General features: G+C 42.6%; 5 protein-coding genes across 11 annotated transcripts in view; 3 read left to right on the top strand and 2 right to left on the bottom strand.

Annotated features, from left to right (window-relative positions):
- Positions 1–280, bottom strand: part of LOC121559140 (coiled-coil domain-containing protein 136) — a 43,350-nt gene extending 43,070 nt beyond the window's left edge. For 3 of the 6 annotated variants that reach the window (XR_006657571.1, XM_045208754.1, XM_041872455.1), the window contains exon 1: positions 210–280. The gene's annotated coding sequence lies outside the window, so the exon portion shown is untranslated. Of the gene's footprint in view, positions 48–209 lie in introns of those variants that run through there. The other 3 variants (XM_041872454.2, XM_041872456.2, XM_041872457.1) reach the window with 2 other exon arrangements.
- Positions 281–15,462: 15,182 nt separating this feature from the next.
- Positions 15,463–17,334, top strand: LOC121559143 (protein SCO2 homolog, mitochondrial). 2 transcript variants are annotated; one of them, XM_041872460.1, is made up of 2 exons: positions 15,463–15,597; positions 16,168–17,334. In XM_041872460.1, the coding sequence occupies exon 2, from the start codon at positions 16,184–16,186 to the stop codon at positions 17,117–17,119; it is 936 nt and encodes a 311-aa protein (XP_041728394.1). In that variant the 5' UTR covers positions 15,463–15,597; positions 16,168–16,183; the 3' UTR covers positions 17,120–17,334. The 2 variants fall into 2 exon arrangements, with proteins under 2 accessions (XP_041728394.1, XP_041728395.1); XM_041872461.2 differs by lacking the exon at positions 15,463–15,597 and adding an exon at positions 15,608–15,730.
- Positions 17,335–17,437: 103 nt separating this feature from the next.
- LOC121559141 (condensin-2 complex subunit H2-like) lies at positions 17,438–26,500 on the bottom strand. The gene is made up of 19 exons (XM_041872459.2): positions 26,332–26,500; positions 25,924–26,038; positions 25,582–25,683; positions 24,645–24,706; positions 23,591–23,669; positions 23,382–23,450; positions 23,153–23,232; positions 22,797–22,963; positions 22,378–22,523; positions 22,018–22,119; positions 21,833–21,896; positions 21,634–21,735; positions 21,501–21,545; positions 21,331–21,401; positions 21,032–21,224; positions 20,691–20,740; positions 18,970–19,071; positions 18,642–18,791; positions 17,438–18,228 (listed from the first exon to the last, which is right to left on the bottom strand). Exons 2-19 carry the CDS (start codon positions 26,029–26,031, stop codon positions 18,091–18,093), a joined length of 1,830 nt encoding a protein of 609 aa, XP_041728393.1. The 5' UTR covers positions 26,032–26,038; positions 26,332–26,500; the 3' UTR covers positions 17,438–18,090.
- Positions 26,501–29,025: 2,525 nt separating this feature from the next.
- Positions 29,026–38,211, top strand: LOC121559144 (suppressor of cytokine signaling 2-like). The gene is given in 5 exon segments (XM_045208753.1): positions 29,026–29,344; positions 29,564–29,627; positions 31,089–31,285; positions 31,287–31,333; positions 36,937–38,211. Coding segments are annotated over 3 exon segments (591 nt in total). The 5' UTR covers positions 29,026–29,344; positions 29,564–29,627; positions 31,089–31,220; the 3' UTR covers positions 37,416–38,211.
- A 6,120-nt stretch (positions 38,212–44,331) lies between these two features.
- Positions 44,332–70,822, top strand: cradd (CASP2 and RIPK1 domain containing adaptor with death domain). Its single transcript, XM_041872463.1, has 2 exons — positions 44,332–44,970; positions 70,315–70,822. The coding sequence occupies exons 1-2, from the start codon at positions 44,655–44,657 to the stop codon at positions 70,608–70,610; spliced, it is 612 nt and encodes a 203-aa protein (XP_041728397.1). The 5' UTR covers positions 44,332–44,654; the 3' UTR covers positions 70,611–70,822.
- The last annotated feature ends 900 nt before the right edge of the window (positions 70,823–71,722 follow it).

Below are 71,722 nucleotides of genomic sequence, written 5' to 3'. Positions count from 1 at the left end.
CTGTCGTTCACTCCTCCCTCCATCTCTCTCTCTCTCTCTCACACACACACACATTCTCTCTCTCCCTCCGATTCTCCTTTCTTGCTGTGTTAACTATGCAGACCTCATTAGTAAATTACTACATTCTGCTGTCCGATTAATTCCTCTCCTTCTATCATTCCTCTATCGCTCTCTCCTTACAGATTAAAACGGTTTAACCCTGCCCTTACCTGCTGTTGGTCCGTCGGCTGTGATCAATGAACACAGCTAGTTTCATCCAGCCATCGAACCTGAGTGAGAGAGCACAGATTGCATGTCATGAATACACAATGAACTTATGACGTGATTGATTTAACCCTTCGCTGCACTGAGGAAAGGTACTGGGGGAGAGACGGATGAGGGAGGACTCTTGTGGGTTCTCACAGCTGCAGTGTACCTCCAGAGGAACATGAAACACTACAGGGGAAGATATGTACAGGTTTATGGTATGTGTCATTCTGCAAGCAGCATTTTTTTATATCTACAATGCCTTTGAAAGCTTTGTGTTGCAAGAACCCTTAACATTCATGACTATCAGAATGGCATCAAATGGAACCGTAGTAGGCTATTTGTCAGTGCTGATTATTCTCAACAGATGTAACTATTCATTACGTGCTCTCAGCTTTGACGTTGTCATTCTGAGCACAAAGGCCATGAAGTAACAAACTGAGTAACAGTCCGTAATACACAATGACTCACAACAAGCAGGCCTCTCGTTATAAAAATGGAACTGCGACGAACTCAGAGCATCACACGACTCGAGGCGGAGTGGTTGCTAGGCAACCAAGTCCACTGGATCGCATCACATGAAATAGGCTAGATGAAAATGTTTCAAGCTATAAACAAAACAACAGAGAAAAGTGAAATATTCTTAACAGTCAAACCTCATCTTTATTTGTTTAATGTTGCCTGTTGAGGGGTTTTTAATAGATGGTCCTTACTAGCCAATCACTGAATGTTTCAGGAAAGACTACAAAGTTCAAAGTAGACTTTTAAGGATTTTTCATCTTTACCAGAACGCTGGTATCCTCTGCCCTGTGGGTTTTCTCTCTATGGGTTGAGTGAGAGGATCAGATGGTGAATCAGTGAACCTGACTACTGTGAGTGAGTGTGACTGAGCTGCTGTGCATCCCTGTGCAACACTGCAGCAGACGTTATATAAGGCAGGCTTTCAGAGGACCAGAGAGAGAGAGAGAACACTACTGAGTGAAAGGAAGAGAGTATACCCAGCATTATTACAAATTGCATAAGTAGAATTGCATAAACTAGCAACACATATAGCTATTGCTCCCACCACTGTGCCGCAAGTAGTGGAGGTTTCTGCTGTGTGCTATCCTATGGGAGATGCTATGAATGCCATGCTACCATCATCAGGAGGTACAGTGCATTTGGAAAGTCTTCAGACCCCTTGACTTTTTCCACAGTTTTTTCCCTCATTAATCTACACACAATACCCGATAATGACAAAGCAAAAACATGAAAAACTGAAAAATCATATTTACATAAGTATTCAGACCCTTTATTCAGTACGTTGTTGAAGCACTTTTGGCAGCGATTACAGCCTCGAGTCTTCTTGGGTATGACGCTACAAGCTTGGCACACCTGTATTTGGGAAGTTTCTCCCATTCTTCTCTGCAGATCCTCTCAAGCTCTGTCAGGTTGGATGGGAAGCGTCGCTGCACAGCTATTTTCAAGTCTCTTCTGAGATGTTCGATCAGGTTCAAGGCCGGGCTCTGGCTGGGCCACTCAAGGACATTCAGAGACTTGTCCCGAAGCCACTCCTTCGTTGTCTTGGCTGTGTGCTTAAGGTCGTTGTCCTGTTGGAAGGTGAACCTTCGCCCCAGTCTGAGGTCCTGAGCGCTCTGGAACAGGTTTTCATCAAGGATCTCTCTGTACTTTGCTCTGTTCATCTTTCCCTCGATCCTGACTAGTCTCCCAGTCCCTGCTGCTGAAAAACATTCCCACAGCATGATGTTGCCACCCCCATGCTTCACCGTAGGGATGGTGCCAGGTTTCCTCCAGACGTGACGCTTGGCATTCAGGCCAAAGAGTTCAATCTTGGTTTCATCAGACCAGAGAATCTTGTTTCTCATGGTCTGAGTCCTTTAGGTGCCTTTTGGCAAACTCCAAGCAGCCTGTAACGTGCCTTTTACTGAGGAGTAGCTTCCGTCTGGCCACTCTACCATAAAGGCCTAATTGGTGGAGTGCTGCAGAGATGGTTGTCCTTCTGGAAGGTTCTCCTATCGCCACAGAGGAACTCTGGAGCTCTGTCAGAGTGACCATCGGGTTCTTGGTCACCTCCCTGACCAAGGCCCTTCTCCCCTGATTGCTCAGTTTGGCCGGGCGGCCAGCTCTAGGAAGTGTCTTGGTGGTTCCAAACTTCCATTTAAGAATGATGGAGGCCACTGTGTTCTTGGGGACCTTCAATGCTGCAGACATTTTTTGGTACCCTTCCCCAGATCTGTGCCTCGACACAATCCTGTCTCTGAGCTCTATGGACAATTCCTTTGACCTCATGGCTTGGTTTTGGCTCTGACATGCACTGTCAACTGTGGGAACTTATATAGACAGGTGTGTGCCTTTCAAAATCATGTCCAATCAAATTAATTTACCACAGGTGGACTCCAATCAAGTTGTAGAAACATCTCAAGGATGATCAATAGAAACAGGATGCACCTGAGCTCAATTTCAAGTCTCATAGCAAAGGGTCTGAATACTTACGTAAATAAGGTGTGTTTTATTTTTATTTTTATATACACTACCAGTCTAAAGTTTGGACACACCTACCCATTCAAGGGTTTGTCTTTATTTTTACAATTTTTTACATTGTAAAATAATACTAAAGGCATCAAAACTATGAAATGACACACATGGAATCATGTAGTAACCAATATTTGAGATAGTTTCAATAGCCACCATTTGCCTTGATGACAGCTTTGCACACTCTTCGCATTCTCTCAACCAGCTTCATGAGGTAGTCACCTGGAATGCATTTCAATTAACAGGTGTGCCTTCTTAAAAGTTACTTTTTAAAATGTATTTCCTTCTTAATGCGTTTGAGCCAATTGGATGGCATTTTTGGTTCCATCCGCTGTGGCTTTGTGAGACGTGGTGTGAGTGAACGGATTATCTCTGCATGTGTATTTCCCATCGTAAATCATGGAGGAGGAGGTGTTATGGTGTTGGGTGCTTTGCTGGTGACACTGTCTGTGATTTATTTAGAATTCAAGGCACACTTAACCAGCATGGCTGCCACAGCATTCTGCAGTGATACGCCATCCCATCTGGTTTGGGTTTAGTGGGATTATCATTTTTGTTTTTCAACAGGACAATGACCCAACACACCTCCAGGCTGTGTAAGGGCTATTTTACCAAGAAGGAGAGTGATGGAGTGCTGCATCAGATGACCTGGCCTCCACAATCCCTCGACCTCAACCCAATTGAGATGGTTTGGGATGAGTCGGACTGCAGAGTGAAGGAAAAGCAGCCAACATGTGCTCAGCATATGTGGGAGCTCCTTCAAGACTGTTGGAAAAGCATTCCAGGTGAAGCTGGTTGAGAGAATCCCAAGAGTGTGCAAAGCTGTCATCAAGGCAAAGGGTGGCTATTTGAAGAATCTCAAATATAACATATATTTTGATTTGTTTAACACTTTTTTGGTTACTACATGTTTCCATATGTGTTATTTCATAGTTGTGATGTCTTCACTATTATTCTACAATGTAGAAAATAGTAAAAATAAAGAAAGACCCTGGAATGAGTAGGTGTGTCCAAACCTTTGACTGGTACTGTATATAAATTAGCAAACATTTCTAAAAACCTGTTTTTGCTTTCTCATTATGGGGTATTGTGTGTAGATTGATGAGGAAAATGTAAGTCTGTAACGTAACAACATGTGAAAGAAGTGAAGGGGTCTGAATACTTTTCGAATGCACTGTAATTCGGGACGTACAGTCTATGAACATTCATGGATGCACAAACAAACACACACACACACGCAGGGCCCTGTCTCCAACAACTCTCTCCAGAATCTCTCCTCTTCCCACAAACACACACACACACACACACACACACACACACACACACACACACACACACACACACACACACACACACACACACACACACACACAAACAAACTAACATAAACACACACTGGTATAAAGACAAGAAGACAAGCAGGCTGTGAAAACTAGCCTAACCTTGCTGTGGGCTAAGACTGGATCTCCCAGTCTCATCACTAATCACTGCCCTAATCTCGCTATGGGCTAAGACAGGATCTGCCCATCTCTCCTCTCATCCATGCCCTAACCTCGCTGTGGGCTAAGACTGGATCTCCCAGTCTCTCCTGTCATCACGGCTCTGGGAAACACAGACATTCACATTTAAACAGGCAGGAAAATGGAGTGTGTTCATTGCCATTAAGCCGGAGTGGAGATAGCATTCACTCTCACACACACACAAACACTCCAGGCTTACACGATGTGCAAGTCCATTTGGTAAAAAGGAGAAAACATCAACACCATAAAAAAAGGCTCATAGTTTCTCATAGTTTTTTTGTTTCCTCTTTCCAACCAGCCATAGGAGCAGCTGACAGATTTGCTCCATCTCAAAACATGGGCAACAGTTTACAGTCAGGTGCCCCAGTTAGCATGGGAGAGAGTGAAACTGGGTATTCCCAGATGGAGCATGGTTGCCCTGGGCGCAAGGCAGAGCACTCTGCTGGAAACACATTGTGACCTTGTTAGACACAGCCGGGCCAGAGTTGGGATCAACAGAAATCTTATTACAACACCGTTTCCATATTATATATCCATATTAATATGCCTTAGTACCATAGTGAGGTGAAGGAATATTATTGTGCCTAAGGAGGTTAAAGCAGTGTATTATAATATAATATTTAATATTATTAATATAACCACATGAGAATTATGGATGCTTATAGTTAGTGTCATAACACATTATAAAGCTTGTTATAGAATGTGTACTTCATAGAATGTGTTACCAAATATGTTGTGTGTGTGCGTGCGTGTGGCTAGAGAGTGGTATTCCCTTCCCATGTCCCCCCAAAGAGTATTAGCTCACTCTCCTTATTGAGGGTAAGCGAGTCAACACAAACCAAACTACACACACTTCTCACACATACTTTTTACAGAGCAGAACAACCCTGTCCTATAGGCTACACTGCATTAGCATGAATGGCCATTGGGTAACTCAAAGTTGTAGCACACATAATGATTAATGATGAAAGGAATATTATTTGAAAGCACAAACAACTTAACTGCATTACATTATAGGCCTAATACTGGCAATCTAATAATAATCAAGATAAGGTAATTAGGTGGGTGATTACAGTTCTCCTATTTTACACATGTACAAGTGCGAATTGGAAATGTATTTTTTTGCATATCCCAACTCCTCATGAGACACCCTTGGAGAGTGGGGTCAGAGCCAAGGATCAGCCATTATTGACGGCGACCCTGGAGCAAATAGGGTTAAGTGCTTTGCTCAAGGGCACATCGACAAATGTCTCACCTAGTCGGCTCGGGGATTTCAACCAGCAACCTTTCGGTTATTGGCCCAACGCTTCTAACCTCTAGACTACCTGCTGTAGGCTAAAGTATCATAATCTTCATTCATTGTTACACCTAGAAACGCTGACGCAACAATTATATTTCTGCTGAAAATAGAAAGATGTGGCGATAACATCACAAATAAAGTCCTGTGATATTCTAGAATTTTGACAGTGTATATCCCGGGAAACAGAACCAAACAGAACGCTCAAATGTGACACCCTAAACCTAAAAAAAGACACCCTAAACTTCATAACACAAACCGCGCTTTTTTACATTAAAAAGTCAAGTTTGTCTGTAAAAAATGTAAGTCAATATTTAAAAATATATATTTTGCCCAATAGTTTTAGTCTGTCATATTTTGAAAACACAGAAAACATCCAGCTTCGCCCTGGCTTGCTGCTCACATCTGTCCACGTTGTGAAGAACGAGAGGAGGTCATCTGGGTCTTCAGGTGTGGCGAGATGCCTGTAGCCTGGATGTCCTCCCTCCGTCCTCTCTAGACCAAGGGACCAGTCTGCCAAAGACTGCCTGGAGCTGAAGGACATCCAGTCTTACGTGCTTGTGGACGTGTGGGAGCCCAACATGGAGGCCCCTCAGAAGGCCAGTGTCCCTCTTGCTGTCTCCTCCTCTTCCTCCAGAGGGAGAAGCAGCGAACCTGGCCACACCCGGAGCTGGAGAAAGGAGAGGCGCCCTGACCCCTACAGCTGCTACTCCAGGCCTGGCTTCTCTGGCGAGAGATACCTTCACCAGAGCCATGACCCTCACACCCACCACTCCTACCAGAACCACATGGAGAGAACCAGCAGGACCTCTGCTCCCAGCTGTCCAAGTCCTGTAAGAGGAGCAGGGAGGGTCGGGACGAACCTCAGATGTCCTCCAGCTGCAAGAGTTGAGCACTCAGCCTAAAGCATGGTGCACCCAAGGCACTGAAATTACTTTGAATTTGATTTTTTCTAATTCGTTTAATTTAGAGCTAAATATCAGTTACTTGTTGTTTAACTTTTGAGTGTCTGCCTGATATTTTTTCCCAAAAGCATGCACATATTGTTAATATGTATATTTGTGCGATCAAATAAAACATTTGTCAAACATTTGAAGATAGGCCTAAATGGGCAATAGGCTAATATGGTTAGCAAGTTTAGCACAAAGGGAGTGTGACACAGACTGTGATATAACCTGGATACTGCGGCCCTGTAGTCTGCTCAGCATATTAATTAAACATGGAAACCAGAGAGAGAGAGAGAGAGAGAGAGAGAGAGAGAGAGAGAGAGAGAGAGAGAGAGAGAGAGAGAGAGAGAGAGAGAGAGAGAGAGAGAGAGAGAGAGAGTCAATGAAAAAGAACGAAACAAAGATAGTGGGAGAGAAAAATTGAGGAAATTAAGAAGAAAAATGGGGAGACAAGGAGTAGTTACTGACAGAAAGAGGGAAGGAGAAAGAAAGTGAGAGAGATGAGGTGGTTGAGTGAGGGATAGTGTTGACAGAGAGAGGGAGAGAGAGATTGAGAGGAGAGGAAAGGAAGAGAGATGTAATTACTGTTCTTGTTCCTCAGTGACCACAGTGCTCAAGAATAGGGAGCCTGCCTACTACTGTCACCACAGCAGGGCCAGAACACACACACGCACACACACACACACGCACACGCACACGCACACACACACACAGAATGCACGGCAAGCACGCACACGCACACACACACACGGACACACCCACGCACAATACCGAACCCACACACTGGCACCTACATTGACTTCTAAAAACCAGAACTGACTTCCAAACTATAACAGAACAGACTATTCCAGTGGTGTTTACATGTAATAATGCCACACACCCTGTTTCCTGATGGTGAGCTCACAAGACATTAAGAGGTACATTTTTCCCTTGAATGTCACAAGAAGTCTCCAAAGCACTGTAATATCACTAAATACAACAATAACATGTCAATGATCTGAGCTGTTGAAAACAACCAGAGACAGTTAGATAAGAGATGTCTGTTGAGTGCAGAGCTGTAGTGGGAGGGTATGTGTGGGCGGGGGATTAGGGTGAAGGGATTTCTCTAAACTGTTTTTACCTGGCGAGCAGACAGCAGATACACACATACACATTGTATTTGGTCTGGGCTAACACTGGTCCTCACAGCTGTAGTTTGTCTGATCTATGTTAGGGTGTTTGATGCTCTAGTAGCAGTTTGGGCTGCTTTTGTTCATTGATCTGATTTCCTCTAATCATAGTTATAGTTCTGGATCTGACAGGGCTCATTAGTGTGTGTGTGTGTGTGTGTGTGTGTGTGTGTGTGTGTGTGTGTGTGTGTGTGTGTGTGTGTGTGTGTGTGTGCGTGCGTGCGTGCGTGCGTGCGTGCGTGCGTGCGTGCGTGCGTGCGTGCGTGTGCGTGCGTGCTGCGTGCGTGCGTGCGTGCGTGCGTGTGTTTCCGCCCCGGAGACCAAGGCAGAGCGCCCTGAATAACATTAACATTTAAACCAGCACACTAATAACAGTGCAGCATAATAATCACCACATTCATTGCATTACAGCTATGCAGCTACACCACATATTGCCTATGCATGCCTACCTCTTATAACAAGAAATGGCTTCATAACAAAACGTTAACATAAGCCCAGTAATTGCCTAAAATCTTAATATCAAAACACTAAACACTAGAGACTACACAACCCAGCTTTGCTTAACTCAAATTAACCCTACCACACTCCTTTTTATTCATCAGCAGACTCAGACACAATTGACATCAAATGTATCTAGTTATTATAGCCTGGGTACTGCTTGGGGGCATTTACATTTGCACTTATTACAGTAGAACAACACAATGCATCTTACCATAAGGCCAACATTGTATTATGCACTACCTGCACCACTACACACCAAGTCACTTGGCTCTGTCATATCCTCACATGGCCTCTCCTATCGTTGCGACGCAGACGACACACAACTAATCTTCTCCTTTCCCCTTCTGATAACCAGGTGGCGAATCGCATCTCTGCATGTCTGGCAGACATATCAGTGTGGATGTCGGATCACCACCTCAAGCTGAACCTCGGCAAGACGGAGCTGCTCTTCCTCCCGGGGAAGGACTGCCCGTTCCATGATCTCGCCATCACGGTTGACAACTCCGTTGTGTCCTCCTCCCAGAGTGCAAAGAGCCTTGGCGTGACCCTGGACAACACCCTGTCGTTCTCCGCTAACATCAAGGCGGTGACCCAATCCTGTAGGTTCATGCTCTACAACATTCAGAGAGTTATACCCTGCCTTACACAGGAAGCGGCACAGGTCCTAATCCAGGCACATTGCGTTCATCCACCTCTGGCCTGCTGGCCCCCCTACCTCTGCGGAAGCACAGTTCCCGCTCAGCCCAGTCAAAACTGTTCGCTGCTCTGGCACCCCACAAGCTCCCTCACGACGCCAGGACAGCGGAGTCACTCACCACCTTCAGGAGACACTTGAAACCCCACCTTTTTAAGGAATACCTGGGATAGGATAAAGTAATCCTTCTACCCCCAAAAAAAAAAACATATTGTAAAGTGGTTATCCCACTGGCTATAAGGTGAATGCACCAATTTGTAAGTCGCTCTGGATAAGAGAGTCTGCTAAATGACGTAAATGTAAAATGTAAACGTACCACATCGGTAAACATATCTAAATTAGTTTCAATTTGAAAGGCAAACATATCCCATGAGAAAGAGACAGAGAGGAAAAGAAAGAGATGAAAAACAGCCTTAGCTAGATATTACAAGATAGAGCGAGGAAAAGAGAGAGAGAGGAACAGATTATGAGAACTGGTGTGAGAGAGAGAGCGAGAGAGCGAGAGAGAGCGAGAGAGCGAGAGAGAGCGAGAGAGCGAGCGAGCGAGAATATGGGCCAGAGCTGAGTTTAGTGACCAGAGCTCAGCGAGGTGGTGAGAGAGTAACTCTATAATAATAAAATAAAATAAAATGTTATTGGTCGCATACACATACGTATTTTGCAGATGTTATCGCAGGTGTAACGAAATGCTTATGTTCCGATCTCCAACAGTGCAGTAATATCTAACAATACAAAACAAAACACGCAAAATAAAGGAATTAAGAAATATATAAATATTAGAACGAGCAATGTCAGAGTCTGGAATATAAATATACAGTATATAGTGTGTATAGACATTATGGACAATACAGTTGAAGTCGGAAGTTTACATACAGTGGGGGAAAAAAGTATTTAGTCAGCCACCAATTGTGCAAGTTCTCCCACTTAAAAAGATGAGAGAGGCCATCATAGGTACACGTCAACTATGACAGACAAAATGAGAAAATAAAATCCAGAAAATCACATTGTAGGATTTTTAATGAATTTATTTGCAAATTATGGTGGAAAATAAGTATTTGGTCAATAACAAAAGTTTCTCAATACTTTGTTATATACCCTTTGTTGGCAATGACACAGGTCAAACGTTTTCTGTAAGTCTTCACAAGGTTTTCACACACTGTTGCTGGTATTTTGGCCCATTCCTCCATGCAGATCTCCTCTAGAGCAGTGATGTTTTGGGGCTGTCGTTGGGCAACACGGACTTTCAACTCCCTCCAAAGATTTTCTATGGGGTTGAGATCTGGAGACTGGCTAGGCCACTCCAGGACCTTGAAATGCTTCTTACGAAGCCACTCCTTCGTTGCCCAGGCGGTGTGTTTGGGATCATTGTCATGCTGAAAGACCCAGCCACGTTTCATCTTCAATGCCCTTGCTGATGGAAGGAGGTTTTCATTCAAAATCTCACGACACATGGCCCCATTCTTTCTTTCCTTTACACGGATCAGTCGTCCTGGTCCCTTTGCAGAAAAACAGCCCCAAAGCATGATGTTTCCACCCCCATGCTTCACAGTAGGTATGGTGTTCTTTGGATGCAACTCAGCATTCTTTGTCCTCCAAACACGACGAGTTGAGTTTTTACCAAAAAGTTCTATTTTGGTTTCATCTGACCATATGACATTCTCCCAATCCTCTTCTGGATCATCCAAATGCACTCTAGCAAACTTCAGACGGGCCTGGACATGTACTGGGGACACGTCTGGCACTGCAGGATTTGAGTCCCTGGCGGCGTAGTGTGTTACTGATGGTAGGCTTTGTTACTTTGGTCCCAGCTCTCTGCAGGTCATTCACTAGGTCCCCCCGTGTGGTTCTGGGATTTTTGCTCACCGTTCTTGTGATCATTTTGACCCCACGGGGTGAGATCTTGCGTGGAGCCCCAGATCGAGGGAGATTATCAGTGGTCTTGTATGTCTTCCATTTCCTAATAATTGCTCCCACAGTTGATTTCTTCAAACCAAGCTGCTTACCTATTGCAGATTCAGTCTTCCCAGCCTGGTGCAGGTCTACAATTTTGTTTCTGGTGTCCTTTGACAGCTTTTTGGTCTTGGCCATAGTGGAGTTTGGAGTGTGACTGTTTGAGGTTGTGGACAGGTGTCTTTTATACTGATAACAAGTTCAAACAGGTGCCATTAATACAGGTAACGAGTGGAGGACAGAGGAGCCTCTTAAAGAAGAAGTTACAGGTCTGTGAGAGCCAGAAATCTTGCTTGTTTGTAGGTGACCAAATACTTATTTTCCACCATAATTTGCAAATACATTCATTAAAAATCCTACAATGTGATTTTCTGGATTTTTTCCCCACTGTACACCTTAGCCAAAAACATTTAAACTCAGTTTTTCACAATTCCTGACATTTAATCATAATAAAAATTACCTGTCATAGGTCAGTTAGGATCACCACTTTATTTTAAGAAAGTGAAATGTCAGAATAATTGTAGAGGGAATGATTTATTTACAGCTTTTAATTCTTTCATCACATTCCCAGTGGGTCAGAAGTTTACATACTGTACACTTGGGTCAAACATTTCGGGTAGTCTTCCACAAGCTTCCCACAATAAGTTGGGTGAATTTTGGCCCATTCCTCCTGACAGAGCTGGTGCAACTGAGTCAGGTTTGTAGGCCTCCTTGCTCACACACGCCTTTTCAGTTCTGCCCACAAATGTTCTATAGGATTGAGGTCAGGGCTTTGTGATGGCCACTCCAATACCTTGACTTTGTTGTCCTTAAGCCATTTTGCCACAACTTTGAAAGTATGCTTGGGGTCATTGTCCATTTGGAAGACTAATTTGCGACCAAGCTTTAACTTCCTGACTGATGTCTTGAGATGTTGCTTCAATATATCCACATCATTTTCCTTCCTCATGATGCCATCTATTTTGTGAAGTGCACCAGTCCCTCCTGCAGCAAAGTACCCCCACAGCATGATGCTGCCACCCCTGTGCTTTACGGTTGGGATGGTGTTCTTCGGCTTGCAAGTCTTCCCCTTTTTCCTCCAAACATAACGATGGTCATTATGGCCAAACAGTTCTATTTTTGTTTCATCAGACCAGAGGACATTTCTCCAAAAAGTACGATCTTTGTCCCCATGTGCAGTTGCAAACTGTAGTCTGGCTTTTTTATGGTGGTTTTGGAGCAGTGGCTTCTTCCTTGCTGAGCGGTGTCAGTGTTGATGTGGATGTGGTTGAGGAGTCAGACGCAGGACGCATAGGCTGAGTCAAACAAGACTTTACTAACTGTAAAACAGTACCAAAATTAAAGGGCCTCAACAAAGGAGGCGAGCGACAACGCAACACAGTGCGTAACAATAAACAAAGTCCAGAGTACTGCACAGGTTACACCAACGGACAGGCGGACAATAACACACAAACTAACGAAAACAACACAGGAAACTTATAGGGCACATAATCAGACTCAAACGGACACAGGTGTAACAGACAGACCAAACCAAACGCACATCGAAACATTCAACCGTGGCAGCCAGTACTCCGGGGACGACGAACGCCGAAGCCTGCCCGAGCAATGAGGAGGAGCAGTCTCGGCAGAATTCGTGACAAGCAGCCATTCAGGTTATGTTGATATAGGACTCGTTTTACTGTGGATATAGATACTTTTGTACCTGTTTCCACCAGCATCTTCACAAGGTCATTTGCTGTTGTTCTGGGATTTATTTGCACTTTTCGCACCAAAGTACGTTCATCTCTAGGAGACAGAATGCGTCTCCTTCCTGAGCGGTATGATGGCTGCGTGGTCCCATGGTGTTTATACTTGCGTACTATTGTTCATACAGATGAACATGGTACCTTCAGGCGTTTGGAAATTGCTCCCACGGATGAACCAGACTTGTGGAGGTCTAGAATTGTTTTTCTGAGGTCTTGGCTGATTTCTTTAGATTTTCCCTTGATGTCAAGCAAAGAGGCACTGAGTTTGAAGGTAGGCCTTGAAATACATCCACAGGTACACCTCCAATTGACTCAAATGATGTCAATTAGCCTATCAGAAGCTTCTAAAGCCATGACATCATTTATTAGAATTTTCCAAGCTGTTTAAAGGCACAGTCAACTTAGTGTATGTAAACTTCTGACCCACTGGAATTGTGATACAGTGAATTATAAGTGAAATAATCTGTGTGTAAACAATTGTTGGAAAAATTACTAGGGTCATGCACAAAGTAGATGTCCTAACCGACTTGCCAAACTATAGTTTGTTAACAAGAAATGTGTGGAGTGGTTGAAAAACAAGTTTTAATGACTCCAACCTAAGTGTATGTAAACTTCCGACTTCAACTGTATATACACAGTACCAGTCAAAAGTTTGGACACACCTACTCATTCAAGGGTTTTTCTTTATTTTTACTATTTTCTGCATTGTAGAATAATAGTGAATACATCTAAACTATGAAATAACATATATGGAATCATGTAGTAACCAAAAAAGTGTTAAACAAATCAAAATATACTTTAAATAGCCACCCTTTGCCTTGATGACAGCTTTGCACACGCTTGGCATTCTCTCAACCAGCTTCATGAAGTAGTCACCTGGAATGCATTTCAATTAACAGGTGTGCCTTTTTAAAAGTTAATTTGTGGAATTTCTTTCCTTCTTAATGCGTTTGAGCCAATCAGTTATGTTGTGACAAGGTAGGGGGGGTATACAGAAGATAGCCCTATTTGGTAAAATACCAAGTTCATATTATTGCAAAAACAGCTCAAATAAGCAAAGAGAAATGGCAGTCCATCATTACTTTAAGACATGAAGGTCAGTCAATATGGAACGTTTCAAGAACTTTGAAAGTTTCTTCAAGTGTAGTCGCAAAAACCATCAAGCGCTATGATGAAACTGGCTCTCATGAGGACCGCCACAGGAAAGGAAGACCCAGTTACCTCTGCTGCAGAGGATAAGTTCATTAGAGTTACCAGCCTGAGAAATTGCAGCCCAAATAAATGCTTCACAGATTAAGTCACAGACACATCTCAACATCAACTGTTCAGAGGGGACTGTGTGAATCAGGCCTCCATGGTCGAATTGCTGCAAAGAAATCACTACTAAAGGACACCAATAAGAAGAAGAGACCTGCTTGGGCCAAGAAACATGAGCAATGGACATTAGACCGGTGAAAATATGTCCTTTGGTCTGGAGTCCAAATTTGAGATTTTTGGTTACAACCGCCGTGTCTTTGTGAGATGCGGTGTGGGTGATCGGATGATCTCCGCCGTTAAGCATGGAGGAGGAGGTGTTATGGTGTGGGGGTGCTTTGTTGGTGACACTGTCTGTGATTTATTTAGAATTCAAGGCATACTTAACCAGCATGGCTACCACAGCATTCTGCAGCGATACGACATCCCATCTGGTTTGGGCTTAGTGGGACTATCATTTGTTTTTCAACAGGACATTGACCCAACACACCTCCAGGCTGTGTAAGGGCTATTTGACCAAGAAGGAGAGTGATGGAGTGCTGCATCAGATGACCTGGCCTCCACAATCCACTGACCTCAACCCAATTGAGATGGTTTGGGATGAGTTGGACCGCAGAGTGAAGGAAAAGCAGCCAACAAGTGCTCAGCATATGTGTGAACTCCTTCAAGACTGTTGAAAGAGCATTCCAGGTGAAGCTGGTTGAGAGAATGCCAAGAGTGTGCAAAGCTGTCATAAAGGCAAAGGGTGGCTACTTTGAAGAATCTAAAATATAACATATATTTTGATTTGTTTAACACTTTTTTGGTTACTACATGATTCCATATGTGTTATTTCATAGTTTTGATGTCTTCACTATTATTCTACAATGTAGAAAATAGTAAAAAAAATAAAGAAAGACCCTTGAATGAGTAGGTGTGTCCAAACTTTTGACTGGTACTGTATATATATATATATATATGACACATACACACACCGTGGTATAAAAACGCACCACTACTATTAGGATGGGAAAACACTGGAAGTGAGCTCAAACGAATAATTGATTTCCCCATCAAAATCACAAGCTACACCAGTGCATAGAGATCATATCTATCATCTGTGGCCGGGTAAGAAAATTAAAATAAAAACATGCTGTTGTTCATTGATTGGGATGGATTTACCCCAAACCCAAATTGCTCTGTAGGCCTTCATTCTCTGACCAATGATGAAGCAAGATTGGTGAGAGGGAGCAGGTTACAAGATAAATTGAATGGAGCATACCTTTTCAGAGCCTACGTTTTATGTTTTGTATTTTTTTTTTTTCATGATCTCTTGAACCATGGAAGTATGTAACCATGCAGAACATTCTGATGAAATCATTGGATATCCAGCACCAACAAATTACCTACACGTGAAAGAAAGAAGATAAACGGAAGGAATTCATGTACATTTGAACTCTGGAGCTTGTAGGAGAGACAACACCACAACCTAGTGGAAACTCTAGGACGCAAACAGAGATGTACACGAATCTGCCGATGTGATTTCAACATGTACATTTATTCTGTGCTAACTCTTTTGTAACAACACAATTGTCAGACACATTTACCAATTGTTGGATTGTTCATAATAGTAGTTTTTGTTTTGTTTATTTATTACATATCGGTGTTGTCGAATAAACATATCTGAAAAGATGGTGGTCATGTAACAGCAGCGTCGCATGAGCAGTGTGTGCATGTAAAGGTCGACCAGCCAGGAAGTTGAGGTAGCTAGCCTAGCTATGTTATCCATTTTGCCATCATAATGGGATATTATAAGATAACCTGCATATTGTATGAAAGCATGACTACTTTAAAGAGCTCCGTCATTGCTCATAACAACTTCTGCATCTAAATCAGGTAGCTTGTTGGCTTAGCTAGATAGCACGCCACTCAAGCTGGACATGAGAAGGATGCAGTTTAGCTCGAGTAGCCTACTAGTAGTACTGTACTGTCTTTGTAGTAGTGCTGTGTTGCTGATGATTGTGGTATGGTTTGACAGTGTCAGGACAATTACAGAGCTAAATCCTGTGGTGTTATTAGACTGAATGGGCTAGTATGCCTTGGGAACACATATCTTGCTTACGTTCTCACTTTATTCTGGTTTCCCTTAGTTACCATAGCCACAAAGTCAAAATTGGCTATATCTTAAAAATGCATAAAAAAATGTTTTGGTTAGGCGTAAGGTTAGGTTTATCACTCACATTTTAAGAAGATAGATTGTATAAATAGGCAGGGTTTAGACTTTGTGCCTGTGGTAACTAGTGTCGACCCTTTATTCTCCACCCGTCTTCTAGGTTTGCTGTGGGAAGTATGCTGGGACTTGTAGCCTTCATAGGTGGTGACCTCCATGCTACGTCTGGGAGACTCCTGAGATGCACCTTGAGGTCTTCAGCAGTCCAACAGACTTCTGGCTCCACACACCACCTCCAGAGGGCGTGGCTCTCCTCACAGGCACCTGTCTGTGGACACCATACCCCTAAACATAGGACAGGGCTGTATGGGCCTTTTACACACCCACAGCAGACACTGGGGAGTTCCCGTGGCCCCCTCTCCCGCTTCACCCAGAGGGCCGCCCTATCCCAGGGACCCAACACCTCCACAGCCAATATCAGGCTGCGAACACGGCTGGTGGTCACCCTGCTGTTCGGCGGGGGTCTGCTTGGCACCTGGTGGTACGTGCGTAATGAGAAGCAGCAAAATCACAGAATGCAGCGTATAGAGCAGTTGAAAAAGGTGACCCTGGGCCAGGGAGACTACAGCCTCCTTGACCACAGGGGGCACCGCAGGACCAAGAGAGACTTCCTGGGTAGCTGGGTGCTCCTCTACTTTGGCTTCACCCACTGCCCTGACATCTGCCCCGATGAGCTGGATAAGATATCTGCTGTGGTCAGCACTCTGGACAAGGACCCGTCTCTCCCTCCGGTCCAACCGCTGTTTGTGACGGTCGACCCGGAACGAGACGATGTGGCGGCCCTGGAGAGGTACGTGAAGGACTTCCACCCCCGGCTGATCGGCCTGACGGGTACCCCAGAGGAGGTGAAGGTGGCGGGGAAGGACTACAGGGTGTACGCCAGCCCTGGACCTAAGGATGAGGACGGGGACTATATAGTGGACCACACCATCCTCATCTACCTGGTCAACCCAGATGGACTGTTCCTGGACTATTACAACAGGATGAAGGATGACGTGCAGATTGCTGAGAGCATCAGGAACCATATGAAGAGCTACGTCAAACTCCCTGAGTGAATGATGGTAACCACGCCAACAAGACTGTATCAAAGACCTATAGTATGTTAAATTTAGGCTGAACCCAAAGTCCAGATAACAATAATCCTCCATCAGAAATGAGGCCCTGTGTTGAATTATTCCCAGACCAGACTGAACCACAACAATATGGACGCTTCATCGAGGCTATGCTGATTCTGTGTGTGCAATAAATTGTTTTTGTCTGACACCGAGAATTACCTGGATATGAAATTATCTTTATACTAGTCTTTAGTCAAGGGCCCTAGTCATTAGTAGGTGTTGCAATATTGAAAGTGTGTTCATATAATCTTAGTAACATCCACACGCTGTTGGATGTTACTAAGATAACATGTTTTGTTTTGTTTTATTTTATACACATTTTTGGCCAGAGTAAAAAAAATATTTTTCCTTACAAACTAGTTAAACAATTTCCCAATTTAGGTTATATTCTCTTGAATGAAAGTAGAAAAATGATTAAGGTTTTCTTAAAAGCCCTCTCATCTGATATAGAAAATGTATGTCATGACAAACATTGGGAAAAGGGTGATATTCTTAGGGTTAGTCAATTAACACTACCGACACACCACAACATACCCAGAGTGCGACATCTGGTAAGTAAATATATTGTGTAGATGCAGGTGAAAGAGATAAAAATTGCTTATTTTTCTTGAGATAACCAGAGGAATACACAGATGTATGAGACAGACAGACATACAGAGACACCAAAGATCAAACAATAGACAGGAGATTGAAATTAAATAAGAGCAAGTACGTGAGCGAGCGAGAGAACGGGTGCAGCCAGCTCATGTTGATAGAGCAGGTCAGTACTAGTGGTCCAGTAGGCACAAGGGGCATCACACATACGAGTGTGTACCACGTTTCAGAGTAATGTGTCCCTAGTCCCCACTAAATCTATAGGAGGCAAGAGCTCACACACACATGATCAGGTTCAGGAGATGAATGGGTCTGGGTCATATAGGGTCTGAGGTTGCAAGGGCGTTCTTGAATCGTTGGTTGGCCCTGTGTTTGCTGAGCAGAGTGAGTCCCATGGTGTCGATGCTTTCCTCAAGACCCTCACTCCTGTCGATCTCCACTGTGTAGTCATTGGCCTGAAGAGGAGATAATAAATAATAAAATAATATGCCATTTAGCAGACGCTTTTATCCAAAGCGACTTACAGTCATGCGTGCATACATTTTTTGTGTATGGGTGGTCCCGGGGATCGAACCCACTACCTTGGCGTTACAAGCGCCGCGCTCTACCAGCTGAGCTACAGAGGATAGCATGATAATAACCTCTACCTGATAACACAGTGTCCTGATGGTAGAGTAATGGAGTTACTATAGACAAATACATCTTGTTCTAGAAGCTATCAAACTAATTTGTCATACAATAAAATCCAGTATCTTTAAATATCAAGTGTTCAGTTCAGTGTCAAGACTGTAAACTCCAGACAGTGGCTGATTACACTTGATTAGATTGTGGTGTATTAAATTCCTTCAAATCACACACACATACTCACCAGCTGAAGGGAAGCCAGCATGTACTTGCAGGCCTCGAAGTTGTCCATGCCGTGGACTATAGAGGCGAAGGTCCTCCTCTGGCCCACACTGCTCAACGCTGCTACGATCCTGTCCCCATAGTCATGGATGTCAAAGGTAGGACGCTCCTCCTACAGAGACATGGGGTCAGGAGGTTTAGCCAACAGATCACACATCATGCCACACTAGAAATCACCAACAGAGTGAAACATGATAATATATTTGATTAGAATAGATACTGTCAATTTTTTCAATTAAAATTGGTTGATCTACAGCAAAATGTCTGGAAAGTATATAATTGAATCTTACCTGATAGGTGAGCTTCGGTCGTATTTTGTCCTCCCATTCCTTCACTCTTTTCGACAGCGCCGTCTCCTGGGCATAACCCTGGGAGTTCACCAGGAACTGCTCCTGAAATATGAAGGAAGTGGGGGGAACATCAGTGGCTACAGTGAGGGGAAGAAGTATTTGATCCCCTGCTGATTTTGTATGTTTTCCCACTGACAAAGACATGATCAGTCTATAATTTTAATGGTAGGTTTATTTGAACAGTGAGAGACAGAATAACAACAACAAAATCCAGAAAAACGCAAGTCAAAAATGTTATAAATTGATTTGCATTTTAATGAGGGAAATAAGTATTTGACCCCCTCTCAATCAGAAAGATTTCTGGCTCCCAGGTGTCTTTTATACAGGTAACGAGCTGAGATTAGGAGCACACTCTTAAAGGGAGTGCTCCTAATCTCATTGTGTTACCTGTATAAAAGACACCTGTCCACAGAAGCAATCAATCAATCAGATTCCAAACTCTCCACCATGGCCAAGACCAAAGAGCTCTCCAAGGATGTCAAGGACAAGATTGTAGACCTACACAAGGCTGGAATGGGCTACAAGACCATTGCCAAGCAGCTTGGTGAGAAGGTGACAACAGTTGGTGTGATTATTCGCAAATGGAAGAAACACAAAATAACTGTCAATCTCCCTCGGCCTGGGGCTCCATGCAAGATCTCACCTCGTGGAGTTGCAATGATCATGAGAACGGTGAGGAATCAGCCCAGAACTACACGGGAGGATCTTGTCAATGATCTCAAGGCAGCTGGGACCATAGTCACCAAGAAAACAATTGGTAACACACTATGCCGTGAAGGACTGAAATCCTGCAGCGCCCGCAAGGTCCCCCTGCTCAAGAAAGCACATATACATGTCCGTCTGTCTCGCCGTGTTTGGAGGAGGAGGAATGCTGCCTATGACCCCAAGAACACCATCCCCACCGTCAAAAATTGAGGTGGAAACATTATGCTTTGGGGGTGTTTTTCTGCTAAGGGGACAGGACAACTTCACCGCATCAAAGGGACGATGGACAGGGCCATGTACCGTCAAATCTTGGTTGAGAACCTCCTTCCCTCAGCCAGGGCATTGAAAATGGATCGTGGATGGGTATTCCAGCATGACAATGACCCAAAACACACGGCCAAGGCAACAAAGGAGTGGCTCAAGAAGAAGCACATTAAGGTCCTGGGGTGGCCTAGCCAGTCTCCAGACCTTAATCCCATAGAAAATCTGTGGAGGGAGCTGAATGTTCCAGTTGCCAAACGTCAGGCTCGAAACCTTAATGACTTGGAGAAGATCTGCAAAGAGGAGTGGGACAAAATCCCTCCTGAGATGTGTGCAAACCTGGTGGCCAACTACAAGAAACGTCTGACCTCTGTGATTGCCAACAAGGGTTTTGCCACCAAGTACTAAGTCATGTTTTGCAGAGGGGTCAAATACTTATTTCCCTTATTAAAATGCAAATCAATTTATAACATTTTTGACATGCATTTTTCTGGTTTTTTTTTAATGTTATTCTGTCTCACTGTTCAAATAAACCTACCATTCAAATTATAGACTGATCATGTCTTTGTCAGTGGGCAAACGTACAAAATCAGCAGGGGATCCAATAGTTTTTTCCCTCACTGTAGCTACACAGAACCCTCTAGTATTCCTCGCTGGAACATGACCCAGAAAGACTGGGGCATTGAGACACGTACCACACTCTTCTTCACCAGGTCTTCGTAACTCAGTCCGTCCATGTCTGCCCCTGGCAGCAACAGAAACATTGTAAACATACTATCTTTGCCTATGATTGCCTACAGTGTCTTAAAACTTTCTGAATGGTACACAAGTGGTTTTTAATCTGTGTTTTTTTTGTCAAGTAACGTATCATTGTGGAGTGACACTAATACATTAGTCTAACTCTACAGTCAGTCAATGGACATAGACACACAGTCAAGACCTGATGGCTCCGTTTACACCTTGCCTTAAAATGTGTGCAGTTAATAGCAGGTGTGAATGTGGTCAGAGATAGAAAGACAGACAGGACAGTGTCTACCTGGTATGAAGTCCTGTCCATTCAGGAAGTCAGCTGGGGCTTCATCAGTCAAAGGGTCATGTTCGTTGTCAGAGAGGTCATCGTGCAGGCCTAGCGGGTCGTGGTGTCTGAGGCCCTCTGACTCCTCCTCCTCTTCTCTCGCGTCCAGTTGCAGGTACGTCCTTCTCAGCTCCACATCAGACACAAACACACCCTGTAAGGGCAAAAGGCTGTATGTTCAGTACATACTCATACACACTCAACACTAAAAACAGCAACAAATGCTCCTTGCAGCATGACCCATAGCAGTACACACATACCGTTTTTCTAAGAATCCTTTTCCGGGTCTTCAGCTTGTCTTTCATTTTACTCATATAGATGTAGTTCAAGTCTGTAAAAGAAACACCACTTGCTGTAAGCGCCATATAATCGCGGGTCCAAAAGAGAACTCCTCTATCTCCTGTCATTTAGTTATGAGATCCACCATTACCTGTATACGTGGGTCCATTCTTTAGCCTGGGTTCAGGGGGGTCATCTGCAACAAGAGGAGGTATTTGTCAGGTATATACCATCCTATTTAGTCTTCATAGACACACCAACACACGCGTTTACACACAACTTACAGGTGCCAGTGTACCAGGTCCAGAAGTCCTGCAGCGCAGAGGGGCCTTTCCTTTTCCTCTTCCCAGAATCATCAAGACCCGGAGGAACCTTATAACATTTTCCTATGGCGAAAGAACACACACATTTAACACAGGCAGGCCCCCTCATAGAAAATACACTCAGTGAGTAAGAATCGTATCGATAGGAAAAGGTTCTCACCTGTTTTCAGAGGCTTGTCCTCTCCGACTGTATCATAAAGGTCATGTAACCTCCATATGTTTGCCTGCATCACAACAATCATCACATCAAAGACAACAAAAAAACAACGAGCGTACTAGAATAGTTATTTTCCATCTCTAAATGTGTGGTGGTTTATCCATCGTGGTTGTGATGGGTAACCGTACCGTCTGAGCCCTCTCCTCCTCCATCCTCTGTTTGTCCTGCTCCTCCTCAGAGAGCTGCTGGACTCCTTTCCTCTCCCTCAACATCCTCCCTTCAATGGGGGCCTGGGAGAGAACAAGTTAGAACACACTGATACAAGACATAAATAAACCCAACCCAACACATGGTGATACAAATCTTACACAATTCAACACAAGGTCCCATAAAAGGGCTACGATAAAGGGGTTACTAGCTGTAATGGAACTAGGCATGTGTGATACCTACAGTTCCTCTGCATGCATGCATGCATGCATGCATGCATGCATGTATATATATATATAAAAATGTGTGTGTGTGTGTGAGAGAGATTTCTACGTTCCTACCTGGTGTCTGTCAATATGTTCCTCGGGTCCCTGGTCCATCTCCATCCCATTGTCCTCCAGGGGCAGGAAGTTATCCGCACCGGCATCACCACCATCCTCGCCGACAACGCCCACCCCGGCATCCCCTGCTGCAAGCTCTGCATCACCTGGACACAACAACAATAAGGATGTCAGCACCCGGCCTTAGCTTAGAAATATACATTAAAAGAACCGTATATTCCATTTGAGCTGGTCCTGGCAACATGGTATGGGATTTAGTGCTCTGTTGAGATTGTTGGAGGCTAAACACATCACAAACACTCCCAGCCCACTCACAGAGAAACCAAATCTATGATGTGTTTTCTATGATCAGTTGGCTGTTTTGGCTTGACTACAGTTGTGTACATCTGTCGATATACTGTATCCATATGCCTCTCTACCTTGGTGCTCGAACAGGGTGACGGGGGCCAGGGGTGCGACAGACAGGGCGTCCCTGAGGAAGTGGGACTGAGAGGAGGCCAGGAAGAGGCGGATGATACCGAGGGCGTCCGGAGTGAACGTGTTCATCCTGAAGTCCTTACAGCTGCCCAGCACCTCTCCCTTCAGACTGCAGCACATACACACAGGGCACACACACAAACATTGATATGACAGCCCTCTACAGAAAATTAGTTCCACCAAAAAGTAAGGCAGCTACAAATGGCAAGGCCTACAATGTTTCATAGTTGTTATGTAGTTATTCTACAGAAGAGTTCATCATGTTGAGGGCGGTTTAGGCCGTGGACTTGGCACCCACCTCATGAGAAGCAGCTTCTGTTTCTCAAACGCCTCAGGAGGAATCAGAGACTCAGGGGGAAGAGGGGCCACGTCCACATTCTAAGGAACACACAGGACAATAATTTACACAGATAGAATCATGGACACACACACAAATCAGTTAGTCTGATTGATACACCAATCAATATATTGTACATTCTGGAGGGGCATTTATAAAGGGTTAAATGTTTCCAGAGGGGGACACTCACCGTGTTGGTCTCATTCTTCATCTCTGACTGCAGTGAGACATCTGTTGTATCCTGGTCTAAGGAGTCAAACTGGGGGAACAACAAACATCAGTAAAATCCAGCAATAACAGTGTTGGGCCGGAACTAAAGCCTGCTAAACACACCCTATGGCACTCTTTGGCAAGGGTTTCCTAGCCCAACTGTCACCGCCCCCAGCTCCACTCTCTTACCCCGCCGTCATCATTAGCATTGTTGGATGAGGCCCCATCCAGGTCACCCTCTCCAGATGTCACTGCTTGTTTATCTTTCCTGAAAATGACAGGTACAAATCCCTTTAACTCAATGAGAAATGAAGTGAGGAAGTAGAGCACCATAAAGACTGGTGGCTTGAGTGGTGCTGTGTGTTCACGGGGAGCGAGGCAGGGTACATACCCCTTGACTTATTCCACATTGTGTTGTGCTACAGCCAGAATTCAAAATGGATTACATATGGGGGGGGGTTTTCCTCACTCATCTACACACAATACCCCATAATGACAAAGTGAAAACATGTTTTTAGACATTTTTGAAGATGAAATACAGAAATATCTAATTTACATAAGTATTCACACCCCGGAGTCAATACTGGGTAAGTCTCCAAGAGCTTTGCACACCTGGATTGTACAATATTTTCACATTATTCTTTTTTAAATTCTTCAAGCATTATCAAGTTGGTTGTTGATCATTGCTAGACACCCATTTTCAGGTCTTGCCATAGATTTTCAAGCCAATTTTAGTCAACTATAACTAGGCCAAAGCTTTGTATTCAAGACATAAAGTTAATTTCTTTGACATATTTGTTTGCAGTTTTACTTTAGTGCCTTATTGCAAACAGGATGCATGTTTTGGAATATTTATATTTTGTACAGGCTTCCTTCTTTTCACTGTCTTCCTGTGTTTGAAATTCACTGCTTGACTGAGGGACCTTACAGATAATTGTATGTGTGTGGTACAGAGATGAGGTAGTAATTCAAAAATCATGTTAAGCACATTTTTACTGCTGAACTTATTTAGGCTTGCCATAACAAATGGGTTGAATACTTATTGACTCAAGACATTTCAGCTTTAAATTTCTTATTAATTTGTTAAAATGACTAAAAAGATTCCACTTTGACGTTATGGGGTATTGTGTGTAGGCCAGTGATACAAAATCTCAATGTAATCCAATTTAAATTCAGGATATAACACAACAAAATGTGGAAAAAGTCAAGGGGTGTGAATACTTTCTGAAGGCACTGTACTTACTTCCTGTTTCTGTCGTTGATGTAGTCCAGAGTTTGGTACACCAGATTGTACAGATGCTCCACCTGAATCAAACAATAATACATTATAATAAAGTGTTTCCCTTATATTCATTTAGCAGTAGCGGGCTGCTAAATCGTTGCCGCCCCACAACAAATACGATAAAAAAAATGTATATATGATTTTGTTTTGAAAATAATTTGAGGGATGGAAAAACTTTTCAGTGTATACTTAAACCACTAAAGCCAGATATAAAGTATGTAGAAAAGATCATGGCGCAATATGTTTTTTAATAAGATCATCTTTGAGAACTAACAATCACCTAAATAAAAACTAGACATTGGGGGAGAATCTAACATTTTAAAAATGTCATGGCATGGAGCCCCCATTGATTTTGTTATAACGTTTGAGTCACTCAGATAGATAGCATAGGAACATGGCATAAGCCATGGCAAAATGTGTAGAATTGAAGGAAATTTGCTTTAAAACTGCAATTTCTCTCAGCCCCATGGCAAAATGTAGAAGAATTGAAGGATATTAGCTTTAAAACTGTTTTTTTTTCTCTCTCAGCCAGTCAGCCCCTTGACAAAAAATGTGTAGAATTGAAGGAAACAAGTTTTAAAACAGTAAAATTCTCTCTGCCCCATTTCGAGGGCCTCTAAAAAATGTTGGTCGGAGACGGCGCCGTTGGCCACTCCCGCTACCATGACACCCCCACTTTGCTGAAACAAATCCTAGGGGAAACACTAATAATAATACATTTGATCTGTAACATGCTTTTCAAAAACTCAAGGTGCTAACAATACCAATATCGTAGTTATACCACAGTTGAAATCAAATGAATTGTCGTGGATCACATAGTTACTTTTGGACAACAAGTCAGGAACATTATATGAAACCAGCATATGATGTTGTTCTTTTTTAACAAGGAACTTCTCACCTTCTTGCTGTAGATGCATGCTGAGCCTTGGATGAGCAGCGCTGCCTCTGCAAAGTTCAGAGTGGTTTTGCCCCCATCGAAGGAGATGCACATCTCATCCAACTGCCAGACCATAGAGACAATATGACAGTGGTAAATGCAGTGTATATCAATGTGTAAGAGGAAAAGCTTTCTGAACAGTCTACTCCAGCCTTGGTCTGTGTGATTTTCAAACCAGTTGGTGACTCCATTGATTAATTCAAGGCTGTGTGTTGACACACAACAATGTTGTTAATACAGTTCTTGAAGTCTATTTTGTTTCCATGATTTACCCCATAATGCATGCCACGGGCTCATTCCTACCTCCTCCAGATAATCTGCCAACTCCGAGGCCACATCAATGTCCCAGTTTTTCGTGAGCTCACGGATAGGCTGCAACAAATGGGCGAATCGAGTATCCACTGTGTCCATGGTTCCACTTAAAATGAGAGATCATCAAATCATGTCAGATTTGAATCAGTGTGATTTTTTGAAAAGCTAACACTATATTCAATAGCTATCTACAAAAGAGATTGGTTGACATTTAGCTATCTAGCTAGAGAACGTTAAAGTTCACAGATGAAAAGTATATTTGGTTTATATAGTCGCTAACGTACTAACGTTACTAGTAGTACTGTATACACCATTACTGTAACGTTAGCTAGCTAGCCAGCTACCAAAATGTTTCAACACAGACATACATGAAATGCTATATGTGGCTATTACACTCACCAAATTATTTCCAATCACTGTAGGCGTTGATTCACAAAATACGACGGTGACCCAAATATTTAATATTTGTTGATCAACTTTGGAGCCCTTTCAAAAGAACCGCGCATCCACCATTTTCATTTATTTATTTTATTTTAGCGTGAGATTTTCATATTCGCCGACTGTTTCCGCTCTGACGTTAGCGTCAACAGAGCTAGGGCTTATCTGCTTTGCTGCCATCTACTGGCGGGAGTACCACTAAAAAACAGCATGAACCCTTCTCACCGAAAGATGGAGCACTTGGATTTTATATTTACAAGCCATCATTGAATAAGTGTGATGACGTTCGATGCTTGTGGCCAGTTAGGCTGCGTTTAAACAGACAGCTCAAATCTGATGTTTTGCCTTATCAGATCAGATATTTTGTCAATAATTTCACAAATATATATTTGGCTGCCTGTGTAAACGCAGCCTTAGTTATCGTTTGGAAATCAAACGAGCTCCTGTTTGTCATATCAACGCTTTTGATTTTTTTATCAAAATACTAAAACATCAACCAATATCAGCAATGCAACATTTCGTTTTATGCAACATTTCTACAGTTGGTGTATACATGTTCAACTTTTATTGCATATAGGCCTAATTCACACAATGTTATTTGACTTTGCCTCTAGTTTATATGCTCTGTAAGCCATGCATCAAAAACATTTAATGTGGTTTAGTTTTTAACCAGTGGTAGGGAAACTATTCTGAAAATATAGTTTACCAAGCTACCAATTAGGCCTACTTCACACTGTAAGAAGTTTTAGGTAACTAAAGTTACTTTAAAGGGGTAGCATCACTACTTTCAAACTACTTCGTGAAAAATTCTCATATTTAAACATGAAATGTCATAGACTACAAATTTCAAGAACAGATAACTCTGGAGTCAGCTGTTCACAGAATGTGTAATTTAGCCTATTACAAAACATGTTTCAAGTGAGAATTAGGCAGGTCTGATGCCGAAAAAGTAAGACAAATCTTGCTTCTTCACCCATATTTTATTTTTTGCAAAAAAAAGTATTGTGTAGTTCCATTAGTTAGCTACACCGCTACATGGCAAAAAAGTAGGCTAATTAACTACTGAAAAAAATACTAAGATTTGAATTTAGTTCAACTACCACCAAGTGACTGCAAAATGTAGTGAAATTACTAGTTGAAATAGGCTACTTGTAGTTCGCTAATCGCTACTCCCCAACACTGTTAACCCTTGCCTGGAAACCCGATGTTGAATTGCAATTAATTTTACGTCGGGTAGAAAAGAGTGTTTGTACCCATACTTATGTACATAGCACAGAGAGTGGATAATGCCACCCATAACCTTTTTCAACTGCTTGCTATAGGGACCGCCAACATATCCCCAGGTGATAGTGATAGGCTAGACTAGCCTATGATGCCCATACATTGTCCACAGAACCATAATATATTTTCTGACACACATATAGTGATGCCCTTCAGGGCCATTATAACAGTCTATGGGTGTGTTCGTCAATTCAATCTGGAGTGCCAGAGTGCGCTCTGGGCGTTTGTAAATTCAGAGCGTTGTCAGATTGTCCTTTCGTAAATTCAGAGCGTTTCGCTCTCAGAGCACACACTGGACGCTCTGGCCGAGGAGTAGGGATGATCCGAGCGTTCTGACCTCACAACCGCAGTCAAGTACCCAAGGTAACTGGCTAACGTTGGCTAACTTGCTAGCTACTTTCAGACACAAATGAGAGAACAGCCTCACTCTGACCATTTTACTCGCCCTAGCAGAGCTGGTTGGGCTGTTTTCATGTTATCCAGAGCGTTGACTGTGCTGCTGGCAACAATTTAATTAAGCTTTTTTTGCCAACGTTTACTGACACCAGCCATATTCAACGGGTGTTGAACGTTCATAAATTCATCAGTTATTCTGCGCTCTGGCACACTCAGACTAGAGTGCTCTGAAATCGGAGTAGATAGCCAGAACGAATTTACGAACGCACCCTATGTGGGTGATATTCTCCTTTCAGGCTTGACCTTGACACAATGACCTCTCTGTGGCTTCCCTATAGGCCTATTGTATGTTTGACCCTTGCAGATGAAGCCAGCAGTAGGCATATTTGCCTAAGTCTATCAATGATCCAGGCCTATTGCTAAGTAAGGTCATACATTTGTCAAATAGCATGCTGCTTGTTGTGTAAAGTGATTTGAGGCCCTGGACCTGCTTGTCTTTCCCGCTGCGTCCGCACCCCATCCAGCTCTCTCCTTTGGGGCGGCAGCGCGCGCGTTTTGAGTAAGACCCTACATCTTTAAAGACCATCATAAATCAATTTTAGGCCTACATAACAACATGTGTGTGTCCCCAACAAAGACTCGGTATATTCAAAGCCAAACAAATAAGGTGGTTAATTAAAAAGTTAGTTAGACTAATTCAACGGGCACAATCCCATTTAAAATGGGATTTGTGTGGTTATTGTAGCCTATAGCAGCAGGCGGGTTAGGGTTTAGCAGCGCTCAGGGAACTGGACACTTCATGGTTTCCATGAAAATATAGGTTTCTTTGAAAGGATTTTCTTGGAATTTTGTAAAAAAAAATATATATATATATTTCTCTCTCTCCCGCTCTACCACTAGCTCTCTTTCTTCTATTCTCTCTCACACACAGGCAGACACGCACACACATTATGAGCAAGCGAATATATTAATGAGGTGCAGCTGGCTTGGCACTACCTTAAAAATGGTTGCGCTCTACACCACGTGACGCGATTCCTGGAAAGTTCTTGGAAATCGGTCTTTTGTGTATAGCTGTGGGTTTAATGAGGATTTGGTTATTAAAAACACATACCGAAGGAAGGGGATTCAACGACGCAGAAAAGACGGTCATTGGGATCTGTACCAAAAACAAGACAAGCGTGGTTTGGTGACTTTCTGCATGGTATTTTACATCTTAACATTACCAGCAGCGAGCGAGTCGTGCCAAGTCGATTTGCCTCGGTCGCGAGACGTTGTCATCGCCTGTTTTGCACCACGGGTTGGAAAATATTCTGAGTTTGTTTGCCATCACGCCAAATTGCCAACCGATTGATTAGCCCGCCAGAAGATAAATAATACGACATGGAAAACTCTAGCTATGTGATCTGTCATCTTTCAGTGTGATCGACATGGCTAAACTAGCTAGCCGTTCCCTGGAAGTGTATAGCTAATGAGCGGGTTTGTGCTTTGTTTATTAATCTTAGTCCCCTTTCTTTAGGGAGAAGTGCGTATTTGAATGATCATCGGTAGAGTCGTTTGGTGCTGGATCCACTCGCAAATAGGTGAGAATTCATTAATACAACTATCAGTTAATAGTATATTTACTTTGTAAACTAGCTAGTCAGCATTAGATAGCTAAAATGTAATGTTAGCTATGTGTTGTGATCATTATGCAAATGGCACGTGCTTTATTGGCTTTGGAACGGGGTTATTTAAAAACGACGGTGCAAATTTACACAACCACAATGGAGGCTTTAATGTAGCCTACACAAAATAATCAATTAAACATAGCTACAATAGACAAGTTGCAAACACCGAACAAGGCTGATGATGGTGATTTATCTGTTTTCAGTATCCCCTCCCTGCATATAGTGAGTTTAAACTGCCATTGCAATTTCCGAGAAGTAGAGTCGATTTCGCAGAACGTTCCCTAATCTGTTTACTTATATTTGAATGCAGACATAAAAAAAAAAACGTCCCTAATCTTTCATCTCCAATGATGAATTGTAATACCTCGCGCATATAAGTGAAAGTTGTATTTTATTTTATTGTTTTATTTAAGATTTATCAAGCGAATGAATTAGGCTTTTCAGTGTTCACCTTGTTTCGTGCTCCCTTCCTTGCCATACCTTGTTTCGTGCTCCCTTCCTTGCCATGTTTAAAAAATAAATAAAAACTTGCGCAAACGTAACCCCATTCATATACATCAACTACCTTTAGCGCCTATTGAAGTATCTTCTGGCATGGGGAGTTAGAGCCCGGACGCTCGTTCTGATAGTTAAAACGCGTCACTTGCGGTAAGATTTCGGAAACATAAGGAATGTATCTTTCATATCAGAGAGAAATTCAATTACTACACGCCTTTATAGGTTTAGGATTCCCACACAATTATATTTCTATGTTACAGGGATACCAGTACCGAGTTGATGTGGCGGCAGGTAGTTTAGTGGTTAAGAGCGTTGTGACAGTAACCGAAAGGTCGCTGGTTCTAATCCCCGAGCCGACTAGGTGAAAAATCTGTCGATGTGCCCTTGAGCAAGGCACTTAACCCTAATTGCTCCTGTAAATCGCTCTGGATAAGAGCGTCTGCTAAATGACGTAAATGTAATGTACGAGGTAATTTCAGGTAGATTTGTAGGCTACTTAAGGGTAGGGGTAAAGTGACTAGGTAACAGGATATATATTAAGCATTAGCAGCAGTTTATGTGATGAGTCAGAAGAATTAGTGCAAAGGTGGGTCAATGCAGATAGTCCGGGTAGCTATTTGGTTAACTATTTAGCAGGCTTATGGCTTAGGGGTAGAAGCTGTTCAGGGTCCTGTTGGTGCATCCTTGCGGTAGCAGAGCAAACTGTCTATGACGGGTGGCTGGAGTCATGACTTGGGTGGCTGGAGTCATGACTTGGGTGGCTGGAGTCAAGCACATAACGGATATGTTACAATGTAACGTTAGCTGTTATCTAGCACGAATGTCCGTGGCTAAACTGCATTCATGTACGTGTGTGTTGTATTTATTAATTTACAGGACGATACATTCATTCATAAAATTAAAGAAGAAACTTGCGACTGTGGGGCAACTGCCTGTCTTTTGGGGAATATTTTTGCATTTGTCGGATGTCTTTTGGCCTACGGCTGGGCAATTTCGGGTGGTTCCCTAATGACCTGCCACTCACCCGAATCCACGGAGACCGTCGAAAATGAGAGAAGAACGGATACGGAGTCACGATGAGACTCGCATCGCTCAGGCCATGAAAGACCTTAAAAATACAGGTGAGTGCATGTCCTCATTTTATAGTTTTAGATTAACTCTACACACACATTTCGACATGATTACTAAATGTGCCTATTTTCAGTGTTCTAGTACAGTTTTACCAGTATCGTTACAAACATACGAGCATGACACAGAATGTCAATAGCTTTTCTGAATTACAAATAAACGATATAGCCTAACTTTCAAAATATTTATTTGTAATAAAAACGCAAAACAAGGTAATGTATCTCTATTATGGCCCTGAAAAAACGAGTAATTGTAAAGCAAACTAGTTTGAAAGTAACCTTATCTAAATGCTCGTGCCCATATCTATCAAGATATGCATGCGGTCATGCAGTACGCACTGTCTGTATTCATTATGTATGGTTGAAAATGACAACTAAACAAAGCACACTTGGCATTCCATCGTTCAATGAATGCATTTCACCTCTATTTATCCTGAACAGTAACGGATTTAGTCTCTTGAAAATCGTAGTAATTCGTGCACGAGGTAGACACTTCACTTTGTTTTTAAGTCGCAGAATGTATAAGGACGTTTTGTTATAGGCTATTGTGAGTTTGTTGGAAGACTACTTTTTTTTTAACAATTAGACGCATTCAAATGAAAAAATGTTCAGAACATGTCTATGAATTAATAAAATGTGCCTTCATTCATAAGTTAGGCATTGATGTTAATTGTTCTTAGAAGTCACACGAATTGTGTTCATTTACTGTTCTAATGAAATGTATGTTCCACTTCAAATGCTGTTAGAGTGAATTATAGGATTGCCATTATGTGAATGCTGTGGAGAGGGGGATCATTCTTATTTTTAGAGATGCACAAAGGGCTTGTCCAATGCTGTGATCTTAAAACGGAGGTGTTCATTTATTAGGTAGACATTTGTGGGCTATTCAAAGATCAAGCATCTTTAATGTATTTTAAGAGGCATGTATTATCATTAAAGGGGGGGAAAAGCATGTGAACTTCATATTCATCATCTCCAGCAACACCCCTACATCAACATATGTGAAAATTGCCAATTTCTATGTTTTGTAGTAAAAAAATATGGAAGGTAAGTGTTTCCAATGACATCACCAATTATTAGTAGGCATTGCTTACTAATTGGTTGATGTCATTGGAAACACTTATCTTCAATATTTTTTACTACAAAACATAGAAACGGGCAATTTTCACATGTTGGGGTGGTGCTGGAGATGATTAATATGAAGTTGACTTTTTTTTTTTTTTTTCCTTTATTTTACAAGCAAAGCACATTTTTTGACTAAAACATAATAATTTCAATACTTGCTTATGATCATGTTTCTCTATTATAACAACAATTCAATAAAACAATAATGTGTGTGTATGCATACATACATTACAGTACCAGTCAAAAGTTTGGACACACCTACTAATTCAAGGGTTTTTCTTTATTTTTACTATTTTTTACATTGTAGAATAATACTGAAGACATCAAAACTATTAATTAACACATGGAATCATGTAGTAACCAAAAATGTGTTAAACAAATCAAGATATATTTGACATTCTTCAAATAGCCATCCTTTGCCTTGATGACAGCTTTTCACACTCTTGGCATTCTCTCAACCAGCTTCACCTGGAATGCTTTTCCAACAGTCTTGAAGGAGTTCCCACATATGATGAGCACTTGTTGGCTGCTTTTATTTCACTCTGCCGTCCGACTCATCCCAAACCATCTCAACTGGGTTGAGGTCGGGGGATTGTGGAGGCCAAGTCATCTGATGCAGCACTCCATCACTTTCCTTCTTGGTAAAATAGCCCTTACACAGCCTGGAGGTATGTTGGGTCATTGTCCTGTTGAAAAACAAATGATAGTCCGTCCCACTAAGACCAAACCAGATGGGATGGCGTATCGCTGCAGAATGCAGTGGTAGCAATGCTGGTTAAGTGTGCCTTGAATTCTAAATAAATCACAGACAATGTCACCAGCAAAGTACCCCCACCCCATCACACCTCCTTCTCAATGCTTTACGGTGGGAACTAAACATGCAGAGATCATCCGTTCACCCACACCGCGTCTCACAAAGACACAGCGGTTGGAACCAAAAATCTCAAATTTGGACTCCAGACCAAAAGACACATTTCCACCAGTCTAATGTCCATTGCTTGTTTCTTGGCCCAAGCAAGTCTCTTCTTATTATTGGTGTCCTTTGGTAATGGTTTCTTTGCAGCAATTAGACCATGAAGGCCTGATTCACACAGTCTCCTCTGAACAGTTGATGTTGAGATGTGTCTGTTACTTGAACTCTGTGAAGCATTTATTTGGACTGCAATTTCTGAGGCAGGTAACTCTAATGAACTTATCCTCTGCAGCTGAGGTAACTCTGGGTCTTCCATTCCTGTGGCGGTCCTCATGAGAGCCAGTTTCATCATTGCGCTTGATGGTTTTTGCGACTGCACTTGAAAAAACGTTCAAAGTTCTTGACATTTTCCGTATTGACTACCTTCATGTCTTAAAGTAATGATGGACTCTCATTTCTCTTTGCTTATTTGAGCTGTTCTTGACATAATATGGACTTGGTCTTTACCAAATCTTCTGTATACCACCCATCCAATGCATTAAAAGGAAAGAAATTCCACAAATTCACTTTTAACAAGGCACACCTGTTAGTTGAAATGCATTCCAGGTGACTACCTCATGAAGCTGGTTGAGAGAATGCCAAGAGTGTGCAAAGCTGTCATCAAGGCAAAGGGTGGCTAATTATATTTTGATTTGTTTAACACATTTTTGGTTACTACATGATTCCATATGTGTTATTTCATAGTTTTGATGTCTTCACTATTATTCTACAATGGTAAAAATAAAGAAAAACCCTTGAATGAGTAGGTGTCCAAACTCTTGACTGGTAGTGTGTGTATGTGTGTGTGTGTGTGTGTGTGTGTATATATATATATATATATACTACTGTTCAAAGGTTTAGGGTCACTTAGAAATGTCCTTGTTTTCGATTTCTTTTTTTTTTCTTTTTTTTGGTCCATTTTAAAATAACATAGAATTGATCAGAAATACAGTGTAGACATTGTTAATGTTGTAAATGGCTATTGTAGCTGGAAACGGCTGATTTTTTTTTAATGGAATATCTACATAGGCGTACAGAGGTCCATTATCAGCAACCGTCAGTCCTGTGTTCCAATGGCATGTTGTGTTTGCAAATCCAAGTTTATCATTTTAAAAGGCTAATTGATAATTAGCAAACCCTTTTGCAATTATGTTAGCACAGCTGAAAACTGTTGATTTTTTAAAGAAGCAATAAAACTGGGAAGAAGCAAACAATTGTGGGTTCGATTACAGGCTCAAAATGGCTATTCCATGCGAGAAATTACCAAGAAACTGAAGATCTCGTACAACGCTGTATACTACTCCCTTCACAGAACAGCGCAAACTGGCTCTAACCAGAATAGAAAGAGAAGTGGGAGGCCCCGGTGCACAACTGAGCAAGAGGATTTAAGACACATTTGCAGTGGTCTATTAATTTTTTCCAGAGCTGTGTGTGTGTGTGTGTGTGTGTGTGTGTTATATATATATATATATCTCATACAGCTCTGGAAAAAGTGAAGAGACCACTACAAATGTTTCTTAAATCAGCATCTCTACATGTATGACAGCCATTCCATTCCAGTGTCTGTTGAATTCCAACACAGGCACACCTCATTCTACTGAATTAGGTGATCACCTGAACCAAATCTTATTTAACAAAGAAAAGTATAAAAACCACTGCTGTGTCATCACTATCCTCTTGCAGTAGGACCAGCTGGATGGCAAAAACAGTGCTAATAGTACCTCAAAAGTAATATTAATCAAAAAATAACTATGGACCATCCCAAAAAGGAATGTTTTGAATGAGGAAAATAAGGGTTAAATTCAGGCTTTACTGGCAGAGGGATACAGTGAGCGTCAGGTTGCTTCCATCCTTAAGATTTCAAAGACGGCGGTTCATAAGAACAAGGTCAAGCAGCAGACATTGGAGACGACAAAGCTACAGACCGGCAGAGGGCGGAAACGACTCTCTACTGACCGGGATGACCGCCAACTCATTCGAATGTCACTCAACAACCGTAGGATGACATCAAGTGACCTACAAAAAGAATGGCAAACGGAAGCTGGGGTGAAGTGCACGGCGAGGACGGTTCGAAACAGGCTCCTAGGGGCAGGGCTGAAGTCATGCAAAGCTAGAAAAAAGGCCTTCATCAATGAGAAGTAAAGAAGAGCCAGGCTGAGGTTTGCAAAAGACCATAAGGATTGGACCGTAGAGGACTAGAGTAAGGTCATCTTCTCTGATGAGTCCAATTTTCAACTTTGCCCAACACCTGGTCGTCTAATGGTTAGAAGGAGACCTGGAGAGACCTACAAGCCACAGTGTCTCGCACCCACTGTGACATTTGGTGGAGGATCGGTGATGATCTGGGGGTGCTTCAGCAAGGCTGGAATCGGGCAGATTTGACTTTGTGAAGGACGCATGAATCAAGCCACGTACAAGGTTGTTCTGTAAGAAGACTTGCTTCCTTTTGCTCTGACATTGTTCCCCAACTCTGAGGATTGGTTTTTCCAGCAGGACAATGCGCCATGCCACACAGCCAGCTCAATCAAGGTGTGGATGGAGGACCACCAGAACAAGACCCTGTCATGGCCAGCCCAATCTCCAGACCTGAACCCCATTGAAAACTTCTGGAATGTGATCAAGAGGAAGATGGATGGTCACAAGCCATCAAACAAAGCCGAGCTGCTTGAATTTCTGCTCCAGGAGTGGCATAAAGTCACCCAACATCAATGTGAAAGACTGGTGGAGAGCATGCCAAGACGCATGAAAGCTGTGATTTGAAAATCAGGGTTATTCCACCAAATATTGATTTCTGAACTCTTCCTAAGTTAAAACATTAGTGTTGTTTAAAAATTAACATGAAGTTATTTTCTTTGCATTATTCGAGGTCTGACAACACTACATATTTTTTGTTATTTTGACCAGTTGTCGTATGTATGTATATTATAATTTTTCGCTCAGAAAAGATGGGGGACCAAATAAAACCACCTGTGGGTCACCAGTTGGGGAACCCTGCACTAAAGGGTACCAGTTTTGGCTTGTGAGTGCTACTTTCAGAACTACTGCCTAAAAAGTATACAAAAGTACTGGAGAATCTCTAACCTCCACAAATCCAGTCAAACTTAAGAGTTTTTGGGTTGAGGGTCTGAGGGGGTCAGTGAGAGGGTGGGATGGAGGTAGACAGTCACTGCTGATGTGTAGGCTAACTGCAGAGATTCCTCTCATACATTTCACTGCAAAAGTCACTACAAAAATGGTGAGAATTTAACATGTTAACCCACTCTCTCTAAGACCAAGTGGAATTTGTTTTAAAATTCATGTGGACAGTACAGAGGGCTTTTTTAGGGTAAAGGCTTAGATTCAGGTTTATGTTCATGTGCATAGTTTGACTGTATGTGTGCGTTCGTGCATGAGATTTGGATTTGGATTACCGTCTGTTCTCATAAAAAGGATATTGTTTTCTTTGAATAGCCCAGTGTTTGTTTTGTCCTGTCTCCTTGTGCTAATGCATGTGTGTGTTTCTCTCTCTCTCTCCTAACAGGCTGGTACTGGGGCAGCCTGACCGCCAACGAAGCCAAAGAGATTCTCCAGGATGCATCGGAGGGAACCTTCCTGGTGCGAGACAGCTCCCAGAGGGACTACCTGTTCACCATCTCTGCCATGACCTCCGCCGGCCCCACCAACTTGCGCATCGAGTACAAGGAGGGCAAGTTTAAACTGGACTCGGTGGTGCTGATCAAGCCCAAGCTCAAACAGTTTGACAGTGTGGTGCACCTGGTGGAACACTACGTGCAGCTGTCCAGGACTACCAGTAAAGGGGCGTCGTCAGGGGAGTCGCAGTCCCTGGCCCCACCCAACGGGACAGTTCAGCTGCTCCTGACCAAGCCTGTGTACACTGCCGTGCCCTCTCTACAGCACCTGTGCCGGATCGCCATCAACAACGCCACCAGGCAGGTGCAGGAGCTGCCTTTACCCAACAGGCTAAAGAACTACCTGACGGACTACAGCTACAATGTATAGTAGGACTACAAATCCCAGGTGTGGTGTGGGATGGGACAGACTACACTCGATTTTATGAGTAGTGGGATAGAGATCAGTGCACCTGCCATGTAGTGGCAGTCAGACTATCACCCAGTCCGAAGTCAACCTTTAGCCCCAACCACTAGGCACGGCTTGACGGCCCTCGTACTTCTGGAAGGGTTGCTGTTGAGCAATATGGTTATAGAGCCAAGTCAACTAGTCCTCAGGAAGCTAGGTGAAAGTTATCTCATACTACTACACCCTTCCAGTTCCATTAGCACTACAGTTGTTCATCAAAAAGGGCCTAGGAGTTGGAGCTAAGGGTTGATTTCAGAATGGGCATGTCCGCTACAGAACTTGGTGTGGGTACACCTAGGTCATGTTCATAATCTCTGAAACGGGAGCAAATGTTTTCAAGCCGCGGTGGTATACCCTACCTGCAGACCAGCTCAGGTAAACAGGGTTTCAGACCCTTCTGAACGAGACCCAGGAGGGATGGCAGTTGGCACGCACCTTTTTTTGTTCTCTTTTCAAAGCTCTTTGTTGCTTTATAGACTCTGCCTCTCATGTCTGAGACATGAGCATCTGACACGGTGTCCACTTTTGTTCAGAACATATTCTATATTTTCTTTTTTTTGTTCTGTAATCATAAGAAGGGGCAGTGTTGGGGAGTAGTGAACTACATGTAGTGCAACTAGTCATTGAACTACATTTGTCAGTATCTTGGTGGTAGTTGAACTCAATTCTAATCTTGGTAGTGTTTTCAGTTAATTACTTATTTTGCTAACTACTGGAACTACACTACTTTTTTTTTTTATGATTAATTTGGCAAGAACTTCCTTTCTTTTTCGGCATCAGACCTGCCTAATTGTCACTTTTTTAAGTGTTTTTGTTTAATAGGCTAAATTATTATAATTTGACTCCAGAGTGATCTGTCTTGCAATTTGTAGTCTGACATTTCAGATATAATTTTTCACGTAGTAATTTGGATGTAGTGAACTACTTTTTCAAAGTAACTTTAGTTAAGTAAGCTATAAGTTAAGCGTAACTTCTTCCAGTGCAAAGTAATTGGTAACTTGGTAAACTATATTTTCAGAGTAGCTTCCCCAACACTGAGAAGGAAGATTATTTTATTTTTTTAACTAAATTCAGATTTTTTTCTGGTTAAAAAATCGCAAGCAATATACAGGCTTCAAATCTGCCGTTGGTTTCTCTCACTCTGTCTCGCTCTGCCTCCTCCTGCTAAGAGGTTAAAAATAATTGATTTCAGTAAGTTCTCAGTCCTGGATTTTGCTTCCACTACGCCTCAGTGTTCTGCGAAACATCAATACTTCATCACTGCATTGTCCTTCAATAGAAAATGCCCTTGAGCAAGTCAATACTCACACCTCAGAACTAGACCTTGGTTAGACAGACAGGCTGTATCTAACATCAAGCTGCTACAGCTGTGATAAAAGAAGGAATTACATTTCCAAGGGCATATTGGATCAACGTGAATCTTATTTTAATCAATATTTTTGGAAGTATTTATTTACTGTGCTACTGTGTTTTCTAGAAAAAGAACGTAACAAAGTTACAAAAATAAACTCTGAAAGCATGCTTTATCATTGCCTCTATTCTGCGATTTGGGAGGCAATAATGAATGTGATGTTGGGGTGTCATGGCGCTCCTGTGTATTGTTCGACTCATTCTCAATCTACAGTACATACAGTTGAAGTTGGAAGTTTACATACATTAACATTTGTTTTTCAACCACTCCACACATTTCTTGTTAACAAACTATAGTTTTGGCAAGTCGGTTAGGACATCTACTTTGTGCTTGACACAAGTAATTTTTCCAACAATTGTTTAAAGACAGATTATTTCATCATGGGAAAATCAAAAGAAATCAGCCAAGACCTCAGATTTTTTTTTGTAGACCTCCACAAGTCTGGTTCATCCTTGGGAGCAATTTCGAAATGCCTGAAGGTTCCACATTCATCTGTACAAACAATAGTACGCAAGTATAAACACCATGAGACCATGCGGCCGTCATACCGCTCAGGAAGGAGACGCGTTCTGTCTCCTAGAGATGAACGTACTTTGGTGCGAAAAGTGCAAATCAATCCCAGAACAACAGCAAAGGACCTTATGAAGATGCTGGAGGAAACGGGTACAAAAGTATCTATATCCACAGTAAAACGAGTCCTATATCGACATAACCTGAAAGGCCGCTCAGCAAGGAAGAAGCCACTGCTCCAAAACCGCCATAAAAAAGCCAGACTACGGTTTGCAACTGCACATGGGGACAAAGATTGTACTTTTTGGAGAAATGTCCTCTGGTCTGATGAAACAAAAATAGAACTGTTTGGCCATAATGACCATCGTTATGTTTGGAGGAAAAAGGGGAAGGCTTGCAAGCCGAAGAACACCATCCCAAGCGTGAAGCACGGGGGTGGCAGCATCATGCTGTGGGGGTGCTTTGCTGCAGGAGGGACTGGTGCACTTCACAAAATAGATGGCATCATGAGGAAGGAAAATTATGTGGATATATTGAAGCAACATCTCAAGACCTCAGTCAGGAAGTTAAAGCTTGGTCGCAAATGGGTTTTCCAAATGGACAATGACCCCAAGCATACTTCCAAAGTTGTGGCAAAATGGCTTAAGGACAACAAAGTCAAGGTATTGGAGTGGCCATCACAAAGCCCTGACCTCAATCCTATAGAAAATGTGTGGGCAGAACTGAAAAAGCGTGTGCGAGCAAGGAGGCCTACAAACCTGACTCAGTTACACCAGCTCTGTCAGGAGGAATGGGCCAAAATTCACCCAACTTATTGTGGGAAGCTTGTGGAAGGCTACCTGAAACGTTTGACCCAAGTTAAACAATTTAAAGGCAATGCTACCAAATACAAATTGAATATATGTAAACTTCTGACCCACTGGGAATGTGATGAAATAAATAAAAGCTGAAATAAATCATTCTCTCTACTATTATTCTTACATTTCACATTCTTAAAATAAAGTGGTGATCCTAACTGACATAAGACAGGGAATTTTTACTAGGAATAAATGTGAGGAATTGTGAAAAACTGAGTTTAAATGTATTTGGCTAAGGTGTGTGTAAACTTCTGACTTCAACTGTACAGTTCAGTGTGAACAATTCTCGCAGAATATTCCAGAATTGACTCTTGATACATGATCATGACATTTACCGTTTTTCATATGGTGCTTAAAAACAAGTGTCTAATGTTTTCTCTCTGAGAGGAAACCAGAAAAATAAAACAAAAAAGAAAGGAACGTGTCTTCGATTCCAATCTCTGTGTGAAGGTTCTTTTCAGTTTACATTTAGCTGTAGGCTCTGGGGCAAGAGGTTGGGTCGATGTGGAGGGGGAACAGGGATGAGGCACCAGTCAATATTGTTTTTGTTTGAAATTAAACATAATAGAACCCACCCACCGGCCACTAAAACAATCGATTCCTGCTACTGAGACCTGGCTTTGCACGCAACAACGCCGGCACACATAGCGCTGGTCTCTGTGGGTTAGTTGGCTGCATTCCTGCGGCTTCTACGGCAGGCTGGGACGTTTAGACTAGACCGAGGCAGATAGAAATGTAACGGATAGAATTTTATGCAAGACAGAGAATCATCAATCTCATGTCTGTTCTGCAGAATATATTTCTGTAAATGTAATGTTGAGTTGTCCTGAATAATATGCCCCTTGTTAGCAGTAGATGCAAAACACTATACAAAGGTGCAGATTGGAGTAGACTGAATTGAGGCAATTTCCTATGACTAAAAAAACCTGAGTGCTTCAGTAGGCTATATGTTCCAATTTCCACCTGCAGCATTGTTCAGCTTTATGTAGTGCATGTTGGATCCATCCTTGCTCACAGTGCAGTGGTTTACCCACTGAGAGAACACACTGTGTGTGGGACACAGCGGCTGCAGCCTGCTTAGCTCTGGGCCCTCGTGGCCTAGCTAGCGCTGGTTTGATGAGATCAGGTTGGGGATTAGATCGTATTCTGCATGTGGAGTAGAACGTGAATATAAGCCCCGTGCCCATGCTTACACTTTCTATAGGGACTGTTCGTTCTGTAGCGGTCGCATGATGGAAAGGCCGGTAGTGTAGGGATGTTGGCTGCTGTACCTGCAGGTTCTCACCTTCCCCAGTCCCAACTGCCATTCATCCCAGTTAGCAAGGAGAAAGGTTTAAATTTAGCAGACTAGAAAATCTGCCTGTTTGGTAACACCACCTGAACACTCAATATGGACAGATTTTGTGTGCAGACAATGTAGCAGAAAGCATTTGTCTGAGAAATCCGCTGGGACCAAGAACAAACCTTGATATGGGCCAAGTAGTGCTATTGGAGAGACAGCCTTAGAATATGTCCATAGCTGTTGCATTCATAACTGATTGCTAACCAATTACATCTTGATCGTGTGTCTTCCTGCCTCGTCTCTTCGTGTTATATACCTCAAGTCACCTGCAAAGCACCTCTACTGTCAACTAATTTTATAATACATCACTTAGAGGCATAACACTTGCTTCATTTCATGACAGAAAGTTTGATAAGTTTGCCCCTAGGGCAACAGGTTATAAAACAGGTCTGTTTTACATAAATTGTCAATTTCACTCCACATTGCTTCCTCCTTTCATAATCCGTGATAACTGCAGACTTCAACAAAGCCTTGTTGTAATGGCTGAAGACTAAGAGGTACTGTATCAACCAGGACTCAAAGGTAAGACAGTTGATGACCGGTTGAATAGGAAGAAGACATGGAAGAAGGCTCAAGGATCAAGGCTGTCAATTGTCATATCGACCATGGTTTAGGGTCAGGGTTTCCCCTGCTATGCTGTATGGAAGCTATCTGACACTCCCTGAAGGGAGAGTAAGTAGACCTTCTAGAGCTGACGGCTTAGTGTCGTTCGCTGCAAAGCTCTCACCGGGTCACTAGGGCATTCTCTTTCACTGTAAACCTGTTAGTGTCTTACACAGGCTTTCTGTTATCAATCACTGGTCCAACGTGTTCTGGTATCTTATTATTACTGAGATATTTGAAAGGCAAATACAGCATCCTTGTTCTTATCATTAATATCCAAGTCTTGCATGCAAATATGAAGCCTGGTAACAGCCTCAAAAGAGCAGTTGGAACATGAGTTTGAGCACTGATCTCATATCTGGACATGGTTCAGTAATGCAGAACTGGGTGCAGCTAGTCACATTTTAAAGTTGAATATTAATTGTGCAGTTCATCTCTATTATTGTAGTATTATTAACACCTTTAAGCACCAGAGATGCAGAGATGTTCCTTCGTCTCTGTTTGCCTTCTCATGTAATTATGGTGTCTTGGCTCTGCAGCCGTATAGGTTTTAGACTGGACACTGTTCTGAGAGTTCAAATGCTTTGCACTGACACTGCACATTGCCACACGGATGGGACATGAGGTTCAGATGCAACTGTAACTGGAAATGGCATGACAATGATGACATGTAGGCATGCCTGTCAACAACATGGGTTTAACTCATTAACTGGTGTCACATGGGATCCCATCAGGGATTTATACTCAAGGCTTCGGCTCCCTCACCTTATACCTCTAAAGCACAACTTACAGTGTTTTGTTTTTCAGAAGTAGAAGAAACATTTTGACATTTAATTCAAATGAATGTAAAAAATAAACAATGCTTCTCTAGGGTGCATTGTTTACAAGACAAACATGAGACAGGTTAATTATGCCACAGACAGAATATTTTTGGAAAGAGCCATCACACAGGAAAGACCACTTGGCTCAAGTTTTTAGTCAGACATTACATAGCTGTGCCCCTGATGAGGAAGTAAACGGGCCGGCAATTGCATTGGGGAACGTTCCTCAGTGGCTGTTTTACAAAACCAAGTGTAGATGTGGATATGATTGAGGGCAGCAGAGAATGGGGTGAATATGTGAGACGGTGTGTGGAGAGCTATATAGATAATCAGTATTATGTGTTTTTAGGGATATATACAGATGGTTCAAAGGATCCATTCAGTGGTAGGGTGGGGGCTGGGGTGTATATCCCAGATTTGAATGTTAGAGTATGTAAGCGGTTAACTGATTATGTATCAGTGTATGCGGCCGAGTTGATGGCCATGATTATAGGTTTGAGATGGGTGGAGGAGATGAAACCACTCCGAGAGGTGATCTGCTCTGATTCGGCTGAGGTGTTGAGTAGTGTGAAGACGGGCAGGTCAGATAGGGGAGACTTGTTTGTGGAGATGATGGTGCTGTTAATGGGATTGGAGAGGATGGGAGTGGTGGTAAGCTTTTGCTGGGTTCCCGCCCATGTGGGTGTGGAGGGTAATGAGAAGGCTGATGTGGTGGCTAAGGAGAGCGGGGGTAGATATTCAGTTCCCACTGGGCCACAGGGAAGTCAAGTCCTTGATCCGGGCAAAAGGGCTTGATTTTTGGCAAAGGGAGTGGGATGATAGTAGTAATGGGAGGCAATTGTATCGGTCAGTAAAGGAAGAGGTGGGGAGTATGGGATGTAGGAGAGAGGAAGTTGTGTGGAGTAGACTACGGTCTGGGCACACAGGTGGATGATAGGGAGACATGAAACAGGCCTGTGTGATGAGTGTTTAGTGGAGGAAACGGTGGAGCATGTGTTGATATTTTGTGAATTGTATGATAGGGAGAGATTATGTGAAATGGTTAGAGAGGCTGGACATTTTGTGAACTGTATGATAGGATAAGATTATGTGAAATGGTTAGAGAGGCTGGACGGGGCTGGGGTTTGGGTGGTGTAGTGGGGGGAGGAAAGTGGTGTCTAGGGCTCTATTTCACTTTCTTAGAGGAACAGGACTAATTAAGATAATTTTATGTAGTTAGGCCGTGACTGGCGTCACACTCCAGTACAGTAGGTGGCAGTGTATTGCGCCTTAAAGGTTGGGTGCGATCCGCAAACCCAATCACAAAGAAGAGGAAGTAAGCAGCTGAGCATACAGGAAAGTTATTGTCTAAATGTGTTAAAACAAGAGGAATGACAGTTGACATTGATATGAATAATGTAATAAGGTTAGTTTTGTTCACGTTGAGACAACAAAAACAAGAAATTGTTTGCGTATATGCTGCAGTTAACGTTAGCAGCAAACCAACGTCACATGAAGGCAAGCTAGCTGGCTAGCAAACGTAAGCTAGGTAATGTTAGTCAATAAATATTGCCTATGGCGGGTTAGTTTGACGAAATAAATGTTTGTAGACCTTAGGTACGACTAACTAGTTATTTCATGACAACTATGGACCCGAGGCACAAAGAAATACTCAGGAAACACCGGCTGGACCTGTCCAATCAAATTTTAATTGATGACACCATAGTTCAATTCCTGTACCAGGAGAACATTTTAACAGAGTGCCAGGTGGACGAGATTCAGTCTCAAATAAGCAACAAGAAGAAGACGTTGAGACTGCTGGATATCCTTCCCAGCCGAGGGCCGCGGGCGTTTGGTACATTTCTGAATTCCCTGGAGGAAGAGTTTATTTGGGTGAGAGACAAGCTACTCCAGGATTTGGAGCAACCCAATGTACCTGTTCAAAGTCCAACAGGTGAGTCTGATGCCAAGTGTTTGACGTCATACTAACGTTATAGGCTAGATTTTCAATGGCCCTTCCTTTGTACAGTAAAAAGACCATATAAATAGAATAGGTAGCTAGAACCAATCAATATAGTTCAAACCAGTGCTGGGCTTGCACTGATAGGTGCTGGTACTTATTTTTGAGTGCAGGTACTGTTTATATTTAGGTGTAGGAACTTACTTTTATGCTAATATTCTATAAGAGGTGCAGGAACTCAAGCAGTAGGACATTTGAGGTGCCAGAACTCAGTTCCAGTGAGCTCCTGCCCAAGTCAAGCACTGGTTCTAACCATATAAATATAATTACTCTAAAGAATAAACAATATTAGTAATTTATTACATTTGTAAAGCACTTTTTATTATACAAGAATAATCTAAAAGTGTATCAAATAAAAGGTAAATTAGAAAAAAATAGTAAAATAAATAAACTTGATAATATAAAGAACAGAAATGTTAAAATGATATAACCATATCATGAAAGCAACAATGAGATAGGAGGAAGGGTAGGCCAGCTGATAGAGATTAGTCTTAAAGGCCTGCTTTAAATGCCCCAACATGTTGACCAGCCCTGAGATTGTCAGGAAGGGAGTTTCAAAGGCATAGTGCGTGGGAGGAAAAGGCCCTTAATTCCCATAATTCTATGGTTCTAACATTTGTTTGCAGTTTTTGTATGCCTATTGCCCTGCAATATATCTGCACAATAACTGCAATATGTCTGCATAGTACACAAAAAAAATGGCATCCATCCAAAATTCGAACTCTTAAAAACGTAGAAATCGATTTTATTCTCAGAAACTATAGAAAATTGCTTTGAAATTGAATGTCGCTCCAAATCACATTTTATTTGTCACATGCTTCGTAAACAACAGGTGTAGACTAACTAGGGCTGTGACAGATGATGCAATCTCTATTGCACTCCACACTGCCCTTTCCCACCTGGACAAAAGGAACACCTACGTGAGAAGGCTATTCATTGACTACAGCTCAGCGTTCAACACCATAGTGCCCTCAAAGCTCATCACTAAGCTAAGGATCCTGGGACTAAACACCTCCCTCTGCAACTTGATCCTGGACTTCCTGACGGGCCGCCCCCAGGTGGTAAGGGTAGGTAACAACACATCTGCCACGCTGATCCTCAACATGGGGGCCCCTCAGGGGTGCGTGCTCAGTCCCCTCCTGTACTCCCTGTTCCCCCATGACTGCATGGCCAGGCACGACTCCAACACCATCATTAAGTTTGCAGATGACACAACAGTGGTAGGCCTGATCACCGACAACGATGAGACAGCCTATAGGGAGGTGGTCAGAGACCTGGCCGTGTGGTGCCAGGATAACAACCTCTCCCTCAACGTGATCAAGACAAAGGAGATGATTGTGGACTGCAGGAAAAAGAAGAGGACCGAGCACGCCCCCATTCTCATCGACAGGGCTGTAGTGGAGCAGGTTGAGAGCTTCAAGTTCCTTGGTGTCCACATCACCAACAAACTATCACGGTCCAAACACACCAAGACAGTCGTGAAGAGGGCACGACAAAGCCTATTTCCCCTCAGGAGACTGAATAGATTTGGCATGGGTCCTCAGATCCTCAAAAAGTTCTACAGCTGCACCATCGAGAGCATCCTGACTGGTTGCATCACTGCCTGATATGGCAACTGCTCGGCCTCCGACCGCAAGGCACTACAAAGGGTAGTGCGTACGGCCCAGTACATCACTGGGGCCAAGCTTCCTGCCATCCAGGACCTCTATACCAGGCAGTGTCAGAGGAAGGCCCTAAAAATTGTCAAAGACTCCAGCCACCCTAGTCATAAACTGTTCTCTCTGCTACCGCACGGCAAGCGGTACCGGGGCGCCAAGTCTAGGTCCAAAAGGCTTCTTAACAGCTTTTACCCTCAAGCCATAAGACTCCTGAACAGGTAATCAAATGGCTACCCTGACTATTTGCATCAAGATTGTTTTGATCGCACGGAGTGGGATATGTTCCGAGTAGCCTCTGAGAATAATAAAGACGTATACGCTGATTCAGTGAGTGGGTTTATAAGGAAGTGTATAGGAGATGTCGTACCCACTGTGACTATTAAAACCTACCTTAACCAGAAACCGTGAATAGATGGCAGCATTCGCAAAAAACTGAAAGCACGAACCACCGCATTTAACCATGGCAAGGTGACGGGGAATATGGCAGAATACAAACAGTGGTCGTTCCCTCCAAGGCACTCAAACAGGCAAAACGTCAATATCGAGACAAAGTGGAGTCACAATTCAATGGTTCAGACATGAGACGTATGTGGCAGGGTTTACAGACAATCACGGACTACAATAGGAAAACCAGCCACGTCGCAGTCACCGATGTCTTGCTGCGCGACAAGCTAAACAAGTTCTTTGCCCGCTTTGAGCATAACACAGTGCCACCGACGCGGCAAGCTACCAAGAACTGTGGGCTCTCCTTCTCCGTGGCCGACGTGAGTAAGACATTTAAACGTGTTAACCCTCGCAAGTTGCCGGCCCAGACGGCATTCCTAGCCGCGTCCTCAGACCATGCGCTGACCAGCTGGCTGGTGTGTTTACGGACATATTCAAACTCTCCCTATCCTAGTCTGCTGTCCCCACATGCTTCAAGATGGCCACCATTGTTCCTGTACTTGGGCCATACGCACTACCCTGTAGTAACTTGCGGGAGGATGCCAAGCAGTTGCCATACCAAGCGGTGATGCAGCCAGTCAAGGTGCTCTCAATGGTGCAGCTGTATACCTTTTTGAGGAACTGAGGGTCCATGCCAAATCTTTTCAGCCTCCTTTTAGATTTGATGAGTTTATTAGTCACATGCACAGGGTCACAGATGTTATTGCAGGGTACAAAAAGGGTGAAATTCTTAAACCGTGCAGGTCAAAAAGAGAAGTGAATAAAACAATAATAATGCTTGGTAGTCCATGATCAGCTCCTTTGTCTTGCTGATGTTGAGGGACCTCCTGGGACCTCCTCCCTATAGGCTGTTTCATCATCGTCGGTGATCAGGCCTACCACCTTCGTGTCGTCGACAAACTTAATGATGGTGTTGGAGTCGTGCACGGCCACGTAGTTGTGGGTGAACAGGGAGTACAGGAGGGGACTAAGCACGCACCCCTGTGGGGCCACCCGTGTTGAGGGTCAGCGTGGCAGATGTATTGTTGCCTACCCTCACCACCTGGGGGCGGCCTGTCAGGAAGTCCAGGATCTAGTTGCAGAGGAAGGTTTCCAGTCCCAGGGTCCTTAGCTTAGTGATGAGCTTGGAGGGTACTATGGTGTTGAACGCTGAGCTGTAGTCAATTAACAGCATTCTCACATACAGTGGGGGAAAAAAGTATTTAGTCAGCCACCAATTGTGCTAGTTCTCCCACTTAAAAAGATGAGAGGCCTGTAATTTTCATCATAGGTACACGTCAACTATGACAGACAAAATGAGGAAAAAAAATCCAGAAAATCACATTGTAGGATTTTTTATGAATTTATTTGCAAATTATGGTGGAAAATAAGTATTTGGTCAATAACAAAAGTTTCTCAATACTTTGTTATATACCCTTTGTTGGCAATGACACAGGTCAAACGTTTTCTGTAAGTCTTCACAAGGTTTTCACACACTGTTGCTGGTATTTTGGCCCATTCCTCCATGCAGATCTCCTCTAGAGCAGTGATGTTTTGGGGCTGTCGCTGGGCAACACGGACTTTCAACTCCCTCCAAAGATTTTCTATGGGGTTGAGATCTGGAGACTGGCTAGACCACTCCAGGACCTTGAAATGCTTCTTACGAAGCCACTCCTTCGTTGCCCGGGCGGTGTGTTTGGGATCATTGTCATGCTGAAAGACCCAGCCACGTTTCATCTTCAATGCCCTTGCTGATGGAAGGAGGTTTTCACTCAAAATCTCACGATACATGGCCCCATTCATTCTTTCCTTTACACGGATCATTCGTCCTGGTCCCTTTGCAGAAAAACAGCCCCAAAGCATGATGTTTCCACCCCCATGCTTCACAGTAGGTATGGTGTTCTTTGGATGCAACTCAGCATTCTTTGTCCTCCAAACACGACGAGTTGAGTTTTTACCAAAAAGTTATATTTTGGTTTCATCTGACCATATGACATTCTCCCAATCCTCTTCTGGATCATCCAAATGCACTCTAGCAAACTTCAGACGGGCCTGGACATGTACTGGCTTAAGCAGGGGGACACGTCTGGCACTGCAGGATTTGAGTCCCTGGCCGCGTAGTGTGTTAATGATGGTAGGCTTTGTTACTTTGGTCCCAGCTCTCTGCAGGTCATTCACTAGGTCCCCCCGTGTGGTTCTGGGATTTCTGCTCACCGTTCTTGTGATCATTGTGACCCCACAGGGTGAGATCTTGCGTGGAGCCCCAGATCGAGGGAGATTATCAGTGGTCTTGTATGTCTTCCATTTCCTAATAATTGCTCCCACAGTTGATTTCTTCAAACCAAGCTGCTTACCTATTGCAGATTCAGTCTTCCCAGCCTGGTGCAGGTCTACAATTTTGTTTCTGGTGTCCTTTGACAGCTCTTTGGTCTTGGCCATAGTGGAGTTTGGAGTGTGACTGTTTGAGGTTGTGGACAGGTGTCTTTTATACTGATAACAAGTTCAAACAGGTGCCATTAATACAGGTAACGAGTGGAGTACAGAGGAGCCTCTTGAAGAAGAAGTTACAGGTCTGTGAGAGCCAGAAATCTTGCTTGTTTGTAGGTGACCAAATACTTATTTTCCACCATAATTTGCAAATAAATTCATTAAAAATCCTGCAATGTGATTTTCTGGTAAAATAATTCTCAATATTATTTTGACGTGTACCTATGATGAAAATTACAGGCCTCTCTCATCTTTTTAAGTGGGAGAACTTGCACAATTGGTGGCTGACTAAATACTTTTTTTCCCCACTGTAGGTGTTCCACTTGTCCAGGTGGGAAAGTGCAGTCTGGAGTGCAATAGAGATTGAGTCATTTGTATGGGAATTGGAGTGGGTCCAGGTTGTCTGGGATGATGGTGTTGATGTGAGCCATGACCACTCTTTCAAAGCATTTCATGGCTCCAGATGTGAGTGCTATGGTGCAATATTCATTTAGACAGGTTACCTTGGCATTCTTGGGCACAGGAACTATGGTGGTCTGCTTGAAACGTAGGTATTAGACTGGGTCAGGGATAGGTTGAAAATGTAAGTGAAGACATTTGCTTGCTGGTCAGTGCATGCTATGAGTATGCGTCCTAGTAATGCGCCTTGAATGTTAACCCGTTTTAAAGGTCTTACTCACATCGGCTACGGAAAGCGTGATCACATAGTCATCCGGAACGGCTGGTGCTCTCATGTATGGTTCAGTGTTGTTTGCCTCGAAGCGAGCATAGAAGGCATTTAGCTCGTCTGGTAGGGTTGCGTCACTGGGCAGCTCGCGGCTGGGTTTCCTTTTGTGATCCGTGATAGTTTGCAAGCTCTGCCTCATCCGATGAGCGTCGGGGCCCCTGTAGTAGGATTCAATCTTAGTCCGGTATTGACGTTTGTTTGATGGTTCGTCAGAGGGCGTAACGGAATTTCTTATAAATGTCTGGATTTGTGTCCTTCTCCTTGAAAGCTGCAGCTCTAGCTCAGTGCGGATGTTGCCTGTAATCCATGGCTTCTGGTTGATATGTACATACCATCATGTGTGGACGGTGTTGTCGATGCACTTATTAATGACGCCGGTGTCTGTTGTGGTAAACTCCTCAATGCCATCTGATGAATCCTGGAACATATTCCAGTGTATGCTAGCGAAACAATCCTGTAGCTTAGCATCCACTTCATTGGACCACTTCCGTATTGAGCACATCACTGGTACTTCCTGTTTTTGAGTTTTTGCTTGTAAGCAGGAATCAGGAGGATCGAGTTATGGTCAGATTTGCCAAATGGAGGGCGAGGGAGAGCTTTGTATGTGTTTCTGTGTGTGGAGTAAAGGTGATCTAGAGTTTTTTTCGCCTCTAGTTGCACAGGTGACATGCTGGTAGAAATTGGGTAAGATCGATTTCAGTTTTCCTGCATTCAAATCACTGGCCACTAGGAGTGCCGCCTCTGGATGAGCATTTTCTTGTTTTCTTATGGCCCTATACAGCTCGTTGAGTGCAGTGTTAGTGCCAGTATTGGTTTGTGGTGGTAAATGAACAGCTATGAAAAACATAAACTATCTTGGTAAATAGGATGGTCGACAGCTTATTATGAGGTATTCTAACTCAGGCGAGCAGAACCTCGAGACTTCCACTAATTGAAATTCTGCGTGACACCACATTTCTTCTATTATAAACGCGATAGACAGCACAGGCACAATCAATGGCAACACATTAAATGAAGGTTATAGAGTGGACTACTCTGTTCTAAAGCCATCCTAGATTTTCCACATGGCAACAGCATCACAACCTTAAATGGTTGGCTCCAGAAATACGGCACAAACATTATCTTTGGCACTTGATCAAGACGTGAAAACATCTCATTCTGGTGGACGTTTACTCTAGCTCTGTTTTGTCACATCGACCCTCATGTTTTTCTCTCGCATGCTACTTTTTTGTGAATAAAAGGTCAGTAAACTCACTATAAACCATCCTGGAGGTCACTGGCGTGCGTGTCCTTATCTGAAGGCCACTAATACGACCAAAACGCCATGCTTTCATTCAGTATTTTTTTTTGTGTGAGGCCTAGTTGGCATCACCAACTATTCATGAATTGATCAATTCTGTTCATGAATTTATTTTAAAAAATGTATAATAAAGTAATGATGATCAGAGGACTGAGAGCCACTACTACTTTTTTATAGGGCTGGGCGTCATATCAAATTAATGAATATCACAAGAATCTAGGTTTTTATTTTTTGTTTGTTTTTATGATCGTTCTATGTCTTTTTGGTCTCGTCTCCTTGGCTCCTTCTGTGCTGTGTGCACTGTGCACCTTCCCACTCTCACACAAACACCAAGCCCCTGCCACTCACAACAAATACGAAAGATAACTTCTTCCTCTCTCACAACATGCAGTTTAAACTCGCTATTTGAGATCTGGTCCAACAGAATCTGTCATTGACACCGAAACACTTAGAGACATTATTTTACTGTAATAGATGAGAACTTAACCTTTCTAACGATACCCTTTTTATGTCTCAACTACCAAAATGTAGAACAGAGCAGACCCTAGTAAAACAAGAATATCAATAAACATGTTGTGGAAAATGTATGCGTGCTCAGTTTCTGCCACGCGTGGCATTGCGGTACCATGTACAGCTAGGAACTTTTTAGCCACAGACTTTTATGTGCCAGCTGTCTAGTGTAATGTGTTTTTATAAATGTGCAATGAGCATAAAAATACACATTTTATATAAGGAATTGGCAATTTGTTCTCATTCTGAGAAATAAGCATATTCTTTTCCAGGTAAGCCACTAGATTTCAATATCTAAACAATGTGAACAGGTGATGTTGTACAGACAGGAGGGTCTATTCATAACAGTTCAACTGTTCTTCTACCTTGTTAGCAAGCAAATAGAACCAAGTTGGCTAGACTTGAAATATAAAGCCCGTGTGCTTGAGAGAGTGTGTTAATTTTCTATAGTGCCTGCTACAAGAAGTTAGTCATTATTAGTGGATGTGCATGGTTCTGGTTCAATTTGTTAGAAAAATTGCATTTTCATAAACAGACTTGAAAGCCAGAAAAAAAAGCAGGTTGAACTATTTTTATAAAATAATTAAATTATAAGTGGGTCTTATGGTTGTGGAAGGCTTATATTTAGCCTAGGTATAATTTTACAAGCCCTGAATTCATTAGATTATTCCTGACAGTTTCAAATACAGTGTATTGATCTTTAATTGTGCAACAAAGCTTATTTAGAGATAACGTTAAAAAAATTGAGATATACAGTATATCGTGAATCGCACATAATTAAAAAGAGAAATTATTTTTAGGTTATATCGCCCTACTTTTGTATACATTTTGACAAAACAAATTGTTATTTGTAGCTTTGTCTTTGGCAGATACTAAACATTTAGACATTTCAACATATGATAATGTAGAGCATATACAGTAAAACTGGTAGCCTTAATATTTATTTAGAATGTACAGTATCCGTGCAGAACAGGGGAGATGGCGAGGAAAAAGTATGTTTTTGGGGCTGTCTAGGGCGTGAGTGTGTTGAGTGTCTAACAGGCCTGGTTTCCCTGAAAGCTGTTTTCATTCTCAGCACTAGCACCGAGGTCAGGCACACACACCGCATCCTCCTTTCTAGGAAAAATATTTAATCAAAGCCATTTGTTGTCTGTTCTTCTCTCTCTCTCTCGCACTCCTGTGCTGACCTGCTCCCACTGTACGGATTGTAATAAATATTGATGTGGTGGGGGGAAAAAAAGAAGCTGCTCTCAGATTTCCTAGAAGCAGCAGCGCAGAGAACTGAGTGCAAGGAGAGCGAGAGCCTTCACCTTCTAAAGGCTTTTATTCTAGCTGATTGAACACCGTGGGGAGAGTCTGGTGTTCTGAAAAGGATCATTTAGGCTGAAAAGGATTTCATGTATTCTTTTATACAGGCCTGTCTCGCTGAATCATTTGGCCTAATTCACATAAATGTATGGATGTGCTCTGTGCTTTTATCACCCGCTTCCCCCACTCCTGTTATGATGGTAACAGATGACATTGGTGGGTTGCCTTGGAAACCATGATGGTATTATCCGTTTTTCAATAACCCTTACCTCGTCCCTGCTTCACTCACTGCCCAGTACACACACACACGGGTTTCTTAAATACATTTTATTGCCACCAGTGGATTTGTTTGGAACATATGCTTCCCTCCTGCTCCTCCGCTGATGCATAGTGATATCAAAACATGCATCCCTCCTCAATCAGCTCTCAGGTTACCATGCGTTCTGGTCTCCACCAGTACGGGATCCCTGTCAGCACCTGATTGGATAGATGCTGGTACAATATGTCCTCTCACCATAACTTAACATATCGTTCAAGATTTACCTCTTCCTGCACTGCCTGCTAAGAGCCAATGCTGTGTAGGCTATCTCTTACACAGAACAGAATGTAACAGGAGGACAGGAGAATTAGACTAGCTGTCTGCCAGGGTTTCCTTTAGGAAAATTTGGCGCCGGACAACGTGACCAGCAAGATTTTAATTTACCGGACATCTGAGAAATTTACCAGACATCCATATGTATTGGGTGCGTAACGCATCAGGGCGTCCAGCCAAGGTGCTCAAAATAAACATTTTGTTTATTGTAATTCATCTTAACAGAATAGAAATGAGCCTGTAAAGTAGAACAATGTTCTTATACCAACATGACAGGTTTTATTGAAAAGCAGAACATTGCCTTTTGCGTCTTCATCCCTGCTATAAATCATACATTTCATAAAAAAAATGAAAAACATTTAGCCTAGAAGAACAAGTTGCCTACACAGTAATAAAACACAACTTCAAAGTATAATATTTGCATAATATAACTTGCGAAAGACCTGTCCTGATCTTTTGTCAAATTAACGTCAGATTTGACTTTTCGTAGCAGGTTAGGATAATTTACATAGCAGGTTGGGAGAATTAGGTTGAGGTTAGGAATAAGGTTGGGGTTAGCTAAAATGCCAAAAAATCTCTTCTAGCCATAACTGGGCCGGCCCGCCCCGCTCTCCATTTCCGCTGCGATTCAGAACCACAGCAGTAGAAAGAGGACACTTTAGGTGGCCACAAAATGAAGAAATTATACAACCGATGTTGGACAATCAAATTCGGTCTGTAAAACTAAATTCGTTCAGGCTGGTTCATTGAGAGAAAGCTTATTTTACAATGCTCGTGTGAAATGAGGCCCGCGCCATGCGTTTATGAAAGCACTTGTTTCCAAAGCTCAAATTATATCTCTCTTTTTACAGTGCTGCTGGATTATGTTAAATTTTTTATGTTTATTGTAATTTGAACTGTTGTGACTCGTGTCATGTGTGATATACACTGAGTATACAAAACATGCTCTTTCCATGACATAGACTGACTGACCAGATGAATCCAGGTGAAAGCTATGATCCCTTATTGATGTCACCTGTTAAATCCACTTCAATCAGTGTTGAAGCGGAGACAGGTTAAAGAAGGGTTTTAAAGTCTTGAGACATGGATTGTGTGTGTGCCATTCAGAGGGTGAATGGGCAAGACAAAATACTTATGCGCTCAACAGTTTCCCGTGTGTATCAAGAATGGTCCACCACCCAAAGGACATCCATTCAGTAGCCTCCAACTGCTCTTAAACACTAGTAAAACTAAATGCATGCTTTTCAATCGAACGCTGCTGGCACCCGCCCACCCGACTAGAATCACCACTCTCGACGGGTCTGACCTAGAGTATGTGGACAACTACAAATACCTAGGTGTCTGGTTAGACTGTAAACTCTCCTTCCAGACTCACGTTAAGAATCTCCGATCCAAAGTTAAATCTAGAATCGGCTTCCTATTTCGCAACAAAGCCTCCTTCACTCATGCTGCCAAACATGCCCTCGTAAAACTGACTATCCTACCGATCCTTGACTTCGGCGATGTCATTTACAAAATAGCCTCCAACACTCTACTCAGCAAATTGGATGTAGTCTATCACAGTGCCATCCATTTTGTCTCCAAAGCCCCATACACTACCCACCACTGTGACCTGTACGCTCTTGTTGGCTGGTCCTCACTACATGTTCGTCGTCAAACCCACTGGCTCCAGGCCATCTATAAATCACTGCTATTCAAATCCCCGCCTTATCTTAGCTCACTGGTCACCATAGCAGCACCCACCCGTAGTCTGCGCTCCAGCAGGTATATCTCACTGGTCATTCCCAAAGCCAACACCTCCTTTGGCCGCCATTCCTTCCAGTTCTCTGCTGCCAATGACTGGAACGAATTGCAAAAATCTCTGAAGCTGGAGACTTATCTCCCTCACTAACTTTAAGCATCAGTTGTCAGAGCACCTTACCGATCACTGCACCTGTACACAGCCCATCTGAAATTAGCCCACCCAACTACCTCATCCCTATATTGTTATTTATTTTGCTCTTTTGCACCCCAGTATCTCTATTTGCACATTATCTCTTGCACATCTAGCATTCCAGTGTTAATACTAATTGTAATTATTTTGCACTATAGCCTATTTATTGCCTTACCTCCATAACTTGCTACATTTGCACACACTGTATATATATTTTCTGTTGTATTTTTGACTTATGTTTATTTTTTTACCCCATATGTAACTCTGTTGTTTTTATCGCACTGCTTTGCTTTATCTTGGCCAGGTCGCAGTTGTAAATGAGAACTTGTTCTCAACTGGCTTACCTGGTTAAATAAAGGTGAAATAAAAATAAAAATAAAAAAATCCAGCCAACTTGACACAACTGTGGGAAGCATTGGAGTCGACATGGGCCAGCATCCCTATGGAACGCTTTTGACACCTTGTAGAGTCTGAATTGAGGCTGAGGGGGGTGCGCGCAACTCAATATTAGGAAGGTGTTCCTAATGTTTGGTATACTCTGTGTACGTGGCTTATTGATAACAACTCTGTTTCCTAATATAGGCAGTTGGCTGCCTAGTGATTATAACTCTCCAATGTGAATAGTTTGCAACGATGTTTCATTTCCAAGTGTTACTGAATAAGCTCAACTGAAATGCACCAATTGCCCATGATACACGTCATTACTGTAGTAGGGCTGCACGATATATCGTTTCAGCATCGACATTGCGATGTATGCATCCGCAATAGTCACATCGCAGAACGTGCGATTTAGTAAGGTAAACATATCAGTCTACAATATATATATATTTTTTTACGTTAAACTAGCATTATATCTGTCTGATATAACATAATTTACTCTGATTTATGGTTTATTGGATACACAGTTTATTATTATTATTTTAAACACGGAGTTCATTGCTGCACGTGGTTGACATGCGGGCTCTGCTTGCGCGTGACAAAATGATGAGTGAGGAACAGGCAAAAAAGACCGAAATTGAGAATTTGGTTGCAAAAAGAAATGCATCGTCAATTATATGGAAATATTTTGGCGACAGACAGGATGATGTTGACCAAAAACAGGTACTTTGTCGAGAGTGCCTTGCAATTGTTGCCACAACACGAGGCAACACGACCAATTTGTTCGATCATTTAAGGCGGCACCACAAATCTTCGTATGACGAGTGCAAAGCATCTCAATGCCCTCCAAAGCAAAGATCTAGTTCGGATGCCTTTGCCAGTATTACACCATACGAGAAAGGTTCCAAACGGCAGAGAGAAATCACAGATTCAATAACATTTCACATCGCCAAAGACCATAGTACCAATTAACACGGTTACCAAAGAGGGTTTAAAAAACATTATCCGGTCGCTTGACAAGCGGTATGTAATGCCATCACGCAACAATTTTTCTCAAGTTGCCATACCAGAGTTGTACGAGCAAGGCACAAGTTGAAACGGAGCTTTCACAAGTGGAATATTATACAGCAACAACGGACTTGTGGTCCAGCCGGACAACGGAGCCCTACATAAGTCTGACCGTACACTTTATTAATGAGGACTTCCACCTGAAAAGTCGCTGTTTGCAAACTGCATTTTCCCCAGAGGATCATACAAGTGAGAACATTGCAACAGGGATGAGAGGGGCCTAGATGAGAGTCATCTAGTCTGTATAACAGACAATGCCGCGAACATGGTGAAGGCTGCCGCCCTGAACAAGTGGACCAGATCGCAGTGCTTTGGCCACAGACTGCATCTTGCAGTTGGTAAGTTATGCCCAATTGCGCATTCTATTTTACTACTATTGCTATACTATTACTGTTACATATTATTACCTAGCAACCTGTTCTGAAATATAACAATTTTCATAAGTTTCATATATTTTTATTGTAGAGGATGTGGCTGGGGAAGAATGAATGATACAAACTGTCAGGTTGATAGCCAAAGCTCTGAATGCCAGGGCTGATATCCTATGGCATTAATGTTTCATATCTATATATCTGCTATCGTTTTTATGTTTAAATGTTGCATTTGTTTACAATAACAAACAATGGAATTAAATGCCCCTATATTTTGGGTTATCATTAAGTAAAATAGTTAGTGCTAAACTCATGAGATATAAGTTATATTAGAATGAATGTGTTTTATTATAGGTCTTTAAAATATAAAGAAAGCATGCTGAAACTCTAAATTGTATCTGTAAATAACTAATTGTGTAATCATTTGCAAAACAGTTTTATGAGCAATTTATTTGTATAAATCATTTATTAAAGTAAATGTATTAAATAATAAGTACTTTATTTAGTCTTTGTTTTTTCCCTTAGAAAATGCAGTGAAAAAGGATGGACGCATTGACCGTGCTGCAGGTGTCTGCAAGAAGCTGGTGGGTCACTTCTCTCACAGCTGGAAGGCCAGAAGTGCTCTTGAAAGAGCCCAGAAGGAACTCAATCTACCTTCACATTCCCTCATATCAGAATGCCAAACAAGATGGGGTTCCAGACAGAAGATGATCAGCAGGATACTAGAGCAGCAGAAGGCTATAACTCAGGTCCTGTCTGAGGACAGGAAGACACGGCATCTAATTCTAACCTGGCAAGATATGGATGTCCTGGAATCTGTCATTAAGTCACTGGGCCCACTGCTGGACTTCACAGATGCACTCTCAGGAGAAGACTATGTTAGTGTCTCATATGTGAAGCCAGTTCTTCACCTCTTCAACACTTCAATGCTGCTAATACAAGAGGGAGACACAGACTTGACCAAGACCTTGAAAACGGAGATGTTACACTACATCAACGAGAAATATAGAGATGAAGCTACTCAGGAGCTGCTAGATGCGGCTTCTTGTTTGGATCCCCGGTTCAAGATGGACTTCATCAGTGAGGACAACAAGCCCCAAGTCAAGGCCAGAGTGGCATCAGAAATGATGGAAAGCCAGGAGGAGACGTCAAGCAGCAGCACTGAAGTGGAGCCTGAAGTTGCTGATACATCCCAGGCAAAGAAAGCCAAGAAGTCCTTGGGAGGTTTCTTTAAACAGAGCGGAGCTGCAGTAAAGGGTGATTCCTCTCTGACCCACAAGGATGCTGTGGAAGCAGAAATAAACAACTACCTGCTAACACCTTCCTTAAACAAAGAGGAAGATCCACTTGCATGGTGGAAAACACATAGAGTAAGCTTTCCACATCTCGCCAAGCTTGCCCGCAAGTATCTATCCATTCCCGCTACAAGTTCCCCCTCAGAGAGGATTTTCAGTACAAGTGGCAACATTGTCACTTGCCAACGGTCATGTCTCAAGCCTGTAATGGTGAATAGACTGGTATTCTTGGCCAAAACATTCAAGTTTGAGTGAGCAATGTATACATGCTTAAAGTCAAGTTATTATATTTGAATAGAATTTAGATTTACTATATTATTCTACAGTTGTGAGAAAGACATTTATTTATTTTACTAGGTACTCTGTTTAGAAAGAAACCAGATTTTATACAGTTGAAAGTTTAATTTAATCGGCATTTGTCTAGCCATGATGATCAACATTGTTTTCCTTTGGCACTGTTGCTAAGAAAAGTTTATTTAAAAAACAGAAGTTTGTGAAATACAATGGTTCCGTGTTCATATTTGTTATTCATGTTAAGTTCATTGGTATTTATTAGTTAGGTTTTGCTTTTATTATTACAAATGATTTGTTTTATAAACACTATTTTGTTTTTGTAAACCACTCAGGATTGGTGTATAGCTGCTCTTTTTTTCATTTTTCAAATGGTACAAATTAAAAGATATATGTTTCTATTTTCAAAAAGTAGGTTTGTAATGTAATACAATTTTAAATTACTTTTTGATTTGATTTTGACATTCACATTAATTCCCTATTGTGATAATGAAACTTCCTCCGTAGAGAATGCTCTGTTTTAACCTGGTTGGAGGGCTGAGATAAAGCCTCCTGTAATCTCCTGGATCAATTATAGACACCACACCTCTATATTCACAAATGAGCACTTTTTTTTTTAGGGTAAGCAACATGCATTATTAATATCATAACATGTTAGATCATTGACTTTAGCCTGAATTGATAGAAGAGTATTACATGAATACAATAGAGCCATGGTGAATTAAACAGTGTATTAATTAATAAATGTAACTACCCAAAATAAGTCAAAGGGTAAAAAGTCATTTTCAGTTTCATATTTAAATTTTTATTTTCCATAAAGATGCAGTTCCCTACAAAATCACCCCAATCATTCTAGAATACTTAATTATTCTCAAATAGAGCTTTTCAAGTCATCTGGTGAAGACATCCTGTATTTTTTCATATCGCTATATATATATATATATATATATATATAGCAGAAAAACAAAATATCGCCATGTCAGTTATTTCCAATATCGTGCAACCCTATACTGTAGTCTATCAATCCATTCCAAATCTTTATACTATAGATGACAAGGGCGGCATATGATGATCTTGCCTAGGGCAGCAGCAGAACTGCTAGGATTGGGCCTGACTAACACAATCTGCCTCGAATTTACTTGTATTTGTGCCGAACCTTGGCCTGCTCAAAGTGAGCCGCTGCTGTTGGGAAGTCAAAACTGTCCAACTCCTTGGAGCAGCTTGCGGTGTGCATCAGGCTGGCTACTTTGTCCTCAAGAAGGCGTCGTCTTTACTCTGTTTTGGAGAAAGAATCTCCTCTTGGCGGGCATACTGGAAACAGGAATAGTCAACACAATCTTCGCTAATTTTGTCCAGTCAGGGTACACTTAGCTGAAGTCCCTTATGAGGACCTTGCGTCTTTTACGTGAGTAAAAATAGAAGCACACACACTCGACACTCATTTCAAAGAAGCTTCTGGATTTATTAGCCTATGAAGTATATTTGCCTTTGAAGTTGGAGTACATGGACTGGTATTTCCATCAATTAATAAAAAGCATTATTTTGCAATGGATTTTTCTTCTTGTCCCGGACAATTTGGCCGCCTACCCTATCATATACAGGAGGTTATGGCTGAATAGGAGCAGATTTGAAGATGTTTGACTGAAATATACTATTTCGTAAACACCACGGCTAGGTGTCTGACGCTCCCTGTTGCCATGGTGATCAGATATGACCATCAGGAGCATTATCTATTCTAGATGGTCCCTTTTATCTCCTGTGCGGTAAAAACATGTTATTATCATACACTGATTATCAAGACGACAACCTACACTGTGGTACAACCCTGGCCAGCACACAGATTGTAGTGTGTTCGTAGAAGGACCTTATCTATTTGGCATGTTTAGGGCATTGTTAAGTGAGAGTAAAAAATGTGTTCTTGCTAAGTCATTGTAGCTTGTTCTTAGAATGACCTTATCTAGGCTATTTGGCACATTTAGCCAGGGCATGATAAAGTGAGAGTTGAACTGTACTCTTCGTTGTAGCTTGTTCTTATAAGGACCTTATCTATTTGTCTCATGGAGGATATAGTGTGAGTTAAAGCTGTAAACTTGGAAGGCATTGTATAGTGAGAGTTAACACTGAGGCCATAGTCTAAGGCTTCCTTGACTGGGAGTAGAGAGGTGCGGCTGTGGCCTGATAAAGAGCAGTAAATTCATGCTGGGACAGGCCGACAGGGAGAGCGCCGTGTGCTGCTGCCTTGTTTTTCCTTGGCAGCAGCACACGGCCCCTCTCCTTTAGTGCCTGCCGTCTGCTTTCCAGGAATCTTGGCTAGAGGAGTGGCTTCCTGTTAGAACGGTGAAGCATTAAAGTCAGAGGCCCGCTGCTCCGCTCAGAGCTAGCCAGACGACCAATCACACGGCCAGGACTAGGGCTTAGGCGGTCATGACATTTTTGTCAGCCGGTTATTGTCCTGCAAAAGCCTGCCGGTCTCAAGGTAATTGACCGTTAATTAACATTAAACAGGTTTACATCTCCAGGCCTCCACACATACCAGCTGCTGATGTGCGCCTTTGGAACATCTACATAAAAAACTAAGTATAATAAATCAATTTAATATACACCATCACAATAAATCCATTATTTTAGTCAGGTCTAAAGAAACATTATGATATGAAGAAAATGTATTTCAGTTGAAGAGAATGAGTTGGCCTATGTTATCTGATATGCTCCATGCCGTAGGCTTGTTAATTTAGCTGACAAGATATGCTTGTAAGTCCCAGCAGTTTTATTTCATCTGATTTTACAGTAAGAAGAATATAATTTAACTTAGCTGAATAAAATAGAAAATAAATTTTTCCCGTAACAGAGCGAGTGCGCATATTAAGTGGCTATGTTGAGCGTAAAAGTGCTGATTTGAAACAGATCCTGTATGCTAGATTCACAGTTATTTGGCGACTTTAGTTGTGAATGATACAAACCTTAGAATGTCTTAGAAATTAACATACAGGGCCTTCGGAAAGTATTCAGACCCCTTGATTTTGTTACCTTATAGACTTATTTTAAATTTCATTAAATAAATACTAATCCTCAGCAATCTACACACAATACCCCATAATGACAAAGCGAAAACAGGTTTTTAGACATTTTTGCAAATTTTATTGAAAATAAAAACAATGGAAATACCTTATTTACATAAGTATTCAGACCCTTTGCTTTGAGACTCGAAATTGAGCTCCGGTGCATCCTGTTTTCATTGATCATCCTTGACATGTTTCTACAACTTGATTGGAGTCCACCTGTAGTAATTATTAGTTGATTGGGCATTATTTGGAAAGGCACACAACTGTCTATAAAAGGTCCCACAGTTGACAGTGCATGTCACAGCAAAAACCAAGCTATGAGGTCAAAGGAATTGTCCGTAGAGCTCCGAGACAGGATTGTGCCAAGACACAGATCTGGGGAAGTGTACAAAAAAATGTATGCAGCATTGAAGGTCCCCAAGAACACAGTGGCCTCCATCATTCTTAAATGGAAGAAGTTTGGAACCACCAAGACTCTTCCTAGATCTGGCCAACCGGCCAAACTGAGCAATAGGGGGAGAAGGGCTTTGGTCAGGGAGGTGACCAAGAACCCGATGGTCACTGACAGAGCTCCAGAGTTCCTCTGTGGAGATGGGAGAACCTTCCAGAAGGACAACCATCTCTGCAGCACTCCACCAATCAGGCTTTTATGGTAGAGTGGCCAAATGGAAGCCACTCGTCAGTAAAAGGCACATGACAGCCCACTTGGAGTTTGCCAAAAGGCACCTAAATTCTCTCAGACCATGAGAAACAAGATTCTCTGCTCTGATGAAACCAAGATTGAACTATTTGGCTTGAATGCCAAGCGTCACGTCTGGAGGAAACCTGGCACCATCCCTACGGTGAAGCATGGAGGTTTTTCAGCAGCAGGGAGACTAGGCAGGATCGAGGCAAATATGAACGTAGCAATGTACAGAGAGATCCTTGATGACAACCTGCTCCAGAGCGCTCAGGACCTCAGACTGGAGCGAAGGTTCACCTTCCAACAGGATAACGATCCTAAGCACACAGCCAAGACAACGTAGGAGTGGCTTCAGGACAAGTCTCAATGTCCATCTCTAGAGACCTGAAAATAGCTGTGCAGCAACGCTCCCCATCCAACCTGACAGAGCTTGAGAGGATCTGCAGAGAAGAAAGGGAGAAACTCCCCAAATACAGGTGTCCCAAGCTTGTAGTGTCGTACCCAAGAAGATTCGAAGCTGTAATTGCTGCCAAAGGTGCTTCAACACAGTACTGAGTAAAGGGTCTGAATACTTATGTAAATGTTATATTTCCGTTTTTTATTTGTAATACATTTGCAATCATTTCTAAAAACCTGTTTTTGGTGTGTCATTATGGGGTATTGTGGGTAGATTGAGGGAGGACAATTTAATCCATTTTAGAATAAGGCTGTAACGTAACAAAATGTGGAAAATGTTAAGGGGTCTGAATACTTTCCGAATGCACTGTAAATGGGCTGCATGGTGCGACCTATAGGCTAAATTAGCAAAAAAAAGCTTGCGCTCTGTTCCTTGCCTCAGGCTGCACAGTTGTTCTCTCATCAAGTGATCATATTTTCACCCATCAGACTATTCTCCAATTTAATCTTTACTAGTATGTCAAATTAGTTTCGATTTAGAATGGTCCATTATTAAATGGGCAGGAACAGGAAACAGGGCAGGGGAAAAAATGTAATCTGTATGCACTCAAATAGTGAATGGAGGCTTTCTCGGGGGGTCCGTTTTGTAGGCTACTTCGGTTTTATAGCAGAGCATGTGCTTAATATGAGCAGCTGAGAAATAAATATAAGAACACTTATTTCACTCCAACCTTGTTCCTGCAGCTACCCAGTGCTTAATTCTGGAAACCAAGTGAAATCTGTTCGGGAACATCAATAGTAACATGTTTTCACAACTAAACATATTTCACTAAACTGCGTGCTCAAGAACGGAATAAAGGAGAGAGAGAGGAGGAGATGGAAATGCATGGTGACGAGATATTCTGTATAGATTAAGCTAATGTCACTCAATTAATTATGAAAATATACAAAATTCCGTATTACTAGGCTATTCAAAATCAAACAGCCCTAGCCAGGACCAGCTTAAATGTTTTACTTAAAAAATCATTCATTATTGTGGAGATAGGCTACATTTAAATGCAGTTGTTACAAGCAATACAGTACATTGTGCTGAATTGTTTAATAAGCTGCTTGTACAGCCAGAACTGGTTTAAATAGCCAACTGTGCACAACTGGCAACACACAGCTGCACTAGCTTCCATAAAGTCATTTTAGCTACTCAAGTTAAAGAGATTTTAAAAGGCAGCACCAGCCATTTGTGTCCTGAAAAGGTCTGAGGACAGGGGAAACTTTCCTGGTAACAGCCCTCGGAGCTAGAGGAGGGGATAATCATGGTTATTTTAGGCATCCACACACACACACACACACACACACACACACAACGTGACTCACACACGTTACTCACACACACACTCACTCGGTCTGTCTAACCATGAACAAGGTAGTTTGGCGAGAGTCCTGTACCTTTTTGGATTGTTTTCTTTGCCTACTCAGGGTTTGGTTTCAGGCTTTTGGTCATCATTCATCCCTTTGTTATTACATTGCTGTGTAAGCGCTAATAACTATGAGATAAAAATGTAATTCAACAAAAACAAATTGAACTATTTGAACTTAGATGAATGGATCTGAATTAGTTGGTTATTAAAATATGGGAACAGCAAGGTGATGTTGGTTTCTTCTTTAGGTTTTGACTATTTAGAATAAACTAGGCATCTCCACACACCCCTTACCTACCGGTACTACTGTCCAATGGCCTCACACACTTTGAAATACTTTATTTCAGCTACATGTCAGCATACCCTGTCCTCCTCCTCATCAGTGTGTGTGTGTGTGAGAAGGTAAGGTGGGACCGCCTGCTTTTCTCATAAAGAGGCAATTCTTAGAAAAGCATTCAGTTTCATCAGTTCTTTTTTCTCCACAGCTCCTTATTTGGTTACAATCGCTCTCTCTCGCTATCGCTCTCTCTCTCGACCTACTCTCTCTTTCTCTCGACCTACTCTCTCTCTCTCTCTCTCGACCTACTCTCTCTCGACCTACTCTCTCTTTCTCTCGACCTACTCTCTCTTTCTCTCGACCTACTCTCTCTTTCTCTCAACCTACTCTCTCTCTCCAGTGAAGGCCTATTTCTCAAAAGCTCCCAGCATCTTAACAGTTAGCCTATGCGCCTTTCAGCAAATTGGTTTTCGGGGAAAAACGGTTTGTTTAGCTGTAACGGCCTTCTCTCTCACACAGCCCTGTCAGTCTCTCTCCCCATGTGTCCTCCCTCTGAGTTTCTGTGTGTGTGTCCCCTTTGTTAGCAAACAGTTGAAGGCCTGGCTTGGTTGGGCCGAACCTTTCTGGCATGCGTTTGGGAACATGATGTACTTCAGAGGCCTCCTGTCTCCGCTGTACGGGAGATAAAAAACAAGTCAGTGGTGTGTCACATTTTTGAAGCCTAGTTTATTTATGACACCGTGTTACGGGTGTTTCTGGGCGTTGTTACCCAGGTTTGAGTTGCGTAGCCTAGTGTCCTCAGCGTGTCAGCCGCTAGCTATCCCATGATGCCTCTTGTTCAATAGTAAGAAATGTTGATCAGTGAGAGACCTTTGAAAAAGAAAGTAGCCGCACACACTATTAGGTGCAATACATTCATGAATTAATTACTGATGTTTCGGCAGCAATCTCCCAACGGGAGCGTTAGAATGCCTACTCTCATTAACTTTGAATCAGTGACCGGCAGTGTAATGTTTGGCAGTTCTCGTTCAGCCACTCTTTTGGGAACTCGACACATGACCTCCCGTGAACTTTTGGACCCGGAACCCCCTCCCCTAGCTTATAGGAGTTAGCAGACACTCGCAATTATTTCCCCCCTCACGTCTCCCAGTATTAGCTCAAACTCTGTCGTTTTTCTCAGTATGTTGGATTCCCAAAGCGGATGATGGCATGGATGATAGCGTGGATGGATGATCATGGATGAAATCCTAATTGTCCCTCTGAGCTGCTTGCCCATATAATTTCAATAGGGGGTCAGTGTGTTGTGTGTTGCCCTCATCGCGCCTCAGTGAGTGCTCAACGGTCCATTAATCGGATGACAGCCATTAGCTCACCAGGCGTGTCATGGGCCTGGCCCTGTGTGTATGTTTACACCCGCTGGGCTGTGTGTGTGTGTGTGTGTGTGTGTGTGTGTTGGGGACATTTTTAGATTTAATCAAATTAAATGAACACTGCTTATCATTTATGTTTTCCTTTTCTGTAATACGCATGATTTCCAGTGTTTTATTTGGGACACTCATTTGTGTACTGGTTGATGGTCACTAGACTTGATACTGAATGTTATGGATTGCTCATATCTGTTGATTGTGATTGACGCCAGACTGGAGGTGCAAGGACCGAGGACACTGATTGTTATTGTATTCTGGGACACTGTCATTCTATAGCAGCTGATGTTGTGACTTCCTACAAGCTTCTCGGCGGGTGTTTACAGAGCATTGGTGCTGTGAGATTAGAAAATAAGGCCATGCTTCTCTGCTTTTGTGCTGGAGGTGTCTCCCTGTTGCAACTTGTATTAAACCAGAGATCTGTGTTTTCTCTTTTATTTATCTGGAAAATCCCTATTGTGTGTGTGTGTGTGTGTGTGTGTGTGTGTGTGTGTGTTATGCGTAATCTGTGATGAGTTGGGCAGGGTTATGAAATCCCCTTTGTCTTGTATGGGCGCAGTGACACAGCCTGGCACAGTAATCCCTTTTGTCTGAGGGGTCAAGAGAGCAACTGGCACTATCAGGACCGAGTGGAGGGAGGTAGACTGAGGGAGGAGAGCGAAAGATTGCTAAAACTAGAGAGCGTAGAGGGGGAGGCACGGAGGATAGATTGAATTGTGGAAGAGAAGGGAGGGAGAGCGAGGCAGAGGGAGTAGTGGTAGGGAGGGATTTGGGGATATACAGTGAGGGGAAAAAAGTATTTGATCCCCTGCTGATTTTGTACGTTTGCCCACTGACGAAGACATGATCAGTCTATAATTTTAATGGTAGGTTTATTTGAACAGTGAGAGACAGAATAACAACAAAAAAATCCAGAAAAACGCATGTCAAAAATGTTATAAATTGATTTGCATTTTAATGAGGGAAATAAGTATTTGACCCCTTCTCAATCAGTAAGATTTCTGGCTCCCAAGTGTCTTTTATACAGGTAACGAGCTGAGATTAGGAGCACACTCTTAAAGGGAGTGCTCCTAATCTCAGCTTGTTACCTGTATAAAAGACACCTGTCCACAGAAGCAATCAATCAATCAGATTCCAAACTCTCCACCATGGCCAAGACCAAAGAGCTCTCCAAGGATGTCAGGGACAAGATTGTAGACCTACACAAGGCTGGAATGGGCTACAAAACCATCGCCAAGCAGCTTGGTGAGAAGGTGACAACAGTTGGTGCGATTATTCGCAAATGGAAGAAACACAAAATAACTGTCAATCTCCCTCGGCCTGGGGCTCCATGCAAGATCTCACCTCGTGGAGTTGCAATGATCATGAGAACGGTGAGGAATCAGCCCAGAACTACACGGGAGGATCTTGTCAATGATCTCAAGGCAGCTGGGCCCATAGTCACCAAGAAAACAATTGGTAACACACTACGCCGTGAAGGACTGAAATCCTGCAGCGCCCGCAAGGTCCCCCTGCTCAAGAAAGCACATATACAGGGCCGTCTGAAATTTGCTGAATGAGTCAGAGGAGAACTGGGTGAAAGTGTTGTGGTCAGATGAGACCAAAATCGAGCTCTTTGGCATCAACTCAACTCGCCGTGTTTGGAGGAGGAGGAATGCTGCCTATGACCCCAAGAACACCATCCCCACCGTCAAACATGGAGGTGGAAACATTATGCTTTGGGGGTGTTTTTCTGCTAAGGGGACAGGACAACTTCACTGCATCAAAGGGACGATGTACGGGGCCATGTACCGTCAAATCTTGGATGAGAACCTCCTTCCCTCAGCCAGGGCATTGAAAATGGGTTATGGATGGGTATTCCAGCATGACAATGACCCAAAACACACGGCCAAGGCAACAAAGGAGTGGCTCAAGAAGAAGCACATTAAGGTCCTGGAGTGGCCTAGCCAGTCTCCAGACCTTAATCCCATAGAAAATATGTGGAGGGAGCTGAAGGTTCGAGTTGTCAAACGTCAACCTCGAAATCTTAATGACTTGGAGAAGATCTGCAAAGAGGAGTGGAACAAAATCCCTCCTGGGTTGTGTGCAAACCTGGTGGCCAACTACAAGAAACATCTGACCTCTGTGATTGCCAACAAGGGTTTTGCAACCAAGTACTAAGTCATGTTTTGCAGAGGGGTCAAATACAAATTTCCCTCATTAAAATGCAAATCAATTTATAACATTTTTGACATGCGTTTTTCTGGATTTTTGTTGTTGTTATTCTGTCTCTCACTGTTAAAATAAACCTACCATTAAAATTATAGACTGATCATGTCTTTGTCAGTGGGCAAACGTACAAAATCAGCAGGGGATCAAATACTTTTTTCCCTCACTGTAGGCCTAAGCAGGGAGGAGAGCGGGGGAAGAGGAATAGGGTGCGGAGGAGAGAACTGTTAGGCTATTTACTCACCATACTGCCCCAAACTCACTGACCATACACCTTCTCATAATAGCCACACATCCATCTGTGTCCTTGGTTCCACCATACCTGCTGAACTGAACGGATATGGCTTGACCTTGACCTGCTCTATACATACATACAATGCATGATATACAACTGTCCCCAAAGCATGTTTGTTTACCATGCAAACCCAGTCACCTCCGTATGTGCACCCTTTGATACCCTCTCCAAGGACGGTTGCTCTACAACCCACAGCCCCTTACCGGCTGGGCAAGAAGACCATCCATAGGTGACATACTACTGACCGTATTTTGAGGCGAGTCGACTGCGGCGCTCAAGCCACATCTACGATATCCCATTCCCTTCAGAGAGAGGGAGAGAGAGATTGATTTTGGAGACTCAAAACTGTGGTTTCCAAGCTAGGTTTCCATCCAATTGATGACTGATTTGATGAATATTCTAAAATCTGCATAAAAACAATATGCATATTTTCCCACCAGGGATTTAACTTGTTGCAGATAAAAGAATGTGTGTAATTACATAGCTCTGCATCTCCCCACCTCCTCTCAGCCTCTTAGCCAGAGGAGGATGACCTGGTATTTGATGTGGTTTTGGTCTGACTCTATTATAAAAAGTGGTTTCCAGGAACGCCTGCTAAGTGTTCCTGGTCTGCCCACCTCTGTTACGCAACACTGTTATGTTCAGATAAAAAAACACTGCTCTCCATTTCAATATCTCTCACTATATCGCTCAGTTTTTTTCCTCTCTTTCTCTCATTTTCTAGGCCTATCTCACGCTCTTGTTCTCTCTCTCCTAAATGGAGGTAATTATCAGACAAGCAGATTTCTAAAACATACAGGCCTACACACTAACACACTCCTAAAAACACGCCTTTTCTCAGTCACTCAGACCCTGAAAAAGTAAACAAACACGATGGCATTGCGACATTCACTCTGTGGAAAACAAATGAACTGGTAGTATTTTTCTTCTTCTTTCTTATCCAATAAATGGACATGGAATTACATAACATCTAGTCTTATTTTCACAACATATTGTTGTAACATTACATCACAATGTATCAGGGACATGTTTTTCTTAAATGGAAATTGATAAACTGTCTCTCTCTCTCTCTCCCTCTACCCATCTCTCCCTCCACCTCGCTCTTCCTCCCATCTCTTTTCTCTGTGTTTCCCTCTTTCCATGCATATCCACCACCTTTCCCTCCTTCCCTTCCAAAGATGAGTGGAACATACCAGAGGTGACGCTCCGGGCAGTCCCGTCCGACAGACAGTTGTCCCGGCTGGCGTCCCGTCTCGGTTCGGAGTGGGAGTCGGTCCTCCTCGACTTGGGCCTCTCGACGGGGGCGCTGTACCGTTGCCATGCTGACCACCCTCTGAGCTTGCATGGGAAAGTGCTAGCGGGGCTGATCCAGTGGAGGCAGAGCCAGGGGAGGAGCGCTACAGTCCTCAGGCTGATCCAAAGCCTACAGGCCGCTGATGTCCACCCCTCTACCCTGGATGAGGTGTTCCAGTGAGAGGAGAGGAGACTATGGCTCATGGATGAAATCCTAATTGGATGACCGCCATTAGCTCAGCCAGACTAGGATTTCCATTAGGAAAATGTGGCGCCGGACATTTGACCGGCAACATTTTTAATTCACCAGACATTTGATAAATCTGCCGGACCCATATGCATTGGGTGCGTAACCTGATTAGGGTGTCCACCCACGGTGCTCAGAATGACAGAAATCGCATTTAGATTATGATAATTCATATTAACAGAACATGCAAGTCGAGGATGCAACAATGAAGATAGAATAACTGTCCACATTTACTTTTCCTCAGCCAACAAGACGAGTAACTAACAGCAAAATCACTAGCCTGTCCATCAACTATCCCCCATAGTAGAAAAGTTTACCTATTCTATTGGTCAGCTTGTCGAGAAATAATCTATTCCAAACAGACTCTGGGATAGTTGAGAGAAGACAGAGCCCAAATTCATACAACCAGTAGGCCTAGGCTACATTAAAGAAAAACGTAAAAAAGCAATGAGTCTGATGCAACAGAACAGAACGTTTAGCTTAAAATGTTGATAAACGATTATTTCTTCACATTATAAGCACAGCAATGCGCACAAGCCAGTAGGCTACTCACGAATGTGCGTTCCATAATGCAATTAGCGGGAAAACACAGTTGTCAAAAGGGCACCACACTTGAGCGGTTTCATGCGACAGAGATGAAAATGTCCATTAGAAATGTAGAAAGAGAGATCTAATAGGCTACTTTGAAGAAAGGTAAGCCATGCCTCATAATGTGTATTAAAACAAAATGCATAGCCTACTGCCTCCAGGGTGTGTGATGCGCAGCAGCAGCTCTCGCACTGTGACAGATTTTCCGCTCAAAGGTTCTGTATCTGTATGCTGTACGGGTGTGATATATAAGATACATAACTAATATACTGTAACAAATATACTGTAGCCTACACATTTGCCAATTTTTTATTCCGCTCAATTATGCAAAATAACCTATAGAACGATAAATATGACCAGTCAAATGTATTTCCATCGACTGGTATTTCCATCAATGAATAGGCTAAAAAATAATTATTTCGCAATGGGATTTTTTCTTCTCCCGGACAATTGGCAAG

The sequence above is a fragment of the Coregonus clupeaformis genome, chromosome 28 (assembly GCF_020615455.1).
Source record: "Coregonus clupeaformis isolate EN_2021a chromosome 28, ASM2061545v1, whole genome shotgun sequence".
NCBI classification, from domain to species: domain Eukaryota; kingdom Metazoa; phylum Chordata; class Actinopteri; order Salmoniformes; family Salmonidae; genus Coregonus; species Coregonus clupeaformis.
The sequence above is the reverse complement of the archived record's forward strand: the minus strand, read 5'-3'. Positions and strand labels throughout refer to the sequence as shown.

What these genes read in the sequence shown, in the direction of transcription:
- LOC121559143 (XM_041872460.1), top strand. Translation starts at nt 16,184, where the DNA reads ATGCTGGGACTTGTAGCCTTCATAGGTGGTGACCTCCATGCTACGTCT.
- cradd (XM_041872463.1), top strand. Translation starts at nt 44,655, where the DNA reads ATGACAACTATGGACCCGAGGCACAAAGAAATACTCAGGAAACACCGG. An exon ending in ACCTGTTCAAAGTCCAACAG is followed by an intron (nt 44,971 to 70,314) that starts GTGAGTCTGATG and finishes TCCCTTCCAAAG; the next exon opens with ATGAGTGGAACATACCAGAG.
- LOC121559141 (XM_041872459.2), bottom strand. Translation starts at nt 26,031, where the DNA reads ATGGACACAGTGGATACTCGATTCGCCCATTTGTTGCAGCCTATCCGT. An exon ending in AACATATTGACAGACACCAG is followed by an intron (nt 22,120 to 22,377) that starts GTAGGAACGTAG and finishes GTTCTCTCCCAG; the next exon opens with GCCCCCATTGAAGGGAGGAT. An exon ending in TGCTGGCTTCCCTTCAGCTG is followed by an intron (nt 18,229 to 18,641) that starts GTGAGTATGTGT and finishes TCTCCTCTTCAG; the next exon opens with GCCAATGACTACACAGTGGA.